Source organism: Triturus cristatus, chromosome 5_1, assembly GCF_964204655.1.
Source record: "Triturus cristatus chromosome 5_1, aTriCri1.1, whole genome shotgun sequence".
NCBI classification, from domain to species: domain Eukaryota; kingdom Metazoa; phylum Chordata; class Amphibia; order Caudata; family Salamandridae; genus Triturus; species Triturus cristatus.
In genome coordinates this window covers 330550360-330622448 of record NC_140587.1, presented here as the reverse complement: position 1 = coordinate 330622448, position 72089 = coordinate 330550360, and positions in this window count along the sequence as shown.

Sequence of the window (72089 nt, the reverse complement as noted above, 5' to 3'; positions counted from 1 at the left end):
ATTTCTTGAGAAGACAGCGAAAGGAGTCATGTTTTGCAATTGAAAAATTGTTATTCCTGTACTGTTAAAAATGTGCGAGGCAACATATTAGTATAAAAGCAGTTGTTAAACGATCATTTGTATATAAATATATGTACATTGCAACTGAAGATTAAAGTGATTGAATCATCAAACACCTCATGTTGAAACCAAAAAGGCAACATATAGATTTAAATGCAAAAACTTCAAAAATTGAAAATTTTTTGGAAATTTAAACATACACGCCACATGTAAGTCACCCCACATACATATTATAGGTAGAAGGAGGAACTGGCTTCAAATGTATATCGCAATTAACTCCTGCCGAATAGGGTTGTTCCAAATGTCTGGTTAAATCCAGTGCCATTTTCCTGCATAATGCCCCAAGGTAAGCCAAATCAATCACTAGAATTACCTAGACAAGATATTGTCCAATGTGCCAAATGTCATGATTCAAAAAGACACCCTTTAAAAATTCGTGAAAAATGAGTGAAAGAAGAGGCATAAAAAGTTGTGAAAACAAACTATAAAGCAGACAAACAAACCTGTATCATTATCGGTTACATCATAATTCAAGATTCAGGAGAAAACTATGCTGAACAACATAGTGAATAACTAACAGGAAACAACAGGAAATAACCTTGCAAAATGAATGGAGCTTAGAGCCAAGTGAAGAAATCCTCGCTAGAGTTTAATCAATTAGGGACCTTGGAGTCTAGCTCCAAGATATACCTTGTCTCTAGTTTTCTGAGGGAGGCTTCCTGATCACCACCACGTCTGAGTGGAGGCACCGAATCAATAACAAAGTAGCACAGATGTTCCAGGCTGCTGTTATGCTTATCACTAAAGTGCCTTGCCACCGGATAGGAAGCGTCATGATTGGTGATAGCCCTCATGTGCTGGAGTATACGTTTGTGTGCCTGCAATTTGGTACTGCCAATGTATTGCAGGCCACAAGTACACTCCAGCACATAAACTGCAAAGTCTGTCCTGCACGTAAGTTTCTTGTTAATCTTACAGGGGGTACTGAAGAAAGGAGAGGTATAGGTTGTTGTACTTTTGCCTAAAACACAGGCCTTGCATGAGGAGCACTTGATAAATCCCTTACTGGCCTGTAGCCAATTTCTGGTGTTGCTGCTAAGTTCAGGACTGCTCTTAACTAGCATGTCGCTCATAGAGCGAGCCTTGCGAAAAGTTATGGCAGGGGCATTAGATATGCCCTTTCCAATAACAGGGTCCTGACGGATCAGCGACCAGTTCTTTTGAAAAATTCTGCGCAAGTTAGAATGCTGGCGACTAAAGGTTACAATCAGTCTGGGTGCGTCATCCTGGGAAGATGGTAAACTAGGAGTGGCTGCTAAGGAGGAATGGGTTGCAGAGGGACTCAATATCTGATCTCTAGCCAGAGATCTAGTACGACCCCTTGCCAAGAATCTAAGCTTGCTCTGCTCCTGGGCTTCCCAATAGTATGAATCAGTGCTGCAAATACGTCTTATACGCAGCATCTCCCCGTAGGAAATACTGCGTATAAGATGACTAGGATGATGACTAAATGCATGCAGCACTGTGTTCCCTGCAGTTGTTTCGCGGAACAATTTAGTATGGAGCTTGCCCTCCAGTACAAAAACCTCAACATCAAGAAAATTGACATGATCCTGGCTCAACTCGGCTGTAAATTGCAGGTTCAGCTGATTGACATTAATAGCCTGAATAAAATCAGAAGCTGCTGATTTCGACCCCTTCCAGATCACAAAGAGATCATCAATATAGCGATGCCAGGCAATGATGTTGTTTGACATGGCATCGCTATAATCCTTGCGGAGGACTTGCTCCTCCCACATGCCCATATGTAAGCACGCATAGCTTGGGGAGAAGCAAGCCCCCATAGCCACGCCTCTTAACTGTTGGAACACAGTGTTCTGGAATAGAAAAAAAGTTGTTGTTAAGGCAGATGTTAATCATGGCTAAAATCATCTTGCAGTGATCCATCATATACATGGGTTCAGTACTTAAAAAATGTTCCACCGCCTTGATCCCATCCTGGTGATGAATACTGGTATATAGTGCGGCTACGTCAAGAGTAATTAACCAGTAATCATCATGCCACTCAATATTGTTAATCTTTCTCAAAAAATCGTTGGTATCCTGTATGTAAGAAGGTAGACCCCTCACATATTTCTGTAGGAAGAAATCAATATACAGTGAGGTCTTCTCCAAAATACTACCCCTGGCCGAAATAATTGGCCTCCCTGGGGGTTTGGCTATGTTCTTATGTATTTTGGGGATGATGTAGAAGACCGGCATAATGGGGTGGTTTACTTTCAAGAACTTGAATTCATCAGAGCTAAGGAGACCTGTACTTTTCCACACCAGTAAGTTGTTATAAAAGTCACCCCAAGCTGCTTTTACAACTTTCCACTCACTTCTTTTGTAGCACATCCTGTCATTCAAGTGAAGCAAAGCTTCTTCAACATATAGCTGTCTTGGCCATAAAACAACATTTCCTCCTTTGTCCGATTGTCGGACAATCACATTGTCATCACCTTGGATCTTTTTCATCAAATTGCCATAGCCATGGTTCCAATGTTGTTGATTTTGCCGGGTATTCTTAACAGATTTGTGCAAGGATTTTAACTGGCAAGTTACCATTTCGTTGTAAACTTCAATGTTGTCATGGACCATGATGGGATTGAAAGTGGACTTCGGTTTAAATGGAGTTGTGCCTGGTTTGTTGGTAATGGGAGCAGAATCACTTTGAGTAAAACCACAAGTGCGGCCCTCTTCGTGCAGTTGTTAGAGATCACGAAGGAGGTTGAAATCTCCCACGGTTCCCACCGGGGAACCGGAAAACGCAGTAGGAGTTTCCCCTTGTTTGGTAACAATTCTGTCTTTATTGAGCTCGAAAAACTTTCTGAGTTTCAGCTTCCGTATGAATTTATATACGTCTATGCGGGTTTGCGCGTAGTTAAAGTTGTCCGCTGGGCAGAATGAGAGGCCTAAGGCTAGGATTTTCTCCTCATTGGCACTTAGTTGCATGTTGGTGAGGTTGATCCCATCCTGGTGATGAATACTGGTATATAGTGCGGCTACGTCAAGAGTAATTAACCAGTAATCATCATGCCACTCAATATTGTTAATCTTTCTCAAAAAATCGTTGGTATCCTGTATGTAAGAAGGTAGACCCCTCACATATTTCTGTAGGAAGAAATCAATATACAGTGAGGTCTTCTCCAAAATACTACCCCTGGCCGAAATAATTGGCCTCCCTGGGGGTTTGGCTATGTTCTTATGTATTTTGGGGATGATGTAGAAGACCGGCATAATGGGGTGGTTTACTTTCAAGAACTTGAATTCATCAGAGCTAAGGAGACCTGTACTTTTCCACACCAGTAAGTTGTTATAAAAGTCACCCCAAGCTGCTTTTACTACTTTCCACTCACTTCTTTTGTAGCACATCCTGTCATTCAAGTGAAGCAAAGCTTCTTCAACATATAGCTGTCTTGGCCATAAAACAACATTTCCTCCTTTGTCCGATTGTCGGACAATCACATTGTCATCACCTTGGATCTTTTTCATCAAATTGCCATAGCCATGGTTCCAATGTTGTTGATTTTGCCGGGTATTCTTAACAGATTTGTGCAAGGATTTTAACTGGCAAGTTACCATTTCGTTGTAAACTTCAATGTTGTCATGGACCATGATGGGATTGAAAGTGGACTTCGGTTTAAATGGAGTTGTGCCTGGTTTGTTGGTAATGGGAGCAGAATCACTTTGAGTAAAACCACAAGTGCGGCCCTCTTCGTGCAGTTGTTAGAGATCACGAAGGAGGTTGAAATCTCCCACGGTTCCCACCGGGGAACCGGAAAACGCAGTAGGAGTTTCCCCTTGTTTGGTAACCATTCTGTCTTTATTGAGCTCGAAAAACTTTCTGAGTTTCAGCTTCCGTATGAATTTATATACGTCTATGCGGGTTTGCGCGTAGTTAATGTTGTCCGCTGGGCAGAATGAGAGGCCTAAGGCTAGGATTTTCTCCTCATTGGCACTTAGTTGCATGTTGGTGAGGTTGATAACTGCAAGGGGTTTGATTGGCGAATTTAGCGCCTGCGAGTCCATCGCTTCTGGCCCCTTTTGCTGTTCTGTGTTCTTTGACCGCTGCTGGATTCTATGGTGTTGCCTGCGTTCCCTTCGCTTGATGTTGTTCCTTCTATTCCTCTCGTATTTAGTGCGCGGGGTCTTAGCGTTTGGCGTCTGTCCTGCCGTAGGCAATCCACCTCCTGCGCCAGGGTAAACCTTGTAAACCCCAACTCCTTACTAGTGGAGGTTTGTTCATTTTCCGATTCACTGCCCGGGACAGAGCTTAGGTCGGAAATAGAGGATGAGAATTGACCCACGGTCTTGTTGATTGCTGTGGTTACGACAGACTGACATGCTTTCTGTTTGAAGGTAACAAATTTCCTTGCAAAAGTAAATATTTGCCCGTTTTGTTAATCGATTTTGTCCCTTTGAAACTTGAAAGCCTTTCGTTTCTTAATAGACTCCTCCTCTTTGGCCAACCGGATATGCATTTCCTCACGATACTTTTTCTCCATTTCAGAGGAACCAAACTTGTTGATCTGTTCATTTAGATCATCAATAGTCGTTTGTATTTTCAAACGGTCACTCTCAGCATATCTAACCAAGATTTTTAGCAGGTTAGCCGATGATTGAAGATTACACTCCGCCCACTCGACCAACATCTGAGGGTCCGGGTTCTCATAGCTGGGTGCCAGCATAATACGTAACCCCCGTGGTATGCGCCCCACTTCCAAATAGCGTGACAAGGATCGATGCTCCCACCATTTAGAGGACTCAATGCGCATCGCTTTTTCCAGTTTCTTAAAAAGATCCTTCAAATCTGTATTTCCCACCCTGGGGATCTCCTGAGAACATACAAGTTCCGATTCTGTAACAGGTGAATCGTCAAACATAGCTGATGCCGCTTCCTCGCGGCTTCTTACAGCGCCGGCGGCCATTGTGTTAAGATTTTTTATATAGTCCGTGACAATAATCCCACTACAGTTGAACAAAGCAGAATAGCAATGTTCACAAGAGTGGGTACGCACACCTCTTCACCGGTTCCCAATGCCACCTCGCCTACCTCAGCAGTTTTCACGGCCGCTTGCAATCCGAGCAGGCTGGCCTCTGGCTCTCGGTAGGTGTAGTAGTTAGCTGACCGGGGGCTCTCGCGTCTGCTCCAAGCAGGAGCTCGTCGAACTTCCGGCAACCCAGAAGGATACTTCCTTTCACTCGGCCCAAGATGAAGAAGGGGTCCGTGACACTCCGTGGAAGATATACAGAGAAATGGTAAATGCCACCAGGAATCGCCTCATCGGTTACGAAGCTTCAATGCGCAGACGAACACGGACCCAAAGTGAGTGCTGGAAGTGGTGAAAGAAGCTCATTGGAGAATTCAAATGAGTGTCAGCTGATATGCAAATTATTGGAGTGAGCCTATGAGTAAGGAACCATCCGAAACGCATCAGGCGAACACTCGAGGTTGAAGTGCTGGCGTAGCCCTAACGAACAGATTGCAGTTCACAGAGTGCACCTTCAAGTGCAGAGCACACGTATCGGAATATATATATATATATATATATATATATATATATATATATATATATATATATATATATATATATATATATATATTACCTACTGGCGGCCGCCAGTAGGTAGTTATAGTTAGGACCTATTTCCATAGGAAATTTGCAACATTCTATTCCCAATAAGTCTGGCGCCGGTTAACCAATCCTCGCGAAATTTTCTAATATTTTGGCCAGCTCCGCTCCGCTCCTACCCTGAAAGTTTTGTGGTGATTCGTCAAGCGGGGGCCGAGAAAAAAGGGGGGTCCCAAAACAAGTTTTCCCCATGCAATTTCCCATAGGATCTGTTGTCGCAGCTACAGCCCGAACCGCTTAACGGAATGACACCAAATTTTGCAAAGAGGTAGTCCTCAGTTCAGACTTGTGCCTTTTGCATAAATGGTGAGAATCCGTTCAGTAGTTCCTGAGAAAATTAGAGTGAAAAGTACATAGATATCTATGGCCACGGAGGATCCGTGGACCGTAAACGCACCGTACGCGCACCCTCCCCAAACCGAGCGTGCACCCTTCCGATCGCGCGCTGAATGCTAATTGGCTGTCGAGTGTCTCTCTACATTCAAAATCAGGAACTGTTGGCGGCCATTTTCTGCCTCGGTAGAAGCGCGGCTGAAGAAGCAAGGGGAATAAGTGTGTAAAACATATAAAGGGGGCAGAGTGGAAATACTCTGACCCTCTAGAGGTGCTTAGGGGGTCCCCTTTTTTTTTAAAAAAAAGGCCAAATGCGCGCACAGTGCGCGCATCTTATCGCATTGGTTACGCGGATCCACTGATTTTTTTTTTTAAAAGACAGGAAATCATTGGTTGTATGACTACTTTGTACACTGAAAGGTAAGGTGTATATTTCTGTTTTTTAAAGGTATGATTCTTATTGGTTAACAAAAACAGATTGTAAGGAACATTATATATGATTAGCTGATATGTTGAAAAGTGAAGCACACTTCCTCTCTTGTGTAGGAACATTGTGTGCGGAACTTCTGACCTGTGTGCTTAGTGCAGTGTTCCATGACCTGTTTCTATGGTAACAGGCAGAAGGCAGATTGGGGGAAGGGTCGAAATGTCTTTCAGTTGGAAAGGGTTGAAATGTTTAACCAATAGAAATGTGTGTTTGCTTCTGAGTTTATGTATGAAGGATTGTGATTTGATGTGTACATGTATATGTGTGGAAAATGAAAGGGAAACTTTTCCATTCTTTGTTTTTGCTGAGAGGTGCACAGTGCAGAGATTCTGTAAAAGAAAATATGGTGAGTGACTGATATACTTCTTAATCTACAAAAGAACTTGAAAGATGAGTTATTTAATTGTGAGGGGATGTATGTAGACTATTTTGATTTTAATCAGTCTAATGTATTTCTCCTGCTAAAGTGTAGGGAGTACTTTTCTTCTCTACAATCTTATTGACAATGTGTGTGCATGTAGAAACCATTCTGTGATACGCATTAGTGTTTTTCATGTGTTTGCAGACAGATAACTGTGCTGTTTTTTTATTTTGGTAGAATTAGAAACCAGTCATTGTTTATGAATTTGTGAAATGAGTTATGTTATGTTTCTATACTAAAATGTAGTACTACTTCTAGATGAAGAAATGTATTTTGGTATAGTGCAAGGGATGGTGTTGTTTGTCTAGAATCACACAGTGAGTCTGTGTGCATTTGGGAACCACTGTGAGAGAAGCATTTGGTAACATCGTGTATTTGCTGACAGATAACTGTTTTAACCTGTCATGTTGTGAAGTTTTAGTATCATTAGAAGACAGTTATGGCTTATGATTTGATTAAATGAGTCAGGCTTTGACACTGATGTGCTGTACTTAAATATGTAGATTGTGTTCAGTACCATTAACTCTTCTAGACTAGTGAATGAGTTTTGGTAAACTCCTAGGATAGTGTTGATTGTCTAAAATCACACTGTGAGTCTGTGTGCATTTGGGTAAGGATTGTGAGAGAAGCATTTGGTAACATTGTGTATTTGCTGACAGATAACTGTTTTAAAACCGGTCATGTTGTCAAGTTTTAGTAGCATTAGAAGCCAGTCTTTTCTTATGCTTTGATTAAATGAGTCAGGCTTTGACACAAAAGTGCAGTCCTGAAATATGAATGATTGTGTGCAGTTCCCTTACCACTTCCACAGTAGTGAATGATTTTTGGTAAACTCCTAGGTATAGTGGTTGTTGTCTAGAATCACACTGTGAGTCTGTGTGCATTTGGGAACCACTGTGAGAGAAGCGTTTGGTAACATCGTGTATTTTTTAGCAGATAACGCTTTTAAAACCTGTCATGTTGTCAAGTTTTAGTAGCATTAGAAGCTAGTCTTTGCTTATGCATTGATAAAATGAGTCAGGGTTTGACACTAAGGTGCAGTACCATGTACTATTCTGTTCACTGTGGCAGAACTGACAATTTAAAAGTTTTACTTAAGCACTGTCCTAGAAATAGTCTGATTATTTAGTCAGTTTCTAAGTACCAAATAGATTGCTTCAAATGTCTATGCAGTATGCATGTAGTGTTCTAACATACTATACACTTGTCTTTTACACCTTCAATTCCCTAGTCAGTATCCATACACTTCCAGGAAACACCCTGTCACTCCCTTTGCAGTCCTCTAGAGACCCATTCAACAGCATGTACTAATCCATTCACTGTGCCAAAACCCAAACACTTATACATTCACCAAGACACTCTCTTTCCAGTACTCTAATGATTCAGTCACTGCCTAAGTATTCATGCACTGAGCCAGGTCTTAGCACATGGACTTCTTCAAACCCCTATCCACTATGCATGCGGTCCTCTAACCACCTACACACTTGTCTTTCACACCTTCAATTCCCCAGTCAGTATCCATTCACTTCCAGCAAACACCCTGTCACTCCCGTTGCACTCCTCTAGTGACCCATTCAGCATCATGTACTAATCCATTCACTGCGCCAAACCCTAATAATTTCACCCAGGCACTCTCCTTACAGTACTCTAATCATTCAGTCAGTACCCAAGTACTCATCCAGTGACCCAGGCCTTAGTATATGGACTCCTTCAAACCCCTATCCACTATGCATGCAGTCCTCTAACCACCTACACAATTGTCTTTCACACCTTCAATTCCGTAGTCGGTATCCATACACTTCCAGGAAACACCCTGACACTCCCTTTGCAGTCTTCTAGTGACCCATTCAGCATCATGTACTAATCCATTCACTGTGCGAAAACTCAAACCCTTATAAATTCACCAAGATATTATCTTTGCAGTACTCTAATCATTCAGTCAGTGCCTAAGTATTCATGCACTGAGCCAGGCCTTAGCACATGGACTGCTTGAAACCCCTATGCACTATGCATGCAGTCTTCTAACCACCTAGACACTTGTCTTTCACACTTTCAATTTCCTAGTCAGTATCCATACAGTCCAGCAAACATCTTGTCACTGCTGTTGCACTCCTCTAGTGACCCATTCAGTACCAAGTACTAATCCATTCCCTGTGCGAAAAGCCTAGCACTTATAAATTCACCTAGGCACTCTCCTTGCTGTACTCTAATCATTCAGTCAGTACCCAAGTAGTCATGCAGTGAGCCAGGCCTTAGCACATGGACTGCTTTAAATGCCTATGCAGTATGGATGCAGTCCTCTAATCACCTACACAGTTGTGTTTCACACCTTCAATTCCCTAGTTACTATTCATACTCTTCTAGCAAACACCCTGTCACTCACCCAGTGTGTCTCCTTATAGTACTGTAATCATTTAGTTAGTTAGCATGTAGAGTTTTAGTGAGGTAGGCTTTAGGGCATGAACTGCTTCAAAGTAGTATGCACTATGCATGTAGTGTTTTAACCATCATCACACTTGTGGTTCAGGGACATAGTTTCTTAGTCAGTATTTATATAAAATGTGTTTGTACAGTAATGGAATAGTATAATTTCGAAAGTTATTAATATACATTTATTTGTGATTCTTTTTTACAGATACAGAACAGGAGTGTTTCTCATCTGTTTGCACTCTTCTCGTGCAAGATTGTTTGGATGAAGGGTCCTTAGGTGTTTCATCATACTTGCTGTGCCGCATGAGTATTTTTTGTTAGGATCCCCTCGTAACAGAACTCTTTTGAAAATCTTGTGCATGAGAAAGGTGGTATTGGTCTTTGTTTGCCCCTTGAGAAAAGTAGAAAAATTCCACATCACTGAAGGAAAACGTTGTGGGCGTGGTGCATCCTCCAAAAATTCAACTTTAGATTTGGTGAATATTTTATAGCGACATGATTTACAGTTTTTGTAAGTTAAAGTTAAAAAAAATTGTTAGCTGTGTGCATTTTATATTTCTGTGATTTGTATTTTGAGAATGGCATGTTGTTTTTTTTTTAACTATCTTTGAGATTGTGGTTTTTTTGCCCGCTGTTAAGTGATGAGTACGATTGAAATCACTATTTTTAGTGAAATTTATTATATTCTGAGAACAGCAAAAAAGGCAAAAAAATTACTTTGTGGAAATTATGCTGTGTTGTATAAAATGTATTATTACATGTTATATTTTTTTTTCCTTTTCTTTCACAGATCCAAATTTTAAAATAAGCAATTTATATGAATTTAAATTTGAATGAAAAACAGAAAAAAATGTATACCATTTTCTATTTCTATTACTTTGAAGGTAAGTTTAACTAAGTCTCAATTTGCAGAATGAAGAGGCCTGCAAGAAGCTACAAAGTTGAAACACATTTCTAAAAACACTCTGTTTATGTAGTTTTGAAATCTGACCATAATCAGATATCATGTGACCTGCAAAAAAAGAGATTTGAGGGGTTCATAATATTTCACCTTTTTAGCTATTGAAGGACTGCAATCATTTCAATCATTCTTCTTTGAACATCTTTGCAGACAAAACTCTGTGCTTACCTTCTATCATTCGCAAGGAAATTTAAAAACGGAAATATGTCACTTTTTGTAACATAGTTATTGTGCAAGATACTCCTTTATATTTACAAAGAGAGGAAAAGGCACTATGTGCACTTTTTATACTCCATGTAAATATAACCTCATCATGCACACCACTTTGTGTTGAAAGGGTGTCTATAAGTGTTGTTGTGCATGATTGCACTTAATACTCATAGAACAAGACACATGTCTAGATTTATCAGAAATCATAAATCTCGATATGTGTGTGAATGCTGCACCATTCTAAAATTGGTGTAGGAAATCACAACAAGGAGAATTGTTTTAATTTCTCCACATTTTTATATCTTCAATGCATGCTGAAATGTTCAGCATACATTGAAGAAGAAGAAATGCATTTTCTCATTGTTTTTGTGCAGGAAGGTGTGTATTCCTGCAGAAAAACAAACAGCACATGACACAGATATCCTTGCACTGCGGTGCAAGGGTGCCTGTGTCACCACATGGCTGCAGTTTAAGCAGCCGTGCAGAGAGAAGCATAGATTTGCAACATATTTATGTCCATATGTTGCCTCCCTGTGCTTCGGAAGTACTACAGCAAACTGCAGTTAAAGAGGATATTGTGTGATGCTGCAGCACTTCCTCATAGTTCTGCACTTAAACATTCACCATACGCTACTAATGCATTCATTCACTCAATTACATACTACACATACATTCATCTAAACTAACACTAACAAAGAAATGTAGCTCTTTTTTTAAACCAGTTAAGTTAGTTCTTACAAGAACTTTTTTTTTTCTTTTTTCTTCTTTTATAATTTTTTGGGGGTTTTCTGAACAATTTTTAATTTTTTTTGGTTTTTCTGCAAAAAAAACAACAAAAAACAAAACAGGAGAAACCAAACAATGAACTTCAGGGAACAATAAAAAAAAATAAAAAAAATAGCAAATGTGACTTTCTTGCCGGCGGCAGATCAGATCGATCGACTGCTCACCATAGCACAAAGTCTTATTGCAGTTAGTGCAGAGCACTTTCAAAAATTGAAATTGAGGACGGATGTCCAAGGTTTGGGCTGATGGATGCACTCTTGATGTGCTCGGCTGCGATGAGGTGGATGGCGCAGGAGCAGGAGTGTTTCTCATCCGTCGGCACTCTTCTTGTGCAAGATTGTTCGGATGAAGGGTCCTCATTTGCTTAATCATACTTGCCGTTTCGCAAGAGTTAGGATCCCCTCTCGATAGGACTCTTTTGCAAATCTTGCACGTGACCAAGGTGGCATTGGTCTTATTTTGCCCCTCTGGAAAAATAAAAAATTCCACACCACTGAAGAAAAACGTTTTTTGGGTGGTGCCTCCGGCAAAAATTCATCCTCAGAAGTATGAGGTGATGCAGGTGATGCCTGCTGCCCTGAAGCCATTTTTGGTTGAAAAAAGTTAGAGCTAAGTGTAAACTTAGTCTAAAAAATCTTCTTCTCTCCAAAGAGATGGTGCTCTAAAGAAGGTCAAAGAAGAATGATTGAAATGGGTGGGGTCTTTCAATAGTTAGAAGAGGAAGTGTAATGATCCAATCAAACCTCTTTTTTTGCAGGTCACATGGGATCCGCGCACCCTGCGCTTATGCAGCACGCACCCAGCGCGCATCCGCGAAATTCAATTTAAAAGAAATCTAGGATTAGATGTAAAAATATATTAGTTTTAAGACTAGTTTAGAGTTTGTCTTCAATTAATATTCACATGAAATACATACATATATGTTTTTTAAAATGTTAAATATTTTGCGGGATCCACGCACCCACCGCGTCATAGACGCAGATGACGCATCGCGGAAGCGTGTAAACGTTGCGTTACGTACATCGAACATGTCGCGTATAGGCTGGAAGTCGCATACCTGTCGCATTGCGATCGCGCACTAAACATGTACCCAACTCGTACCATGCGCGGATGCTATCACGTAGGGATCGAGAACGGTGCGCGTAGGGTGCGCAGCTCCAAAAACATTGAAAAAAATATATAAAATACAGTTTTGAACATATAGGTAAAAAACTATTTTGAAAAATAAAAAAAAATATGTTTGTAAAACCCATTAAGTTCAAATAACATTTTTAAATTTTTAAAAGAATTAATTGAAAAAATAAGTTTAAAAAATGGTGATAAAAAAGTATTTAAAAAAAAAGATAATTAATGAAATTGACACACTGAATTTGAAAAATATAGAAATCCAATCAAAATCATTAAACATGATATCTTCAGAGATAAGTTATAGATAGGAATTAGCATTTAAAAAACCTTTGAAATTCACTGAAAAAACCATAGGTTTCATGCACGTTAAAGTTAGGAATTGGCATTTAAAAAACCTTTGAAATTCACTGAAAAAACCAAAGGTTTCAGGGGCGTTATAGTTAGGAATTGGAATTTAAAAAACTTTAGAAATTCACTAAAAAAAACATAGGTTTCAGGGGCGTTATAGTTAGCTGGACATTTCCCTCGTACAAAATCCTAGAAATTCCCCCCTTATAGTTAGTTCAGCTAACTATAAATCACGCCCCCGCAATGCACTGCTGATGATGTCAAATATTACATCACTCATGACATGGTCAGTGACATCACTGATGACATCACTGATGACATCTCAAATGACATCACTGATGACATCACTGATGATGTCATCCATGTGATATATTAGTGCATCTTCTCACACCCTAATATAACCTTTGATACACCGACTCAAAATTTCAGACGGCCATTTTGAAAACCATAGATACTCCAATACCAATAACTACATACCCACTCATTGACTCTTAGGTCTACATACATCTCCACTCACTCACCTGTACAGTCACTCATACTTACAGTCACTCCGTACAGGACTATCATATGTATTTATACACCTATATAGACACTCACACACCGCCAATTATCCATTAAGGTACTGACACACCTAGTCAGTCATGCAAATAATTAATCACTGTCCAATTTACTCACCTATACAGTTAAACACACTCAAGTTCACTTACTCATAAAAATACTAACAAATTCTGACACTCTTATACAATTACTAATACAAGCACACACTCATCCATACAGGCACTCCCTCAATCACACACTCTCACATATAGATACATATATACTCTTACACACATATACACTGCGTTTCACATATGTAGTTATTGACACATGTACAACTGAGATATACATTCAATCACTAACACACTCATACATACACTCACCCAACCATACAGTCCATCACAGTTGCACTCTTAAAACCATGCACCATAGAATCACCCAGTCACACATCTATGCACGGAGTCACACACCCCCTACCCACACAAACACTCAGGCACCCATACAGATACTGAGACAACCAATCAATAACCCATATATACACATTCATATAGGTATTCACAAAACCGTGCAGCCACTTATACACCAACACACAGACACATAGAGACATTCACACAGTTTAGTCACTAGTCTGCAGTAAGATACATTTAATGACTCACTTATAGAGTCAGTTACGCACCTAGAAAATCATCCATTCACACACTTGTACACCCACTCATTCTTCAACAGGCCTTTCAATATACATATTAAACATATTAAAACTTTACAGAAACACAGACTCACTGGATGACGTCATCAGTGATGTCATCAGTGATGTCATTTGAGATGTCATCAGTGATGTCATCAGTGATGTCACTGACCATGTCATGAGTGATGTAATATGTGACATCATCAGCAGTGCATCGCGGGGGCGTGAGTTATAGTTAGCTGAACTAACTATAACGGGGGAACTTCTAGGGTTTTGTATGAGGGAAATGTCCAGCTAACTATAACGCCCCTGAAACCTGTGGTTTTTTTAGTGAATTTCTGAGGTTTTTTAAATGCCAATTCCTAACTATAACGCCCCTGAAACCTTTGTTTTTTTTAGTGAATATATATATACACACAACTTGCTCCATTTTACCGGGGGCCTCCAACTCTGCAGGGCGGGCTCTCACAAAGGAATGGAGAATCCTGTTACATCAACACAAAAACAACCAGAGCCCACAGCTTCGCCTCCTTTCATGCTGACACTTTATTAGTCTCATATGCGTGGCAGCGTGAACAACTTATTTAAACCTTACGCGTTTCGGCGCCATGCGCCTTGTTCACAGGGGAGTTCATTTAGTGTCCAAGTGGTCATGTGGTCCTAACTTGAAACCACTGTTCCCAGAATGCATCACTATTCAAATTTTGCAGCTTGGCTCGACATCGTATTCTCTTTTGCATTAGTAGCATTCAATTCCTGTCAAAGTCACTTTTTGCTGTAATACTTCACGATGTATCAGGGAAAATAATTAAAAAGCATAGTGCACTTTGCTGCCATGCAGTGAATACTTGCTTGAAACAAAGGTTTGAAGTACGCCAGAAAGAGGACAGCACCTCCCACGGATTCCTTTCTCTTTACCATTACCAACTCGTCTTGGAAATCCACTGACTGGTAAGGTTACGAGCGAGTCATGCCCCCTCCATTTGATACACACAACTTGCTCCATTTTACCGTGGACCTCCAACTCTGCAGGGCGGGCTCTCACAAAGGAATGGAGAATCCTGTTACTTCAACACAAAAACCACCAGAGCCCACAGCTTCGCCTCCTTTCATGCTGACACTTTATTAGTCTCATATGTGTGGCAGCGTGAACAACTTATTTAAACCTTACGCGTTTCGGCGCCTTGTTCACAGGTGAGTTCATTTAGTGTCCAAGTGGTCATGTGGTCCTAACTGGAAACCACTGTTCCCAGAATGCATCACTATTCAAATTTTGCAGTTTGGCTCGATATCGTATTCTCTTTTGCACTAGTATCATTCAATTCTTGTCAGAGTCACTTTTTGCTGTAATACTTCACGATGTATCAGGGAAAATAATTAAAAAGCATAGTGCACTTTGCTGCCACGCAGTGAATACTTGCTTGAAACAAAGGTTTGAAGTCTGCCAGAAATAGGACAGCACCTCCCTCGGATTCCTTTCTCTTTACCATTACCAACTCATCTTGGAAATCCACTGACTGGTAAGGTTACAAGCGAGTCATGCCCCCAACATTTGATACACACAACTTGCTTAATTTTACCGGGGGCCTCCAACTCTGCAGGGCAGACTCTCACAAAGGAATGAAGAATCCTGTTACTTCAACACAAAAACAGCCAGAGCCCACAGCTGGAAAACGTTCATCAGCTGTAGTCACCAGTATACCAGCAGCCTGTGAATATCTGAGTGAGATGATTACTCGTTGTGCGAAATGCCACATGTTTGTCACTGTAAAAATGTCTTATGTGGCTCCATTTTCCCTACTACTCTACCTGTGTGAATGACTGTATAGGTGTGTGAGCACAAGTATCTCTATGGGTGTGTTTGTAACCCCTTACATTAACATAACTTAATATTACAATACAATTTAAACCAAAGAATTAACAAACAAACATAACATAACTTATTTAATCATTTACAAATACAGAAACAGACTGAAACTTGAACTTTTACAACAAAAAGAAGCACAATAGGAAACAAAGAGATGATTCCTAGAATTATAGAAGAGGTTGTTGGAGAGGTACACGAGAGGTTTAGAAATGTTCCTGTGTATAAATGAGAGGGCAGTAGCATTTGGACGATTTGCCAATATTAAATTGACACAGTAGAACCCAACCCATGTACTTCCAGTGTTATTGTCTATTTACTTTACCGCTGCAAATGTTAGGAGGAATGAGTACTGGTATCATCATGATGTTGAGCTTAAGTACCTGTTGTGAAATTTAGGAACAGTAGCTTGGTTTCTTATCCAGAGTTGTGCAGAATGTCTTAAGATTACTTATATTACTTTCTCAGAGGAGCAAATTCTAACATTAAAGGAATCATCCATGGCGTTTCTGAAAGGCCTAAAAGTACAATTGTGTATTTTCCTTTAGATGTAAAACACTATATTGAAACTGTGGGTGTAGAGACAGATTTGGAAGAACCACTTGTTATTCTAGTGAATGATGTGCCCATAAATAACAATATCTGTCAGGAACTAGTGGATGTAAATAAGGTAAAGAAAACTACATTATATCTTAAACACAATAATGCGTATTATAAAGATGTAGATGTTCTCTAACATGAATGGTCCCTACAATAGGACAGTATAAAACAGTGGATAGAAGTAGATCTGAACAAAATATATGAGCCTTACAGCATCCATCTACCACATTCAAAACAGATTATGGGGAGGCCATCCAACAAGCTAAAAGACCTCCAATAGTTGTCTGAAGAAAAGGATCCTCAAGTTGTTTCTTCTCATTCTGATTTGAAAAAAAAGTATAAAACTGTTAGAAACACCTACTTAAAAAACAACAGTACTTATAACAAACATTTGAAAACTACCCCACAAAGTCCTCCCAGTAGTAGTCACACTGTTTCTGGCTAATACTGAATTTCAACCTGCACTCCTCTGAAGTTAATTCATACTTACTGAAGCGACCACCTTCATAGTGGGATACCTCAACCTCTTCCCCTTCTCTAGAGCCAGCATGTGGTCCATCCCATCATCTTAAATTTGTCTTCAAAGTCATATCTACAATCCCCCCACAATATCCTCTGTACCACTATATCTACTTCATATGCCAGACATAACCTGTTTATATCAAAGACCTCCTTAAAGTCAGCTACCAAATCAATGAATATATGAACTCTTTCTCCTGTACAGCAGTGGTGCTCACACCTTTTTTGCTAGACTCGAACATCTATTTAGCCTAAATGTGCAAAACCTTAACACTCCAGCCAGCAAGACCCTTTTCTCCTCCAATGTTCTCTTAGCCTCACCTTTTCACTCCTCTGTACGCAGATGGGCCAGCAACAGCTTCAGGTACCATTCAGCCTGTCTGTCCTTAACCCCTTCCATGCGGGGCGGATTCCCCCGCTGTGCTGAGCGCTGCTTGCGCGGGCGTGGTCATGACGGAACGGTTCCGTCATGAGCACAGCTCAACCGACGCTCATGACGGAACCGTTCCGTCATGAGCGCCGAAGGGGTTAAGGTCCTCAGGGGACTGGGTTTGGGAGGAGACAGTACTTCCCGCATCATATCCAATAGAGATGTCTGTCTCTGGGGGATCCCCTCTCTCCTCTGGGGACTTTGCCCACTAATTTCTCTATTCTTCCTTAAACCTACCACCCTTTCGGGCCCTGATTCTGAGATCAACTACAATCAGGGCTCTCACTTTTCAAAAGTGCTGAAGTAGTCCTCTTCAAACTCTTCTAGCAGTGCAGATTGCATTTTGTGCATGTCCTCCCAGGCTCTAAGGGTGAACTATTACTCAAACCTGAACATATAGGTGAGTAAATGGGTCATTGAATGTGTAGGAGAGTAGGATCTGCTTCTTAAGGTTACCCCCACTTTTTGCTGATGTTTCACTGTTTTCGACTTTAGTCTGGCTGGGACCCTGCTATTCAGGGCCCCAGCCTAGCTGCTTCCTCTATAAATGGATTCCATGTACTTTAGGTACACTCCAGATTGGATTCTGGGGTACCCATATAAGTCCATAGTATATGGTATACTATGTACCCAGGGCATAGGTACCCCAGAGGCCTACCAGGGGATGCAGCATGTATTACATCACCCCTGGAAAGCCATTCAAAAAGACACAACAGGTCTGCTACTGCAGCCTGTGTAAAGTGGTGTATGCACCCCTTACTGAGATATAGGTTCCCTATATCTCTCCATATCACTGCACATATAAACCGATCAGTCACCCCTATGGCAGAACTTATCAATCCTGAAGGATGGGTGCTGGTTTTTATGTGAGAGGGTGCCCATGCATGAGCAGAGCGCCTCTGCAGCCTTCGGAACCTTAATTCCGGGGTTATTTGTGATGCAGCCAAACCATATACTCTTAAGTGCATTATAACCTCGCGGTAAATGCTAACTTTGGAATGGCTGCATGGAAACATGTTGTGTTTGGTGTCAAACACCTTGGAATCATACCTCCACACCAGTAACTGGTGTGGGAGGTATGATTCCACCCTACTAGAGGGAGAACCATGACTTCACCGGTACACCAGGTACCAGATTCACAGACCCTGGCATCACAAAATAGATGCTGCCAGCCACAGACACGAGTCTGCCCTCCTGCTGCTGGATGAAACTCTGGCAGGGGAGGCCTGGACAATAGGTTTCCTGTCACAGGGAGGTGTAACCACCTCCCAGACAGGCTTTAGTGTATTGGGGCTGGGTGGGTGCATCCCAATAGTGCTTTGATATCTGCACTGGGGGCACATTTGGTGTCCCTGTGCATAGTTCAGCTCAAACCGGTGGCAGAGGCACTCAGCCCCTGCTCTGGCACAAAACTGGACAAAGGACATGGGTGTAGACATCCCTCTGTCCTAACCCTCTCATGGGTGGGTCCCCAGAGTTTGTCCCACCCCTTCCTTGGGTATAAAGTAGAAAACTCTGACTACAGGACTTTAGATTTACCTGGACGAAACTCTACTACAGAATCCCAGAACTTCTACTATCTAAACGAAGTTGGATGACCGAAGAATCTCCCTTGGAGTAAAGGAGTTACTCCCTTGCAAGGCAGGCACCAAAGACGCATCTGTCTGGTTTGCATCGACGCTGCTCCTGAAGGACACCAATGATTTTGCAACACAGGAGGTGGGTTTCCAAGCTTCCCCAATACCGAACTGTGCTCTCAGAAACTCTGAGATCAAAAGCCCTCGTGGGGATAGTACAACCCGAAACCCTGAACACCGCGACTATTTGCAGCAGCATATGCTTCTTGGCGATCCCTGAGGTTGTGCTTTGGGCTACTTGTAGTCCAGACCCTGAGCAGTGATTCCACTGAAGATTGCTGGCCTACACTCCTCGAGTGACCCGTGGGCTGGTATCTAGTGATTCCTCTCAAAGTCCCTTCGCGATCCCTTGTCAGTCGAATTTTGGGTCCATGAGAAGGGTACTTTGACTTTCAATGAGCTTACCTGGTTGCTCCAGATGTGCCCTGACTCTCCATCACTTGGGGAGTCCACAGAACCTTGCTGGTCTACACCAAAGCTATTTTCTCTCACCGCGTGGGTTGCCGTTGCCAAGGCTTGTTAGTCTCCAATCCGGAAACTGACCCCCCAGCACTTGACATCCTTCGTGGAACAGCTCGCCTGCCATCTGTGGTTATCGTCGATGCCTCCTGCTCCCCGTTGCAGTGGAGCCAAGCTTCACCTCTTCGCACCTGAAACACCCGACATCGGTGGGCATTCGTCTATTGTGCCCCTGGTCACTGGCAAGTGACCCAGACTCTGTCCCCTCTGCTTTCAGATTCTTCACATCTTCAATCCAGGCTTGGATCACCCCGGACACTTCTCCTTTCCATGGCAGCAGCACTTTGCAGCACATTGCCATTGAAATCAACAACGATTCCCGACACCATTTGACACCTATGTACCCGGCTTCCCTGGGTGAGGTAACACAAGTACTCCGGTGCTCCCGTGGGTGCTGGCTCTAGTACCCTCTAAGTCTAAAAGGGTTTGCTCAAAGTCCTCTCCTAAGTGTCCTTATTCTTTAAAATTCCAACCGCGACTTTCCCATTGAATTGTACGGGGCTCGTGGCTGTGTTCTCACACTGCACCCGTCCCCCGTGGGTCCCCTGTGTCACTACCTTGGCTGGTTCCTTGGGGTCCCAGCGATTCTACATGCTCTTGGCACTGTGTCTAGTCAAGTTGTGGTTCTTATACCACTTTCTTGATATATGGTTTGGTCTCCCCCTGGGGCCCATTGTATATTGTGCTATTTACTGTTGTTTAATAACTGATTTATTGTGTGACTTGCTCTCTAACTTCATAAAGAGGTTAGTAGAGAGTGTTTAGAAATAAATACATATATTTTATATATATACCTTGTGTGGTTCTCCTTTCATTTAGTTATTCAAGAGGTTATAATCTTGTAAACCAAGCTGCTTTACACTCCTTCAAGACTTATCCTGAACGCTGCTCTCCATAGCTACCACTTGGATAGCTTTCAATAAAGGTTGTCTTAAACCTAATCATCAATAAGGGTTGTTTGGACTAGTGCAAGGTGCCGACTATAACTAGTGGACAGCATATACCAGGCCAGCTTCTCACATTGGTGTGCAGTGGTTAGATTCAAGCTTGCTATTGCTTTACCAGATAATCTCTTTGAGTGACTAACTGAAAACTACTATAGGTACATAGGTACATATAAATCAAGTTAAGAATATAACTTAGAGTTGTGTGTCAAGGGCTTAGCACACCCTTTCTACAACTCAAGAGAGTTTAGTAGTTCCCACTAAGCTAGGTAGTATGTCTTCAAGAGCAGAAGCTAGTGGCTCCTTGCTGACTAAGTATGACCACCTCTAATTTCAGGAATTGAGAAACATGTGTGCATGTAGGAAATTGAAGACAGGGAAGAACCCTAGGACTCAACGCCTCATAGAGGCCTTGCTTTTAGTTGACGTCAGAAAGACCCCAGGGTCTGATGAGGCAGGCAAGTTTGGTGGGGCAGCAGAAGATGACAGGACTGGAAGCGAAAACATCCAGGACCTGGACTCTGAAGCTGATCAAGAGGATTCTAACCTGGACAATCCAATCCTTCCTGAAGGTGAAGGTGAAGAGGAAGGTATTAATGGCCCTCTCTTTACTCCACCTGGAAGGGTTAACAGTTTACCAAGAAGGTCTAGATCTCCTTCTCAGGAATCTAATCTTTCTGTTACATCTTTAGGGACCTCTGTGTCAAATAGAACCACTACCTCTCATAGGAGGGAGTCTTCTTATGACAGGAAGTACAGACTGCTTGACTCTGAGAGAGCAAAACTCAGAATCAAGAAAGAGCAGCTGGCCCTAGACAGGGAATCCCGGGAGTTCCAGAGAGCTTCAAAAAGGTTGGGGCTAGAGCCCCTTGGTTGCAGCAACAGTGTCCTTAGAGGTAGACACCATACTCATGACCATAGGAACCTGAACAAGATTGCCCCTCCCTACCAGAGTGGGGATGGCATCCACAAATGGATAAGTGCACTTGAGAGGGCCTGTAAAGTACAGAGGGTCCCTCAGGAGCAGTGGGCAGCAATCTGCGGCTCTCCTTTGCAGACAAAGGTAGAGACAAGCTTCTCACTGTTAGAATAGAGGATGCTGACAATTACAAAGTCTTGTAGAATGCACTGATTGATGTGTTTGGCCTAACCACTGAACAATACAGGTTAAAGTTCTGAGACACCCAAAAGGCACGGACTCAAGACTGGGTTGACTTTGTAGCTTGTGCTACTAAGGCTCTGGAAGGCTGGTTGCTTGGCAGTAAAGTGTGTGATTTTATAGGATTGTATAATTTGATTATGAGGGAGCAGATCCTTAATAATTGTCAAAATCAGCTGTTGCATCAGTACCTGGTGGACTCTGATCTGACCTCTCCCCGAGAATTGGGCCAGAAGGCAGACAAATGGGTCAGGCAGAATGTTCAGAACCAAGGTGGTGACTCCAAGAAGCAAGATTCTAAGAACTCTGATAAGGGTGGGGAGGAGGGTAAAAACCAGAAGTCTTCTCAAGGGCCTCAAAAATCTGCATCTGGTTGGGAGTCCCAATCTAACAAAGGAAAAGGCCAAAATAAACCATGGTGTAAAATCTGTAAACAGAAAACCCATTGGACTAGTGATTATACCATGTCCAAAGACTCAACTCCAGCCACCATTGCCCCTAAGGCAACTGTCCCCCTAGTTCAGCTCCAAGGGGTGGTACTCAGAATAAGGGCATAGTAGGGTTAACCCTGGGATCTGAGATGGACTCTGGCCTATTCAGAGTTCCTACTCAGGCTGTACTGATCTGTGATGGAGGCATTGATATGGCCTCCTTATTTGTCAGTCCCAGTAATCTGGGCAAATACAGACAGCAGCCTTTGATGAATGGAAAAGAGGCTTTGGCATTCAGGGACACAGGAGAAAGTGTCACAATGGTGACAAAAGATCTTGTGGCTCATGGGCAAATCATACTTGGGGAAATGTACCAAGTGACCAATGCTAGCAATGTCAGGACAGACCATTCCTTGGCAGTTGTTAATTTCTCCTGGGGAGGCGTAACATGCCCTAAGAAGGTTGTGGTAAGTGCAGACCTCCCTGTTGAATGCTTGCTTGGCAATGATTTAGAAACTTCAGCTTGGGCTGAAGTGGAGCTTAGGACCCATGCAGAAATGTTGGGAATCCCTGCACATGTGTTTGCTATGCACTAGTGTGGGAGGGGACATGCCCACCCTTTGCCTTCTGTTGGTGGCCAGCACAGGCAGGGGAGAACAGAGGTGCTCCTGCATGTGTGCAGAATCCAAAAGAGTGTTGCTTGCTCCAGCCTGCTGGAGGTTTGAAAAAAGTGTGCTGGCTCAGCGAAGGCACAGGGAGTTGCCAGGGTCTGCAGGGGCATTCTGGCTCCTGTCACAGCCTTCACTGAGAAAAATAGCCTGTGGATACTCAGGTAAGGCCGGGATACCCATAATTAAGAAAGTAAAAGGTATGGCGATGCTAGTCTGCACATGGAAAAGGAAATGTGGTGTGAGAGCCAATAATCTATTATTCAAGCCCCAAAGGGATGGAGTTCCCCATAAGTCCTTATGAGCTTGTGGGGCAGGGCCGGATTTGCATATTTTATTTTGCTCTGCTCCAAGGAGGGGCTGGGGCACTGTTGTTATGAATTATTTGGGGGTGGGGGGCTACAGGGAGTGCAGAAGCCCCTGAGAAATGTTATCCCATAAAACTAGCCCTAAATCTCCTATGAGATCCAATCTCTGCTCCTAGGAGAGGTTTCCATTGTTTCCAAAGCACTCTAGAGACAATGCTTTTCAACATGGGCTTGAGAGTGTGAGAATACCTATTGTTGGTCCTAAAGCTGCAGTAGCAAAATAATAAAAGCAGAAATAAGGCTCTGGGGCACATTTTTTCAATACAATGCTTTATCAACAATATTGAGATTCGCAATGGAAAATGTTTGCAGTATCATGAAACATATTGAATGTTGATACTTTCCCTATTGACTTCAGTTTTTTTTTGCAATGGTGGATTATAACATGTTGTTAAAAAAGCAGAAATAAGGCTCTGGGGCACATTTTTTCAATACAATGCTTTATCAACAATATTGAGATTCGCAATGGAAAAGGTTTGCAGTATCATGAAACATATTGAATGTTGATACTTTCCCGATTGACTTCAGTTTTTTTTGCAATGGTGGATTATAACATGTTGTTTGATTCTACTAATGTGGTGCTACCCTGACAAAAGGGTATAACGTATTTTGAGGTCGTTACCAAAGATTTTTCCATTTACTTGATTGTAAGTAATGCATAGTACTAAGTAGTGTGCGCGTAATAAAATAATTTTTGCTTTTTATGAAAATAGTACTGACTGGACAATGATTTATTGAGTGTTGTAGTAGCATACCAGTGAGCTGAGATTACTAGCCCACACCAACTCCACTGAACTCTGCTGCTTTGCTACCCTGGGAGAATCGAATTCTACAATGGAGTACTTGGTTCCCAGTAAAGGGAATTTTGTGAACTGACTCCTTGTGAAGAACTTGCATCCTTTGTAACTAATAACCCAATTCATCACTCCATTACTATATGCTATTCTACAATCCATCATTGTGCTATCACGGTGACCAGCATTATCTTTCACCCATTCTTTATATACATTGAATTAGATAAAAAGATGCAGATTTAATTTGATAAATACCATGAATTTTATAATAAAAATTTAAGTGTATCCCCATATTACAGTTAAACATAATATGGCCAATGCCAAATATGCAATCTTTATACATAATATATTGTATAATGAAGGAATAAATATAATTAATAGTGTAATGGTGATATAAAATCTCACTGATGCTAGCATTGAATGTTGATAAGTCTTTCAGAAATAGTGCCAAATTACAACTATTCTCGAATTTACAAATGCAAAAGGTTTCACCTTTCACAACCATCACTCCAAAACACTGACATTGGCAAAGGGAATCTGTCCAGGGTCTTGGGGTGAGGGTTGATTAAGCTTGTAGACTAGAATAATTGAATTCTGAAATTATTTGCGGGGTTTATGAAGGAATAAATCCCCTTTGAGCCATTCCATCTCGTTGTTGCCTTTGTGCACGCTTTATAAAACATGGGGTTTATGAAGGAATAAAGCCCCTTTGTGCCATTTCATCTCATTGTTGCCTTTGTGTGCGCGTTTTATTGCATTGGACTTGAATTTACTCACTCGCTTGCTCCATCGGTCAGCGCGCCTCCCTCCTTGAGTCTCTCGCTCCCAGAAGGAGCTTTTTGTTTGGGATATATATATTGCTGTGGAAATGGTAAAAGACTTTGGGGCATATTATCAACGGCCAGCGATTATTATCGCTGGCCGTGCTTAGCGATCATAATATTATCGCAGGCTATCTCTGGAATTTATCGTCCTGGTAGCACGTTATTAACAACGCGTTTCTCCAGGGCGATAAAAATTCCAGAGATAGTGAGGTTATCGCCCTTTTGCAGGGAACATCGCTGGTTTTCCAGCGATGTTCCCTGCAAAACGGCAATAACCTCGCTGATGCAACCCACAGGGTCGTATCAGCATAATCCACCCCCTATGTTAGGGATGGTTAAGTCAGGATTTTAGGAGATGTTAGATTTTGGCAAAACGCCCGTTTTCACCAAAATCTAACTGCTGCTAAAATCATGTGGGCTGTCTTGTAAATATCGCGATGTCAACTTCAGCGATATTTGCAGGATAGTCCATCCGGGGTACACCCAGTAACGCCCACTTTGCATCTCATTGGAGATCCAAAGGGAAGCGTTGGAAAAAAAGGGGGCTAACATGCGATTATGCATGTTAATACCCTCTTGTAAATAGGGCGCTGGTTTTATCACCGCTTTTTTGGCTTTGTAAGCCAAAAAAGCAGAGATAAAGCCCTTGTAAATATGCCCCTTGGTCCCTTTCTATCTCGGTGTGCATGGCACTGTGCTAATTCTACGCTTAAAGACTTTCATAGAAAAGTAGACATTTGAGGTGAGCAAATTTAGAGCGTTGAGAGTGCTCTATATTAGCTGCTTTCCACCTAAACTTGAGAACTGTCAAGAGTTCTCTGCTTCTTTTTTGGCATTTATATAACTATAACTCGCGTGCCCGCAATCCACTGCTCATGACGTCACATATTACATCACTCATGACATGGTCAGTGGCATCACTCATGACATCACTCATGACATCATCCTTGTGATAGAGTGGCGGTCGCGCGAGTTATAGTTATCTGAACTAACTATAACGGGGGAATTTCATTGGTTTTTTACGAGTGAAATGTCCACCTAACTATAACCTGTGTGAAACCTATGGTTTTTTAAGTGAATTTGCAAGGTTTTTTAAATGCTAATTCCTAACTATAACATGTGTGAAACCTATGGTTTTTTAAGTGAATTTGTACGGTTTTTTAAATGCTAAGTTATGTATTTATTAATATATATATTTTTTTTAAGGTTTTTCACCGTGTGCGCACCGTGTGCGCACCGTGCGCGCACCCCGTGATTTTTATTAAAAAAAAGTGTTTATTTCACCCATGGGGGTCCTTCTGTGACCCCCTGACAAAGGCTAGGGGGTCAGGAACTCTCTTCCCTGTCCCCTTTTCATGTTTTCCACCATTTTTCCACCTTTCCTTTTCAGTGCGAGAGACAAAATGGCGGCCGACACTTCCTGATTTCGACCGATTCGAATGTTGACTGACATCTAACAACCAATCACAATTTCGCTCGCGCACGGCACCGTGCACGCACGGTGCGCGCTTATAGATATTTATATGCTTTTAAATGCTATTTTCTCAGGAAATACTGAACGGATTGACACCAGACCAGCAAAAGGCACTTCCCTGACCTGAGGACTACCTCTCTGCCAAATTTCAAGTAATTCTGTTCAGCCGTTCGGACTGTACCTTCGACTAAAGGTCCTATGGAAAAATGCATGGGGAAAACGCGTTTTGGGACCCCCCTTTTTTCTCGGCACCCGCTTGACGAATCACCCCGAGACTTTCAGGGTAGGAGCTGAGCGGAGCGCCCCATTAGTTTTGAAAATTTCGCGAAGATTCGTCAACCGGCGCCAAAGGTATTCAAAATAGAATTTTGAGATTTCCTATGGAACATCACTGATGACATATGTGTCTTTCTGAAAAAAAATATTTGTAATATATGTATAGCTAAAAATTAATGGAAGAAGACATGGGTAAATAAGTGTCTAAATACAGTGATGTAATATCTGACGTCATCAGCAGAGGATTGCGGTCGCGTGAGTTATAGTTGCCTGCACTAACTACAACGGGGGAATTTCAATGGTTTTTCACGAGTGAAATGTCCAGCTAACTATAACATGTGTGAAACCTATGGTTTTTTAAGTGAATTTGCAGGGTTTTTTAAATGCTAATTCCTAACTATAACATGTGTGAAACCTATGGTTTTTTCAGTGAATATATATATATATATATATATATATATATATATATATATATATATATATATATATATATATATATATAGATATAGATTACCTACTGGCGGTCGCCAGTAGGTAGTTATAGTTAGGACCACGTTTCCATAGGAAATCCGCAACATTCTATTTTGAATAACTTTGGCGCCGGTCGACGAATCCTTGCGAATTTTTCAAAATAGGTGGGGCACTACGCTCCGCTCCTACCCTGAAAGTCTCAGGGGGATTCGTCAAGCGGGGGCTGAGATAAAAGGGGGGTCCCAAAACGCGTTTTTCCCATGCATTTTTCCATAGGACCTTTAGACACAGCTACAGCCCGAACGGCTGAACAGAATTACTTGAAATTTGGCAGAGAGGTAGTCCTCAGGTCAAGGAAGTGCCTTTTGTAGGTTTGGTGTAAATCTGTTCAGTAGATTCTGAGAAAATAGCCTTTAAATCAATATATATCTGAGCCAGAATCGGTCGAAACCAGGAAGCGGCGGCCGCCATTTTCTCTCTCGCACTCTGAGGGGGGAGCTGATAAACAAATGCCAAAAACATATAAAGGGGCTGTTTAGACAGCGCCCATGCACATAACCATGTTAGTTGAGTCTTCAAAGATCCCCCAAGGCAAAAAACGGTAATTTTTTATTTTTCGAAAATTTCGCCGATTACGCTTACCGTACGCGTACGGTATAAAATTATAAAAAAAAAAAAACCCGCTCTCTCCACCCCGTGTGCAAATGGTGGGCGAAGGCCACCATTTGTGCATGGCATATAAGAGCACAGCATTTCCCCAAAAAATTTCAACAGATTACCTATCACAAGGAAGCGCATAATATGTCCTCCATGTGCGCACGGTGCGCGAAGCGCATCGTGCATACATGGCCCATCTAGCGTAACGTGGGCACGCGGTGCGCGTAGCGCACCGCGTGCCCACCGTGCGCGCACGGCACTAACTGCGTAAAGTGGGCGCGCGGTGCGCGAAGCGCACCGCGTGCTCACTGTGCGCGCACGGTGCACGAAGCGCACCGTGCGCGCACGGAACGAACTGCGTTAAGTGGGCGCGCACGCCACGAATGGCGTAAAGTAACTTAGCATTTAAAAAAACGTACAAATTCACTGAAAACACCATAGGTTTCACACACGTTATAGTTAGGAATTAGCATTTAAAAAACCTTGCAAATTCACTGAAAAAACCATAGGTTTCACACATGTTATAGTTAGCGGAAATTTTACTGATAAAAAACCAATGAAATTCCCCCGTTATAGTTAGTGCAGGAAACTATAACTCACGCGACCGCAATCTTCTGCTGATGACATATGTGTCTTTATGAAAAAAAAATATTTGTAATATATGTATAGCTAAAAATGTATGGAAGAAGACATGGGCAAATAAGTGTCTAAATACAGTATGAGCATCAGCAGAGGATTGCGGTCGCGTGAGTTATAGTTTCCTGCACTAACTATAACGGGGGAATTTCATTGGTTTTTTATCAGTAAAATTTCCGCTAACTATAACATGTGTGAAACCTATGGTTTTTTCAGTGAATTTTATAGATATAGATATATATAGATATAGATATATATATATATATATTACCTCCTGGCAGTCGCCAGTAGGTAGTTTATAGTTAGGACCTATTTTTCATAGGCAATCCATCAACATTCTATTTAGAATAACGTTGGCGTCGATTGATGAATCTTCGCAAAATTTTCCAAACTTTTGGCCAGCTCCGGTCCGCTCCTATCCTGAAAATTTCACGGTGATTCGTCAAGCGGGGGCCGAGAAAAAAGGGGGGTCCCAAAACACGTTTTCCCCACGCATTTTCCCATAGGACCTGTTGACGCAGCTACAGCCCGAAGTGCTGAACGGAATTACACCAAATTTGGCAAAGAGGTAGTCCTCAGTTCAGACTCGTGCCTTTTGCTTAAATGGTGTAAATCCGTTTAGTAGTTCCTGAGAAAATCAAAAGTAAAATCACATATATATCTGGGCGGAGCCTAACCACACATCTCATCGTGAGATCTGATTGGCTGTCAGCACTTCATCCAAGAAGTGTTGGCAGCCATCTTGGGACCAATATACATGATAGCACCTCATTAAAAAGCATTGCAGTTAATAGAAGGTTTTAAGACTTTAGTTACATTATAAATCATTTGTTGATGGTACCATACTCATTTTAGAAATTGTGGTGTGTTCTAAGGTGATTTTCCCATGCGAAAAAACCTTCTGCTGTGATATCATGAATCATGTTTGAGGGAAAACTATTTTCTCATGCTTTTACCACAGAGGTTTGGAAGGTGATCTATAAGCTAAACTGAGAGCATATTTTCTGTAAATTCACATTATCTTTCTCAGTCATGTGAGAATGAAGTCTGACATTCTCAGTAAAACATGTACATCCAACAAGGGCAGAGACTGTCAGTTGATTCCTTTGCGTTTTACTGCAGCTTCCCAGAGTGTTCTAAAGAACAACTAGAGCGCTAACAGTCCTACTTATGACAAACGTATGGCACACCTGAAGCCATCTTGGTTGGAATAAAGTGGTAACTCTTAAAACATTTAATTTAAAAAGGAACACAATGAGGGGGTTCATTTTGCCATAGAAAGTATGATTAGTGCTGCAGAAAGAAAAATTAGGGCACATTTTGAGTGACTTCTCAAATTTGACTTTTCAAATCCTCTTCTCTTTCATAAAAAAATTCTGACATGCAGACTGAAACATGCACTTTGAATACCAGCAGCAGACTTCCCTGGTGAGCAGTAGTTTTACTACAGTGGTCTAATGAGCAACTAGAGTGCTAACATTCAGAATTTTATAGATATAGATATATATAGATATAGATATATATATATATATTACCTCCTGGCAGTCGCCAGTAGGTAGTTTATAGTTAGGACCTATTTTTCATAGGCAATCCATCAACATTCTATTTAGAATAATGTTGGCGTCGATTGATGAATCTTCGCAAAATTTTCCAAACTTTTGGCCAGCTCTGGTCCGCTCCTATCCTGAAAATTTCACGGTGATTCGTCAAGCGGGGGCCGAGAAAAAAGGGGGGTCCCAAAACACGTTTTCCCCATGCATTTTCCCATAGGACCTGTTGACGCAGCTACAGCCCGAAGTGCTGAACGGAATTACACCAAATTTGGCAAAGAGGTAGTCCTCAGTTCAGACTCGTGCCTTTTGCTTAAATGGTGTAAATCCGTTTAGTAGTTCCTGAGAAAATCAAAAGTAAAATCACATATATATCTGGGCGGAGCCTAACCACACATCTCATCGTGAGATCTGATTGGCTGTCAGCACTTCATCCAAGAAGTGTTGGCAGCCATCTTGGGACCAATATACATGATAGCACCTCATTAAAAAGCATTGCAGTTAATAGAAGGTTTTAAGACTTTAGTTACATTATAAATCATTTGTTGATGGTACCATACTCATTTTAGAAATTGTGGTGTGTTCTAAGGTGATTTTCCCATGCGAAAAAACCTTCTGCTGTGATATCATGAATCATGTTTGAGGGAAAACTATTTTCTCATGCTTTTACCACAGAGGTTTGGAAGGTGATCTATAAGCTAAACTGAGAGCATATTTTCTGTAAATTCACATTATCTTTCTCAGTCATGTGAGAATGAAGTCTGACATTCTCAGTAAAACATGTACATCCAACAAGGGCAGAGACTGTCAGTTGATTCCTTTGCGTTTTACTGCAGCTTCCCAGAGTGTTCTAAAGAACAACTAGAGCGCTAACAGTCCTACTTATGACAAACGTATGGCACACCTGAAGCCATCTTGGTTGGAATAAAGTGGTAACTCTTAAAACATTTAATTTAAAAAGGAACACAATGAGGGGGTTCATTTTGCCATAGAAAGTATGATTAGTGCTGCAGAAAGAAAAATTAGGGCACATTTTGAATGACTTCTCAAATTTGACTTTTCAAATCCTCTTCTCTTTCATAAAAAAATTCTGACATGCAGACTGAAACATGCACTTTGAATACCAGCAGCAGACTTCCCTGGTGAGCAGTAGTTTTACTACAGTGATCTAATGAGCAACTAGAGTGCTAACATTCAGAATTTATGGCAAATGTGTGACACATCTGAATGCCTTCTTGATGGAACCAAAATAAAAAACTGAAAGTATTCCCACTGAGAAGACTGCAGTAAATGAGGAAATTAGGAAACTTCATAACAAATTAATCTCCCAAGATGGCCACCAGAGACAAAAGAGCCCAAATGTAGCCCAAATATCACCCAGATGTATCCCAAGTATAGCCCATTGACAGAATGTCCCAGAGTGTTCTTAAGAACAACTAGAGCGCTTACTGTCTTACTTATGACAAAAGTATGGCACACCTGAAGCCATCTTGATTGGAATAAACTGGTAACACTTAAAACATTTAATTTAAAAAGGAACACAATGAGAGGGTTCATTTTGCCATAGAAATTATGATTAGTGCTGAAGAAAGAAAAATTAGGGCACATTTTGAGTGACTTCTCAAATCCTCTTCTATTGCATTAAAAAATTCTGATATGCAGACTGAAACATGCACTTTTAATACCAGCAGCAGACTTCCGTGGTGAGCAGTAGCTTTACTACAGTGATCTAATGAGCAACTAGAGTGCTAAAATTCAGAATTTATGGCAAATGTGTGACATATCTGAATACCTTCTTGATGGAATCAAAGTAAAAAACTGAAAGCATTTTCTACTGAGGAGACTGCAGTAAATGAAGAAATTAGGAAACTTCATAACAAATAAATCTCCCAAGATGGCCACCAGAGACAAAAGAGCCCAAATGCAGCACAAATATCACCCAGATGTAGCCCACATGTAGCCCAATGACAGAAGTGTGCAAAACACTTACTTTTTGTGTATTTGCAGTTTTATATAGTGCAGACTTGTCAGGTATTGGAGTGATTTACATGAGCATTGGTTACATCACACAAGATCAAATTCATTTTTGTTGTAGACATGGGGAGATTAAGTGATTTGACCAGAATCACAGAATGTTGAGCTAAAACAGAAACTCCAACCTGGTTCCCCAGTTGCAAAGTCTGCAGCTCTGGAAGTAACACCACTCCTCTCCCCTAGGTGCAACATTTAATCAAGTGGTCAACTGGATAAAAAAACATAAAGATTACAAATAATTTATAAGTTCTTTGTCACTATTTGAAAACTCAGAAAATATGTCCTCATTTTAGTTTTTTAGAGCACTAACCATAATTTTGATGCAAATAAGACCTTCTCATATATGTAATTTCTAAAGGAAATACTCTAGGTATTACAGTTTTGATTACATCAAGATGACGTCAGGCGTTCCACACTTTTGTAATAAATATAGAATGTTAGCAATCTAGTTGTTCATTGGGATACTGTTGAGAAGCAGAGGCCAGGGGCACTGACTCTGAAAATTGAAGGCAGGTAGGAGAGTGCAGAGGCAACAATTTGACCACACTGGGCAGGCAGGAAGGGCAGTGGCAGCACAACAGACTATGGAGGGCAGTGGAAAGGGGGGCAGAGGCAACAAACCAACAATACAGGACTGGCAAGAGAGGCTGTGGCAATATAATAGACCATTGTGGACAGAAGGAAGAGGCAGTGGTAGTACAACCATACATGCCAACAGACCCGTTTCAGCCAGGAAACGTCCAATGTTTTTAAGCTCAAATGGGCTTTATTTGATCTGTCTCCTGTAGACAATCTCCTCTTTTTCAATGTAACTCAAAGGGGAAAATCAATACCCCAGTTTGTTTTCAAAATCTCCCTCTTACAAAGTTCAAAATGTTCGCAAGTATGTTACATTGGATCATGGTAGGCAGGAGGAATTGAGGTAGGGACATGGACTCGGATAACAGAGGACAGGAGGGACATGGAGAGGTACACCAAACTGCCCCTACAGGGCAGGCATCAGGGTTTGCAACAGCACAATACACCACACAGCGCATGCGGGACGGGAGTGCAGCACAACAATCCATAGAAAGCAATAGAGAGGAGACAGGACCATGCACATGGACAACAGAGAACAGAGGGGAAAGAGGCAATGGTAGCTAGCTGACCATAATGGACAGACAGGAGAGAAAGCTGCAGCATAACAGACCATAAAGGGCAGGAGGGACGGATCAGGGGCATTACAATGGGACAGACAAGCCAGGAGGGAGGGAATAGGGGTCTGCACATGGAAACAGAGGGCTGGGGGCAAGGGGGCAGGGCAGGAGCAGCAAGATGACCATGGAGGTCAGGCAGGATGGGCACTAGAAACAAGACACACCATGGAGAGCAACAATGAGACTATGATGGCATACACACAGACCATAGAGGGAAGGTGGGAGGGGGTCAAGGGCAGCTAGCTGACCACACAGGGAAGGTGGGAGGGGCCATGTTAGCACAGAAGACCATGCATGGCAAGCGGGAGGGTTAGTGGCAGCACAATGGCTATGATGGGCAAAAAGGAGGGTGCAGGGGCATGCACAAAGGACCATGGAGGATAGAAGGGAGGGTCAGGACCTAGGCACAGACAAGAGAGTTCAGGGGAAGGGGCCTCACAACAGACTGCGCGGGGCAGGCAGGAGGAGCAGTTGCAGCACAACAGACCAGGGAGGGCAGAAGGGTGTGGCAGTAAAATGGACCATGGAGGACAGGAGGAAGGGGATAGGGGCATGGCATGTGGACAGGCAGGGTGGAGGTGGCAGGGACAGGTTACAGTCATCTGACAATGCTAGGCAGGTGGGAGGGGAGTGGCAGCTCAACAGAACACTCAGAGTAGATAGGAGTGGCAGGTCCATGGAACATGGTGGGCAAAAAGCATGGAGCAGGGGCATGCACAAAGACATCGGAGGGCAGGGGGAATGAGAATAGGGGCAACAAGCTAAGCACAGAGGCTAAGCAGGAGGTCAATGATGGGCCATAGAATTGGGCAATGGAGGGCAGGAGGAGTGGACTGGTACATCATGCTAAATGGAGGGCAGTGGCAGCACATCAGACCATGCATGGCAGGAGGGAGGAGGCTAGTCCATGGATTCATACAACAGAGGATAGGGAGGAGGTGGATGGGGCAGCAAGCTAACTGTTCAGAGAAGGTGGGTATTAGGAACTTTATTGTTTTTAAAATGTGTGTCTGTGCAAACTACTTAAAATATGAACAAGTATGCAGCATAATCTCACTTTTATTCAGGAAGAAGAGGACGTTTGTGACTGTGACTCCGGGCTCACTTGGCAGAAACACCCCCATCGCAAAATGTAATGCCCGTGAAAAGGGTAAGTGGACGCAGTGTTATATAGAACATAGTCCTGAGAGCACGATCGAAAATGAAAACTAGATATAGTATATGGTATAATCTATGCACCAAAATGTGTGATATAAGATGAACCGGGGCGTGAAATATAATATGCAATACATTGTGACTCTAAAGTGAGGTTTGTCTCCTTTCCAGAGAGTAAAATAAAAAGTATTACACATCCGTCGGTGGATGTGTGTTTTATTAACCGTGAGGGGGGTTTCTTGCATAGTTTGGTCTAATTTTTGTCGAATCCCCTTTGAATGGCTTGGTGTGCGTGTATATTAAATGTGCCCGTCAATAGCTACCCATGTTTGTATAAATAAACGACAAGGGTGTCTACTTGGAGAGTACCCACCGGAAGGGGCGCCGGGATTAGGCACGGTAGGGCGTCAGACATGTCAGAGTTTCACTAGCAGTGTAAATACATTCCACGTGGATTCATTCTATGCATAGTCACCTTTTAATGAATATCACGCAAATCGTCATGGTGATAGGTTCATAAGGTTTGTCCAGCATGTCCGAGGTGTTTCTATAAATATATATTTTTTTAAAATAATAAAAAACAAAGGCCGTCCCCGGGGGATGGGGTCCCCGGGGCCATAAGTGGCCTGAGGAGGGGGGCAACGCAGCCCCCTCCTAAAGAATAAAAAATAAAGGCCATGACCCGGGGGTTGGGGTCCCTGGGGCCGATTAAGGCCTTGGGAGGGCCAAATTTATTTTTTTCAACAAAAAAAACATTAGGGTGCAGTGCAGGCCCTGGGGGATGGGGTCCCCAGGGCCAGTAAATTAGAAAAAGAAGGGGGGCCACACATCCGTCTTAAAAAAATAAAATAAATAAAAGACCGGCATCGCGCCGGAGGCCACGCCCCCTCCTTGCAACACTCTGCAAACGCGCCCCCTGGCCAGTTGTAAGTTGGGGAATTAATTCCTCTTCAATACTGAGGGTCCCTGAGGGCCAACTAGCCCAACAGGTATCTCCAGTATGCGCCAGGGAGCTGCGTTGTAGACAGGTGTTCTGAGGCCACGCCCCTTTTTACACCTCTATGCAACGCAGCTCTGTGGCACTTACTGGAGGTACCTAGTGGGCTACTTTGACCCTAGAGACCCTTAGGATTCAAGGGGATCTCAACTTAGAACGGCCACAGGGCGCGTTTACACAGTGGTGAAGGGAGGGGACGGGGCCTGAGGTGACGTGTGCAAACCCGCCCTGTGGCGCGTTTTAAGTTGGGGAAATAATTCCCTTTCAATCCTGAGGGACACTGGGGGCTAACTAGCCCACCAGGTGATTCCAGTATCTCTCACATAACTTGGCAACTCCTTTACCAAATTCTGCAAAAATAAATCTATGTACTGGCCAACATTTTCCCCCAAGCTGTTAATTGCCGAGATGATTGGCCTACCGGGGACAGGAAAAATATTTTTATTCAGTTTGGGAATCAAATATAAAACAGGTAGTACCGGAAATTCATTGTACATCAACTTATATTCTTCATTGGAAATAAGACCTTGTCTTTTCCATAGTGCAAGGTATTTCAGCAATGTAATCTTGGCTTTTTCATATTCTTTGGTATTGGATTTTGTATAGCAGCTTGCTTCGTTAAGTTGTCTTAATGCTTCTAAGATATAATCTTTTTTTGGTCACAAAACCAAATTACCTCCCTTATCAGATTTTTTTATAATAACCTCATGATTTTTGTCAAGTTTTTTCACCAACTCATTATACGCCCGTTTTTAAAAAAATAGATTTCTCTCTTTTCTATTTTTATGCACAGTGTAATTTAATTTTTTCAGATCATTTATAATCATGTCATGAAAAACATCTATGCTATCTTTTGGCATGAGTGGTACAAAACATGATTTAGACTTAAAGGGACTGATCCCAGCACCTTTTTGCAAGTGATTTATTTTTCTAAGTCTTTCCTGTGTTGCCATATCATTCTCATCTTGTGACGTTGTTTCATCATTAAGTTCATGCAACAAAAGCAAATTAGGAATGTCTGATGTTGCAAGACTAGCCTCTGTTGTGTCTTCTTGTCCCGTTATTATGACACTTTTCTCTTTGTGTGATTGAAGGACAAAGAATTTCTTCAACTTTAGCTTTTGAATGTAACAATCTACATCGATTCGTGTTCGTGCATAATCAAAATCATCACCAGGACAATAATTAAGACCGAAGGCAAGTAATTGTTCTTCCGCTTTCGTAAGTGTCACTGTAGACAGATTAACAACGCTGTTATCTTTTACCTCCGTGTTTTCTGTTGCCATTGAATTTTCTTTTTTGTATTTTTGTTTCCATCTTTTCCGCTGTTCACGTCTCCTTTTTGTCCTTCGGCATTTACTAATCTTCTTTGTCTCGGCCGAAGTGTCCGGAGTCTCTCCTTCACTAAAAAATCCAATTCCTGTCCCACACTTAATTTTGTTTTTCTCGTATTTGTTAATTCTGTCTCTAGACTTGATTCACTAGTCAGTGATGCTGTATCTGCATTTGAATCATCTTCATTTATTTGCACATTTTTTGTTGTTTCATTACTTGTGATCTTATCACTGAACTGTTGCCTTTTCATTGAATCAAACTTACGTGAGAAAGTAAAAATTTGTCCATTTTCATAGTCCGCCAAATCTCGGGCGAACTTGTTCACTTTTCTCAATTTAATTTTTTCTTCATGTTTTTTCATTCTTTCTTGCATTGCTTCTTTAAGTTTTACAATTTGCTCTGTTGCCTCAACTTTATCTAATTCACTGTTAATTTCTTCAATTTCCTTCAAGATTTCAACACGATCGATATCAGCATATTTAATTAGGATATCGACCAAGTTCATGGAGGCTGTCAGGTTGCTCTCACCCCATTCCCGTAATATATTGGGGTTAGGCTTGTCGAAACTAGTCACCAAAAGGATACGCAAACCCCTCGGCACTCTTCCGACTTCAGCGTATTTGGAAAGCGACCTGTGTTCCCACCATTTTGTTATCTCCAATGTATGCTTCTTCTCCAGTTTTTTTAGCAAAGCTTTAATATCTGAGTCCTTATCATTTCCTGAACTGGTGGCATTTATTGTATTACGTGTCGTACTCGGCAGATTGCCGAATAACTCCTCAGCCGCCATTTCTCTTTCCCTCATTTCTGCCGCTGACATTATGGGTCGTATTATGATTATCTCTTTTTTTGCAGAAAGCCCGATAGCTTCTTATTTTGCAAACTTCTGCCTTCTGTAAATGATTCCTCTCTCCTATGAACTCTCACGATGATTCACTCACCGGTTTCTGACATTTTCTTGCAAGTCCTCCGACCCGGTTGATTGCGTCTTCCACCCGGTTTCCGTTTATCTTGAGCGAGACATAGGGGGAAGCCGCCACTCATCCACCACGGATCCTTGTACCAAACCGGTTACCGGCGGCTGCCAACTTCCGAGAAGGGGGTCTGGAAACGAAGGTAACTGTCCTTCATAAATTAATCCAAGCTTAATTGCTCCTGCCACTTCCGATTCCCACACAGCGGAGGTACGGCGAAGAAGGAGGCACAGACCCCACAGAACTTCAGGCAAAGTCTAGTTTATTGAGACCCAACACAACGCGTTTCGGGCTGAAAAGCCCTTGTTCACGTGCAAAATGCAAACATGCCATCTTGGTTTTTATTTTCTAAAGTGGACACACCCCTTGACCAACATCACAGGTCACATGATCATAGATACAGAGGAAAGACTACATTCTAGTTGATTTGTACAGTTATGACTAAATCCACACGCATATCTTTAAGTTACAAATACATTTCATTTTTAAACATATACATCCATTAAAAGTCCATATAAATATGTGCAAATAGCTTATTTTCTTTTTCCTTTTTCACTAATATTAATTTAGTGAAAAATATATGTATATATATATATGACCAAAGAGCGGCTGTTCCAAAACACGTCAGGCGTTTTTTGCCACATAGTTTATTAAATGTAATCTTGGCTTTTTCATATTCTTTGGTATTGGATTTTGTATAGCAGCTTGCTTCATTAAGTTGTCTTAATGCTTCTAAGATATAATCTTTTTTAGGTCACAAAACCAAATTACCTCCCTTATCAGATTTTTTTATAATAACCTCATGATTTTTGTCAAGTTTTTTCACCAACTCATTATACGCCCGTTTTAAAAAAAATAGATTTCTCTCTTTTCTATTTTTATGCACAGTGTAATTTAATTTTTTCAGATCATTTATAATCATGTCATGAAAAACATCTATGCTATCTTTTGGCATGAGTGGTACAAAACATGATTTAGACTTAAAAGGACTGATCCCAGCACCTTTTTGCAAGTGATTTATTTTTCTAAGTCTTTCCTGTGTTGCCATATCATTCTCATCTTGTGACGTTGTTTCATCATTAAGTTCATGCAACAAAAGCAAATTAGGAATGTCTGATGCTGCAAGACTAGCCTCTGTTGTGTCTTCTTGTCCCATTATTATGACACTTTTCTCTTTGTGTGATTGAAGGACAAAGAATTTCTTCAACTTTAGCTTTCGAATGTAACAATATACATCGATTCGTGTTCGTGCATAATCAAAATCATCACCAGGACAATAATTAAGACCGAGGGCAAGTAATTGTTCTTCCGCTTTCGTAAGTGTCACTGTAGACAGATTAACAACGCTGTTATCTTTTACCTCCGTGTTTTCTGTTGCCATTGAATTTTCTTTTTTGTATTTTTGTTTCCATCTTTTCCGCTTTTCACGTCTCCTTTTTGTCCTTCGGCATTTACTAATCTTCTTTGTCTCGGCCGAAGTGTCCGGAGTCTCTCCTTCACTAAAAAATCCAATTCCTGTCCCACACTTAATTTTGTTTTTCTCGTATTTGTTAATTCTGTCTCTAGACTTGATTCACTAGTCAGTGATGCTGTATCTGCATTTGAATCATCTTCATTTATTTGCACATTTTTTGTTGTTTCATTACTTGTGATCTTATCACTGAACTGTTGCCTTTTCATTGAATCAAACTTACGTGAGAAAGTAAAAATTTGTCCATTTTCATAGTCCACCAAATCTCGGGCGAACTTGTTCACTTTTCTCAATTTAATTTTTTCTTCATGTTTTTTCATTCTTTCTTGCATTGCTTCTTTAAGTTTTACAATTTGCTCTTTTGCCTCAACTTTATCTAATTCACTGTTAATTTCTTCAATTTCCTTCAAGATTTCAACACGATCGATATCAGCATATTTAATTAGGATATTGACCAAGTTCATGGAGGCTGTCAGGTTGCTCTCACCCCATTCCCGTAACATATTGGGGTTAGGCTTGTCGAAACTAGTCGCCAAAAGGATACGCAAACCCCTCGGCACTCTTCCGACTTCAGCGTATTTGGAAAGCGACCTGTGTTCCCACCATTTTGTTATCTCCAATGTACGCTTCTTCTCCAGATTCTTTAGCAAAGCTTTAATATCTGAGTCCTTATCATTTCCTGAACTGGTGGCATTTATTGTATTACGTGTCGTACTCGGCAGATTGCCGAATAACTCCTCAGCCGCCATTTCTCTTTCCCTCATTTCTGCCGCTGACATTATGGGTCGTATTATGATTATCTCTTTTTTTTGCAGAAAGCCCGATAGCTTCTTATTTTGCAAACTTCTGCCTTCTGTAAATGATTCCTCTCTCCTATGAACTCTCATGATGATTCACTCACCGGTTTCTGACGTTTTCTTGCAAGTCCTCCGACCCGGTTAATTGCGTCTTCCACTCGGTTTCCGTTTATCTTGAGCGAGACATAGGGGGAAGCCGCCACTCATCCACCACGGATCCTTGTACCAAACCGGTTACCGGCGGCTGCCAACTTCCAAGAAGGGGGTCTGGAAACGAAGATAACCGTCCTTCGTAAATTAATCCAACTTAATTACTCCTGCCACTTCCGATTCCCACACAGCGGAGGTACGGCGAAGAAGGAGGCACAGACCCCACAGAACTTCAGGCAAAGTCTAGTGTATTGAGACCCAACACAACGCGTTTTGGGCTGAAAAGCCCTTGTTCACGTGCAAAATGCAAACATGCCATCTTGGTTTTTATTTTCTAAAGTGGACACACCCCTTGACCAACATCACAGGTCACATGATCATAGATACAGAGGAAAGACTACATTCTAGTTGATTTGTACAGTTATGACTAAATCCACACGCATATCTTTATGTTACAAATACATTTCATTTTTAAACATATACATCCTTTAAAAGTCCATATAAATATGTGCAAATAGCTTATTTTCTTTTTCCTTTTTCACTAATATTAATTTAGTGAAAAATATATGTATATATATATGACCAAAGAGCGGCTGTTCCAAAACACGTCGGGCGTTTTTTGCCACATAGTTTATTAAATAACCACACTACTAAGGATTTGGCTCGCAAACTCGCTTTAGCCCGCCGCCCTTTCTGAGGCAGAGAGACCCGCGGAGATCTGAAAGTTTATATATATATATATATATATCCTACTGGTGGCCGCTAGTAGGTAGTTATAGTTAGGACCTCGTTTCTATTCAAAAAGTGTTTTTTCTTTTGCCAATATCTTTGGCGTCGTTTGACGAATCTTTGCAAAATTTTCAAAACTAATGGGGCTCTCCGGTCAGCTCCTGTCTTTAAAGTTTTGGAGTGATTTGTGAAGTGGGGCTGAGAAAAAGGAGGGTCTCAAAACGTGTTTTCCCATGTTAATTTCTACAGGAATTTTGAAACAGGTTACAGCCCGAACTGCTGGACAGAAGTACACCAAATTTGGCAAAATAGTAGCCCTTGGTTCAGAAAGAGACCATTTTTTTAAATGGTGTAAATCCATTCAGTAGTTCCAGAGAAATTTAAAAAAAGAAAAATATCAATATCTGAGCACCTAGGAGGGTTCGCGAACCCTCCCGCGCATGAGCTTTACTCTGATTGGCTGCCAACACTCCAAACCAGAAAGTGTTGGCAACCGTCTTGTGACTCGATAACCGAGTCACAAGAAAAGAGTGGAAAAAAGGATGAAAAAGCAGAAAAGGGGGCATGGTAGAAACACCCTGACCCCCTAGGTATGCTCAGGGGGTCCCACAAGGACCCCCAGGGCAAAAAAAGCATTCACGTTGGGGTTTTGAATCCTGCTGTGAAAATAAAAAAAAAAACAAAGCGCGTGCTGCTGTGCTTCGTTTTCAAAAAGCCCCCGGATGGGCCAGCCCCGGGGACCGCCTCTTGGCACACTGGTGGTGGGGCTATGAGGTCCTCTTGTGTCCTGAGGAGCTCAGGACACAAGTGGATTTCATCCCCTGAGCAGCAGTGCACCAGGAGCTGCGTTTGCAGAGTGGTGTCAAAAGGGGCGTGGCCTCGGACCACCGCTCTGCAACACAGCTCTGTGGCGCATACTGCAGGTACCTGGTGGGCTAATTGCCCCCAGGAACCTTCAGGAATGAAGAGGACTTAATACCCCAACTTAGAACATGCCAGGAGGTGCGTTTGCAGAGTGTTGGGGAAAGGGGCATGGCCTTTGTCCACCTCTAAGCAATCCCACTGTGTGGGGCTTACTGGAGGTAAGACGTAGGCTTGTTGGCCCCTAAAGGACCCCCAGAAGCAAAGGGGGACTTCCATCCCCATCCAAGAGCACGCCAGGGAGCGTGTTTGCAGAGTAGTGGGCAAAGGGGGCATGGCCTGCTATGAGAATTTAGCAATCCTTACTGGAGATAATGGGTAGTTGGCCCCTAAGGTTGTCGTTGGTGGCCAACTACCCCTCTTGTTACCTGCAGTAAGTCCCACACAGTGGGATTGCTATGGAGTCTAAGAAAGACATGCCCCCCTTCTCCAACACTCTGCAAACATGCCTCCTGGCAGACTACGGGATGGGGGATGAAGTCCAATTTACTCCAGAGGGACTTTGGGGGCCAAGAAGCCCTCTTGGTACCTTGTCTAAGTCCTATGCATCGGAATTCCTAAGCGCTGGTCAGAGGCCCAGCACCCTTTCTCCGCCATTATGCAAATGTGACTACTACTTAAAAAAGCGTCTTTCTCCACCTCTGAATTAGAGGTAGTTTTAATGCCCCTGCCCTATTATGTAGTAGGGCCTTACAGAGGAGGTCATGCCAATCACAGGGAAACCCCAACGCATAGTGTTCCCTAGTGTATGTAGGTGTTTTCACTGTATTCTAAGTGTATTTTAGCATAGCACTGGCTCTAGGCCTGGTTAGTCAGAGTCAGTTACCACCAGTACCCGTCAGCAAAAGGTTGGGAGCACAGGATGACTTTGCAACAAGACCACTTTCTGCTCTTCTGACGGTTCTTTGTGCACATCTCTTGCTTCTTTCTGCACCTTTCTTCGTCTTTCTGGGCTTCTGTTGCCTCTTTCTGCATTTCTGTTGCTTCTTTCTGCGCCTTTCTTCCTCTTTTTGCACATGTCCTACCTCTGTAGGCATAGCTAGAAATTAGCATTTAAAAAAACTTTGAAATTCAATGAAAAAAACATAGGTTTCAGGGACGTTACAGATAAAAACTTGCATTTAAAAAACCTGTGAAATTCACTGAAAAGAGCACAGGTTTCAGGGATGTTATAGTTAGAAATTAGCATTTAAAAAACCTTAGAAATTCACTGAAAAAACCACAGGTTTCAGGGACGTTATAGTTAGAAATTAGAATTTAAAAAACCTTAGAAATTCACTGAAGGAACCACAGGTTTCAGAGACGTTATAGTTAGTTGGACATTTCACACGTACAAAACCAGTGAAATTCAGACGTTATAGTTAGTTCAGCTAACTATAACTCGCGCCCCCGCAATGCACTGCTGATGATGTCATATATTACATCACTCATGGCATGGTCACTGATGGCATCTCAAATGACATCACTGATGACTTCATCCACATGATAATTTGATGCACCCTAATATAACCATTTATGCACCCACTCTAATTTACAGACTGCCATTATCAAAACCATAGACACTCCAACACCGATAACTACATACCCACTCACTGTTTCTTAGGTCTACACACCCATCCACTCACTCACCCATAGAATCACGCACACTTTTGGTCACTCATCAGTACAGGACTATCATCTGCACTTATACACCTATATAGACACTCATACACTGCCACTTATCCATAGAGTTACTCACACACCTAGTCAGTCATGCAAAGAATTAATCATACTCCCATTTACTCACCTATACAGATATACACACGCCACCTCACTTACTCATACAGATACTAACACATACTTACGCTCTTATACAATCACTGATACAAGCACACACTCATCCATACAGCCACTCTCACAATCACTCACTCTCACTTATAGTCATTTATATACTCCAACACTCACATATACTGCCTTTCACATATATAGTTACTCACACATGTACCACTGAGACATCCATTCACTCACCAACACACCCTTACTCTCACTCATCCACCCATACAGTCCATCACAGATGCACTCTTGAATCCATACACCCAGTGAATAACCCACTCACACATTTATGCACAGTCACACACACCCCACCCAAACAAATACTCAGGCACTCATACAGATACTCAGACGACCAATCAATAACCCATGTAAACACTCATGTGGCTATTCACAAACCCATGTAGCTGCTTACACACCAACAAACAGACTGATACAGACATTCACACAGTTTCGTCACTAACCCATGCATTCAGTAGGATACATTTAATCACTCGCTTACTAAATCATCCATTCAGACATTCATACACCCACTCATTCTTCAATACACCTTGGCCTATATATATTAAACATATTTAAACTTTACAGAAACATGGTCACTGGATGATGTCATCAGTGATGTCATCAGTGATGTCATTTGAGATGTCATCAGTGATGTCATCAGTGATGTCACTGACCATGTCATGAGTGATGTAATATTTGACGTCATCAGCAGTGCATTGCGGGTTTGCGAGATATAGTTAGCTGGACTAACTATAACATCTGAATTTCACTGGTTTTGTACGAGTTAAATGTCCAACTAACTATAACGACCCTGAAACCTATGGTTTTTTCAGTGATTTTTTAAGGTTTTTTAAAAGCTAATCTCTAACTATAATGTCCCTGAAACCTGTGTTTTTTTCAGTGCATATATATATATATATATATGCTTTTTCCTGAGTTGGAGGAGGCGTTGGACTCATATATATATATATATATATATATATATATATATATATATATATTCTGTTCCAGCGTGAATTCTAAAATTATTCTAAAATTATTTGCATGTTTGCTGGCCACAATATTCCCAGAATTGCCACCAGTAAGCCAGCGCAAGCACTATGCTAGTATGAGCACCATCAGGCAATGCTTGCTCACATTATATCATGAATTGCGACCATAGTGCAGTTGCCCATCAATATAATAGGCGTGGGTAAAATGGATACCCACAATACATTAAGGGTTAGCATCTTTGTGCACCAGATGCCCACAACATAGCAGAAATTACATACTAACTGCCAAGACGATAAATGGGCCACTGATGGAAAGAATATGCTAGGAATTACTACCTTTGTGCAAGGGTGAATATTATGTCAAAGTAAGGGACAACGGTACAGTGGATGCCCACATTCTGCTAAGAATTACTTGGAATGACCCTAGCTAACAAGACTGGGGAAGTTACATTGTCAATAGACATAAAGTTTCCAGAGTTTTGTATTAAGTTACAAGGGCATGTACCACTGATAAAATGATGGCCTCTTCATCAACATTGTACTCTTCATGTACATTGGCCAAGAAAATGTGGACATCGTAAGGAGGATTCACCAGCCGGGAAACACTGACTAACCTTGAGAAATACATGGCAGCCAGTTAAACAGAGCACTTGAATTTGATCTCTTTATTTAGCTTGGGTGCATACGTCTAGATTGGCAGCAATTTTTGGAGATCTTGCAGGTTTCATGCTCATGCTAGGCTTGCAGAACTTGACGGTGATCTTGTTACGCTGAACCTTTTTAAATGATGTCCAATCCTCTCAGGGCTTGCTAGACAATTGAGAGTTGGATGACAAAAGAGTCTCCTTCATAGCTGTCAAACTGTATTTTGCATTCACTCAGTTTATCCTACCCGCTTGAACTAGACAGGGCTAGCGCCGCCATCACTACAAATATTTCCTATAGTTCTCATCTCTGCTTTGGACAATGGCCTGTAAAGAAAAAGGGAAGCTGATGTACAGTATAGGAGAGACTTTGATACACGTTTGAGAGTGTTTAGCTCAGACCTCCATGTTTGAATATTGTTTTTTGGAAAGGAACTCCGGTGGATGACTGAACTTGGACCTGTACATGCAATAGTGTGGAATAAGCATACAGAGACAATTTGTTTATTGTGAATTAACAATTAATGAAGAACGATTAATAGTCCAAGTATCTTTGGAATACATAAAAACATTTAGAAACTAGAAGGCGAGCTGCTTCAGTAGGATTGCAAGTTGATGAAGCGTATTTAGTCTATGTGTTACTCCTTCATATTGGAATTTTGATTGGGCCATCCCAACACTACCCAGAGCCTTAATTCCCTATGGTAGAATGTACTCTCTTTCACAGCATGAGAAGTAGGTTCTGAGAGAATACTTGGATGAAAACCTGAGGAGTGGCCTGATTCTCCAGTCAACATCTCATTCGGTAGCTCCTTTGTTCTTCGTTCCAAAGAAGTCTAAAGAGCTATGGCCTTGCATCGATTATCACGGATTGACTAAGGTCACCAATAATTACCATAACTCATTTCCACTCTACAAGGATACATTTGGGTTCAATCAGGGTGCTAAATATTTCATAAAAATAAGACTACCATGGAGCATACCATATGGTCTGGATAAAGAAGGGTGATAAGTAAAAGACAGCTTTTGGACACCCTTTGGCAAGTATGAATGTCAGGTCATGCCCTCAGGCTGTTCCAATGCCTCAGCAGTTTCCCAGAGATTCATTAATAGCATACTCTCTGGCATCCTGAACCACTTTCATGTAGTATACCTGGATGAAATCCTGATGTTCTTTGCTTACTTTCCTGAACTTCAAGTCCATGTTTTCTACGTCCTTCTACATCTCTGGAAAAACCATCTATCTTGTAAAGTGGAGAAGTGCAAGTTTGAAAGAACAGGTGCAAGAATTTGTGGAATAGTCTCCCTGGGAGTAACTTTTCTATGGACCCACTTAAGATCACTGCCATCTTGGGCTTGCCGACTCCTAGTTTCATTAAGGAGACCCAGAGTTTATTAGGACTGACTAACGTGCATAGACAGTTCATAAAGTACTTTGCTGACGTGCGTAGCCATATATCCACCACTTTAAAGAAGGAGAATGTAGCTAAAGGTTTTTCTGGGGCTCTTAAAGACCAAGAGGCCTTTGTCAATCTTAAGAAGGCTTTCATACAACCTCCTTTTCTCAGAAAACCAGATCCATCCAGGAAGTTATTGTGGCTACTGATGGTTCAGATTTTATTGTGGGAGCTACTTCAGCTCCAGGAGGAGAACATCTGGAGCATCCCTTTTTTATCCCTCCCATGTTTTGAATTCATGTGAAGCCACAGTATTCAGTTCTGGAACACAGGCAGTTGGCTCCCAAGCATGCTTATATGCAGGCAGTGGCAGCATATTTTAATGGGAGAAGTTGAACCAATGCAGGAGAAAAGGCTTAGAAAAGTCTTAGACTGTCCGTTGGAATAAGACAAATATGTGCTGCTCCACTCTTGCAAGAAATGCTTACTTGATGAGATATCCATTCTGTAAGTTGTGTAGCTGTAGACTATTGAAAGTTTGCTTTGCAGAACGACAACAAGTGGAAAATACTTTGACATTTCGATGTCTATCTTATTTAATTGGAACAAAACATATATGTCTCATTCCAATGTAAATTCTAAGACTTTTCTCCATCATTGGACATATATGTGTTGAATTCTACAATATGTAACTCTCCTCACTTCAGTTTGGAGAAAAACATCAAAAAGTTATTGAAAAGATTTTTCTAAAATAATGTATTGTGTTTTTCTGCTCTACAGTGTTTAAATTAAATATTCTTCATATGTGCACTTGCTTTGGAATAATTATTTGTTCCCTGTAGGAGGCTTGTTCAGTATATGGGGCACACCTGTTGGTGATACAGCCTGCACTGAGTCCAGGCAGCCCTTAGTGGTAGTGGATGTGCTCCCTGATAACCAAAGCTCTCAAGGGGTTGTTGTGAACAGCAGCTAAGGGTTATCCAGGAGTTTGTAAAGTGGGTGCATTTAGCACACAAGGCAGGCAGTGATAACACAGGAAAGAACCACACCAGTGTTAGAAAAATGAGTAGTATTACAACAACAAGCACTAAACTACTTTGATACATCTACTACCTGGAGATATGAATACACATCAATTACACTAGGAAAACAGGTGAATAAGCAGATTAAACACATGAACCCCTATAGGGGGGCCAAACCATATACTAAACAAAGGTGCCTAATTGAGACTTCCACCCACGGATCTATAGGCCAGGGGAAGCACGGAACCACCCATGGTAAGTTGGTATGATTCCCTAGACACCCGCGTGCACAGGCGATACCCCCGTTCAGTGTCCTTAGGATAACATTGGGGGGTGGCGGTTAGGTTTTTGATAAAGGACCCTTTCCAGAGGGCCCAGAGGAAACCTGTTGGAACAAGGAAGGTTGGAGAGCACTTCCACCCCTGGATACACAGAGAAGAAGAATACCTACAACAGGGAGTCTGGGTGCATAGGTGTGAAGTGGTGTGGGTACCGCCCATTGGAGTCAATGGGGGACCTTGACAGTTCAGCTGGTACAGTGACCAGCCGACCAGGTCAGTGAAACCCAGGTGTGAATTCTGGATGAGGAGCATCTAGGGAGAGAGGAGACAGAGTCAAAACTGATCAGAGTTATCCAGGAGGTGCAGGAGCACAATGCCAATCCTTCCCAGTGGCACTTCACTGTAGCCAGAGGCCTTGAAGATGCAGCTGTGGAGTCAGGCAATGCTGTAGGATCTCAAGAGCCATCCATGAGCTGTCTTACGCTGGTCGACAAATGCCAGGAGGGTCAGTGGCCAGCAGGACCACCAACAAGCCATGACAAACGCAGCAGACATGCTGCAGGATGGAATGCAGAGATGGGGACCAGCACGGCCCACGGAACTCACCCACTACAGGTAAATTAGGGTCAGCCCTCAGCAAGCAGGAGAGCTAGCAGGAACTGATAAAGACCCCAGAGGAACCCTCTGGCAGCAGGCACAGGGAGTAGCAGGAAGGCCCCAGCACCACACTGAAGATGGAGACCCATGTTGCGAGAGATGCCGAGGGGGGCGTTCCCTTTGCAGCTGTGTGAGAATTTAGGCCGCGGCTTCTTGGAGCTCGAAGACCTCCGGACTGAAGAGTCAGTAAGCCTTGGCAATGACAAACAAATGAGGTACACATGGGCTCGGTTCCCAATGACAGATTACAGTCTTCCAAGTTGTACAGAGGACATGTCCAACCTTGGAGAGGCACAAAACCACCACCTGTGTTGCAGAGCCTTGGAGAGTCTGTGGGACAGCAAGATTCACAAGTCGGTAGTCATTGTTGCAGTGCTTGCGGATGCAGGGGAGTGACTCCTTCACTCCAAGGGAGAGTCCTTCTTGCTGTCCTTGATGCACACAGAGTCCTTGTGACTCTGAGGGATGCACAGAGTTTGCAGGATCTTTGCAAAGTACAATGACAGATTTGCAGTAGAAGCCCTCCTATCAGATGCAGTCTTGTCTTGAGTTCAAACTAGCCCAGCATCAGAGTCCAGCGCCAAGCAGCAGAAGAGTCTAGTGGAAGAGTCTTGGAGATGAAACTTGCAGAGGAATCTTAGTCCAGATCAACCTAGGGTCCCACCCTCAGGGGAGTTCTTAAGTAACCCAGGACGGAGGTCGGACAGCTTCTGCAAAGACTTAGCTATCGGGGGGTCAGGTATGCTACTCTAGTGGACTAACCAGTCAAATGCTCCCAGAGGCCACTGCTTATTCTATTTACAAGATGGCAGAATCAGGCAGCCACCTGGTAGAGCTGCCTGGGGAGGTGCTGGACAGGGGGGTGGTCACTCCCCTGTCCTTTGTGTGGATTCATGCCAGAGTGGAAGCCGAGGGCTCCTGCACTGGAGTAAGCCAGTTTATGCAAGGAAGGCACCAAATGTGCCCTTCAAAGCAGTCTGGAGGTGCTTGGAAGCATCCCTACACTAGCCCAGAGACACCTAATTCTAAAGGAGAGGGCATAACACCTCTTCTCTACAGAAAATGCTTTGTTCTGCCTTCCCCTGCCTGATTTAGGCTCAGCAGCAGGAGGGCAGGAGAGTGTCTTGGGTCGGCGGCAGTACTGGCTTGCATGCACACCCTACAAGGCTACACAGGTAGACAAGGGGGATCCTCTAAGGAGCCCCCCAGCACACAGTATCAGGCAACTTACACTGGAATTGGTGTTGTTGCATGATTCCAATGTGTTTGATACCAAACATGACTAGATTCGGAGAAGCCATTATGCAGGTGGACATCTCATGTTGACCAGTGTCCATACATACCTTAAGATGGCTTCCCTGCACTCACAAAGCCTAGAGAATGGAGTCTGGGGTTTGTAGAGGTGCCTCTGCTCATGCAGGGGCACTCTCACATTTAGAACCATACACCCTGCCCTGGACCTGAAGGGCCTACCTTAGGGGTGACTTATAGGGTCCAAGTGCAGTGACCAGGATACAAGGTGAACTTTATATCTGCGGTGAAAGGTACATGCACCATTTCACACAAGCTGAAATGACAGGCCTGTAGACACAGTCTGCATGGGCTCCCATGGTTGGCATAATACATGTTGCAGCCCATGGGAGACCCCTGGTGTACCAATTCCCTGGGTACCCTTATACCATCTACTAGGGACTTACAGGGGAACACCAATATGCCAATTGTGGAGTGTACAACCTACTTACCAACTCAACTCAATTTGGAGGAGAGAGCACCGACACTGGGGTCCTGATTAGCAGGGTCCCAATATACTACAGTCTAAACACACTGAACCAGGCAAAAAAGTGGGGGCAACCATGTCAGAAAGATCCTATTTTTCTGCGTTCCCTGTTGATGCATTCTTCATTCTTTAATTTAGTTTGATGTGTTGTTGACACCATTTATGTGTCTATTATTGGTAATTCTAAAATTTTGTTTAAATGATCCTCTTGGTCGTACTTTATTTTGCAGCAGTTTAGATGCATGATCTCGCATGCACAAACACGTGTAGCAATGCATGTGCGTGCACTCATCAAGTATTTGTGCGCATAAAAAATGAAGCAGTCACTACAGCTGCGTAATTGCACTTTTGTTTTTACTGGGAGTTTTTTTGGCCATGCTGCATAGCATAAAGCTAATAGGTCACAAAAGGCCACACACATTGGCTTTAACAATCTAGTTTCACATGTCTCCCTGAAAACTAGCCTGTCATCACCACACTGCCCAGATTTAACGCCTTCATTGTAGACACTGCATTATGGGCTCTACCTGATGGTGGAATGTACACATTACTCAGAGCCCTCATGCAACTTCTTGCTATCCTGAGAGAGGGGGGGAGGGCAATGACCAGACAATACAAGGCGATCCTGGAGACTGGACTCTGCTTTGTAGGAAAACCTTATAATTACCATTTATTAATAGAAACGTATTTTAGGAGCTTATGCCTGATTGATGGGCTCCAGCAATGTCTCGGAACTCCTTGTGCAACGCTGTGTGGATGGGAGAAAATTAGTCATACCGGTAAACCTGAGCTGTAATATTCGGATCATTACGTGATTTGGATAAATCCAGATTTCAGCGCAATTATGATTCATTTTCCCGAGTCCATACAGATACTATGGAAACGGGGATTATACCTTATTGCATTCATTCCATGTTATTCTCATGGGCTACATTTCTTTCTGATTTAATAACAGTTTGGGTCATTATTCCAGTTTTATGAATTCAAAAATGCGCTTTTATTTTATGGTTGTTCAGTACTTATATCCTGTGCTGCTTTTTATACTAAATGTTCCGAAAATGAGCGCCGATGTGCGTTATCCAAGCATGCCATAATTCTATAGTAAAATGGTTCATTGCCTGCGATTGTGGAGTGTGTCAGCTCTCAATCCGCTCCCTCAGAGTCGGTTATAATCGGACACTTTGCCGTCCTCTTCTGTTTGCGACTCGCCCTGGTTCCTAATATGTGCATTTTGATTTGCAACGGCAATTACGGGCTGTAGCGTACCTTTTTGAAGTGCAAATTCGTGGCCTGCATTCACAAATCAGCTGTTCATCATTCCCCTCGTTCACAAATGCATGCACAGTTTGTAACCGGGCATCTTGAAATATCTCCAGGGTTGGCCGTTTAGAGCCACTATATTTTGCGTGTGGTATATTTTCTAGGGGTCTGCAATGCCATGTAGTGGCTGTCCACTTTGTGGAAGTTGCATGGTGACTCTTGTTGTCCCAACACAAGTCTGCCTAGGCCTAAGGAAAAGATACGAGAGCAACTACGGGGACCCCAGGAATCAGGGTGAAAATCCAAATTATTCTTGCATAATAAAACTTAACCACATTCTACACACGGTCTATGGCACGGCCACTGCTACAGGTCACCTAAAAGAATCTCTGGAAACAATGCAGTGTCCTCTGAGTTAGTTAGTGAATTCTGTATACGCTGTACTTTCAGATCGGAAGCTGCTAGAACGGAAATATATAACAAGATGGGTGCAGAGGCGCATACTCTTTCGTCGTCCTGGATAGCCTTGCCCGACACATCTTGGGTACTCATGAATATTTTCTCAACGGCCACAAAGTACAGTCTGAGGTTTGCTTGAGGGCAGCATTTGGGATGGTGGATTATCAGGTCATAAAATAGACTACACCTTTTTCAAAAATTACTGGAGAATGTTTTCTTCTTTCAAATCTTTTTTTGCACATTTTGCATACATGCCAACATTTTCAAACTGGGAAGTGGGAGATTTTTTAAAAAGAGTCAACAAAAACAAATCGAGGGACTATATTTTCCCTATTGGCTTATATTGAAACAGAGGAGATTTTAGACAGGCAGCCCCTAAACTAAAGCCATTTTTTCCTTCAAAAATCTAATCTATTGTCTGAATGGGGTATATGCATGATTTTGCAGCAGCCTACTTTACACTGTGTGTAGCCTGCACATTTTTTAAATGTTGTAGCCTATGTCATACTTTGTGTAGTTAATTTTTTAATGAATGATTTGCACTCTGCGTACTTTTATAGGATGTAACCCAATAGCACATCACATTTCCCCAGTGCGCCAACCAGGATTGAAGCCGGTGAGCCTACAGTTACACACATAGACATCTAAAGCCTGTAGCAACCCTGCTAAGTGTCCCAGGTCCATGTGTGATGTACTGCCCAATTACAGGTTTTTCTATGACTTATAGGACTTGTAGCATTATGTATTCCATTAGAACAGTAGTACAAATTCAATTATCAAGAACAAGTCTGGACTGGAGCAGTACATTGTATTTGGACCCGTGAAACGTGGCACCTTTGGTAGTAATCAGAATGTGCTTCCTACCAAAACAATGCATTTTCATATATTAGTTCAACTTGCGTTAATTTTTAATTTACGATATGCGCATCACATTTATATGCAGTTTCCTATAGGTTAAGCACCAATAAAGTATCACAGAATATCTTTTTAATTACCTGCTCACCCAGTCCCCACACTTACTAACTCAGCCTATTATACGTATGTTCACAGTTCCCATACACTGCCACAGACCAACCAGATGAGTCTTCACCTATGAACAGGGCTTCCTACCTGGCAGCAGAAGCTGCAGTAGCTGTAGAAATAAAGCCCACAGCCAGAAGAGCGTAAAGAAATGCATCATGGCGACATTGTTTTCTTTTTCTTCTGATTCTGGGTTTTGTTTCTACAATGAGTTCAGCTTTTTCTATTAAGCAGGGATGCCCTGAACATACAATAAGCTGAACTAACTATAGAAAAAAGCCAAGAACCAGGAAAAAAGGCAACTCGAGCAGCTTTGTTTCCCTGCTGCTCGTTCCCAGGGGAAGGTTGGCGGACCGCAAGGAGAGGTCTGTCAGGCTGCCAGCAGCCCGCGGGCCGCACATTGAGGAGTTGCCAACAAACAGTAATGGCTCCTGAGACACAGAAGATAAGCAATCACCTTACAAAATAGCACCACATCCAAGATGCACCTACAGCACACTGTGTGCTGCAACCACCAGAGTGTAAAAAAACTACGCAGGTGGCAATGTGTACCTTTCCAACAAGCAAACTCGAACCCGTCGAGATACAGCACACTGTGCACTTACTCTGCAGCCAAAAAGGCATGATCTTCATGACATGTAACAATATCTTAAACAGGCACTTAAGTGTTGTAAACCCTGCTCAAATGGAATGCACCACAAACCAACTAAAAGCAGTACGCGGGCATACTGAGGGCAGGAGAGCACCGTACAAGAAGCGGTTAATGAATGTAGAGCAATATGTACTGACCTGTAGAGCTCCGATTTCCTGTGATGTCATTGGGTGGGATGTAAAGGGCCCTGGTGGGGCTGGTGCCCCATCTGTAAAGGACCTCCCCCGTGTGCCCCACCAACGGCGACAGCTGTAGCCAGGGGAAACAGACACTGCCATCTCAGCCTTGGAACAGTATGTTTATGTTTCATTCCACGTTCTGCATACTCTTGCATTCCCCAAGAGTATTTGCATTTTCCAGGGTGCTGTGTCTCTTTAATTTGTTTCTTGCAACATGTTTCTCTTGAAAAGGGCACAGTGTTTGAAGAGTAATTCCTGCTGTGTGAGTTCAGGTTGTGGGTGGACCATAAATAAGAGCTGTGGAGGTCCGGATGAACACGGTGCAATCTTCTCACAGTGCCCATCATGGGTCATAAAGGCGTTCAGAATACACGCACATAGCAATGAACAGGTGTGCCACATGTAATTATGACTGTATGCGAAATTGTGTGAAGAAGGCACACAGCTGTTAAGATAGTGACAGGGCCAAAGTTAAAAGAAAAGGTAGTGGGTACAGGTGAGTTTGTGCTCTGTGTGTGTGGTTGCTTAGGATAGGTGAAGTGCAGGTGATACAAGAAAGTATGTGCAAAAGGAGGTACTGAAGAGGAAAGAGATAAGGTGTGAGATATGCAGATTGAATGTTTCAGAAAGATATGAAGACAAAAAGCGTAAACATTCAACAAAGAGACTCCAGGAGAAAGTGGTGTGGAAAGAAGAACAGGAGCATTGACACACTTAGGAGCTGATTTACTAGTTACACACGCAGTGCAGCGGGCGCAAATTCTGTACTGCATGAGAAGGGGAGAGCAGGAGAGGGCCATATTTACAGAAATATGGCACTCTCCTCCCTTCACTCTAGCGCCAGAGCAGGAATATGCTGCCGTGCGCCACGAACACACCATTGCACTATACTGTCTAGCATAGGTTTTGTCTTGGAATGGAACCCTTCCAGTACAAAATACCATGCTTAGACTAGCTTGAAACCTTTTCCCACTTTGAATGTGTGCTGTAAAGTGCAGCACACATACGTCAGAAAAGAAAGAATAAATGAAAGCATTTCTCTTTCATAGCGCCTATTTGAAATGGGTGCTATTTTCTCATGCTAAACTCTGTCTACATTTTTAAGTTAATACGGTTTAGCGTTCGAACCCGTGGGTGGTTACATGGGAATGCCCATGCATCACCCATGGTACACCCCCTTGGTACTAAGTAATACAAAGCAGCACATATTGTGCTAATTTCAAATCTTTTACAGCGCAAAACAAGTTTAGCACTAGAAAGTACATTTTAATTAGTGAAAAAAAATTTGCGTCATTTTACGTCAATTATGTGATGCAAACACGGCGTTAAATCTTAGTAAATAGACCCCTTGATCTCCATCCACAGACCATAAAAATGCTTTTAATATAGAATGCTTCAAAAATCATATATATATATATATTCACTTAAAAAACCATAGGTTTCACACAGGTTATAGTTAGGTGGATATTTCTCTCGTAAAAAACCAATGAAATTCCCCCATTATAGTTAGTTCAGATAACTATAACTCGCGCGCCCGCAGTCCACTGCTGATGACGTCACATATTACATCACTCATGACATGGTCAGTGGCATCACTCATGACATCACTGATGACATCATCCTTGTGATAGAGTGGCGGTCGCGCGAGTTATAGTTATCTGAACTAACTATAACGGGGGAATTTCATTGGTTTTTTACGAGAGAAATATCCACCTAACTATAACCTGTGTGAAACCTATGGTTTTTTAAGTGAATATATATACAGATTGGCCCTAAGCATGTCATGTGATCAAGACAGTGTTTCACTGTCGAAACGCGTAATGCTGAAATGCCGAAGATGCTGATAATTTAAATGCAATAAACTGCACTTTGAAACTACGAAGAACACGCTGTGGTCCATACCTGTTTCTTGGGGGATCCCAGGCACGAAAGGATCTTGATACATTATATATATATACATATATATATATATATATATATATATATATATATTCTTCGCGGTCGCACGTTGAAGGTGGTCTGCCAGTTTTATCCGTCTAGAGACACCACTGCTAATTTTTGTTTCGCATACACCTCATCATCTACGCACTATATCCAACCATAATTTTAGCACCATTCCCATAGCACGCGATGTAATTAATGAGTGGCCAGTGCGTTTTTCGTGACTTGCGTGCAAAAACTGATACAAAAAAACATTTATTCTCATAATGTCACCAAGGTGGGACGAAACACTAGACAGCCACAGCTGATTGCATAAATTATCGGCATTGACTTTCCTAAATGTAAAACCAGTCCCACCGGAGCCAGAGCAGAGTAAGGAAAATTCTGCTAAGCGCAGTTTTGTGTAAATTCATCGAAGGTGTTATTACAGCTGCTGAACCTCCGAGAAGCCCTGGGGGGGAATATGGTTTATTTGGCCAAGGTTAGCAGCTGCGTCGAGAACTGAATACAGGCGTTATGACGCATGTGCGCACCACGGCATGAGGGGACGTAGGCTGGTGGAAGGAACTTGTGTTGAATATCAGTCTCTTTATAAGGAAGCACTACCTGAAAAATCTAACCTTGCTTTCTTTCACTAAGAGGAACGAAATAAATATTTTTTTTTACGCAAAGAATAACAAACCCCCTGTCACAGCCCAAGCCTTTCACAATAGAATTACCATCCATTTTTCCAGGAAGCTTCTGCGTGTCCTTCCTTTCAACAAGCATTGAAAAAGCCATTGTAGGTTTCTCTTTCTTAAAACGAAAGCCATTCTAAGTATTTGCTGTGGGGGTGTAGAGAGGTGAAAAACCTTGAGTGAGGGTCAAAATGGTGGCGGGTGAAAGGGGGAAGTCAAGCGTGGCGAACACATCAGCTGTGAGTGGGAGCACTATTATTAAGTAAACAGTAGAAAACACGTAATATGTTTTAAATTGTGTTATACCACAATATCCCCATTGGCAAATTTAGTATTATTAATTCCGCCGTTATTACATTTTAGGAGTAGATACTATGGTCACAATATATCTGCAGGTCAGTATTTCGATATACCACCATTTACATAATAGGACCAAAAAGTAGCACTTACATGTAGGTAGCCCTGAGAGTAAGTTTTCCATGAAGGGCGCAATGAGGTGGCCATCTCACCTGCTGGGCTACCTGCTTTAACAGGTGGTTAATACCCTGATGATTCTGGCTACAAGAGTCAGGCGCCCCCTCACCGCCAGGGCCACAAGGAGGGAAGCTGGAGTAGAACTGGGCACATAACAAAGGCCTTTGGGCGGTCTGTGCATTTGAAGAGTTCTCAGTCCACTGAACAAAAAAAGGGTGTCAGGGTACAGACAGGGAGCCATGCAGTGCACAGGGCTTAAATTATGCACAGAGTTGCTCTGTGCCTCCTTTTGTCCTCTTCTAGCATCACGTGGACATTCGCAATAGTAACTCAGGGAATAGGGTTGTGTGGTAATACCATTATCTCTCAAGAAATTATTGCTTATTTGCAGGTTACCAGAGCCACATAGGGCCTTGCTGTAAAGTGCATGCTTAATATTATCACAAACACAAGCGCTAGTATTGTATGTAGGTGTGGTGATATGGCACATGCTCAGATGCTCCGCTCTGTGGTGAAGTAAACATCAAGCATGCTGAAAATCATAGGCTACAGCACATGCACAACTGTTACCATAAAAGAAAAGGAATCTAATACAGGCACGTCCAGCCCACCTGACTGCACAAAGGTGTACAGGAAATTTGCAAATTCTACAGGAAGCTGCATTGCTGTAGCATCAGGACTAGGAACTTCCAAGTTCATTGAAATTGAGCTGGAGCTCCTTACTGAAGAGGCGGCAACAAAAGTATAATTACCTCTTTGTCTGGCTTGCTCACAGGATCCCTTTTACCACATCACAAGGGAGAGCATCCGGGTCAAAATGAATACCTTTTCTACCCCTGTGGTGAGGTTCAGAAAATGGGAGGAGAAACAGCAAACTATCAGAAACGTTCTCTGGGATGAGTGAACAAGGAGTGGAGTGAGTTTATGTAGACCTTGGAGACAGGCAAGTCTGAACAAAAATCATGTGCTCAAATGTTGCCTTCAAGAAAGGCATAATTATGTAGTCATTCAATCTGTAAACATTAGGCACTCCTCTCCAAGGTAACTCCCAAATGGGCATTTGAGCTGTGGCAGGAGCATCAGTCGCACAGATAGAAGAGTGCAGGCAACCAAGAGGTAGCCAGCCAAGCCATCTGACTGTAGATCCAATACAGCAACCAACACGACACCTGTCTATTACACAGCCCCATAGAATTGTCGACCAAGCCCCCACTGAGGGCTACTACAATAGGCCTAGAGTTCGATCTCTTATAGCATCTATGTCCTAGAGATGCATTACTCAATGTGGAGGTTGAATGGAAATTATTGCTATTCCACCTACCACCAGACAAAGGGCAGCCTGCACCAACACCCTGTTCAGAGAGAAATGCCCCAATATCTGAAAGACTGGAGGCTGTGCAGAAAAACCTACTAGCTACTGGGCGGGGGCACATCTAAATAAGCTATGATGATACATGCACACTGCAAACAGCAGTAGATGAGCAAACAAAACCACGGGAACAGCATAGATAGAACATAGAGCAAGAATGAACATGTCAACAGACTAGTAGGTTGCGGTTAACATTGATCACAGGTATCTGAGAATTTGGCTACATTACTGTAAGAGGGAAAGAAGGCAACCTCACAGATACCCCTCCAATTTGCAACGCACATGTGAACCTAATCCAACATTCCTTCCTCCTCTTTCCTACAAGAATCTCATTCATCTCCTAGGTCACCCATCATGAAGTTTACCTTGCATGCCTAGCACTGTTGATCTCCCTTACATTCCACTCTTATGGGAAATGTAAAACTGAAATGTGGAATAATATTGGAATTTATGTTTGTTGGAATTAGTGGAGGGGGGATGAAGCTTGTTGATTAAGTGATCTGCCTGGTGGATAGCAATGCAACAAAATACCATGTTTGTTATAGTTGATTTCCAGGACACATGCTGTTTGGAAGAAGCAGATTTCTTGGAGGTTTCAATAGAATGCCTTTTTAAAACATTTTTAGAATATGCACAGGGGGTTTGGTAAATGGCAAAACACTCTGGTCACAAACCCTGCGAGTCTGGAATTTGCGCTCACTAGTCCTGTATATTATACAGAGATAAGAATGAATTTCCCCAAACTGAATCATCAAAAATGTTAATCAAGCATGGTATACACTGATTGTGTAAAAGCATATTAACACTTGCTTCCTATTGTAGTAATCAACATATCGAGGACGCATAATTAGTTCAATGTGGCTTATCTTTGACTTTAAGAAGACATGACTAATTAGTTTACGCAAACATATAAATTCAACCATATATATGGTGATCAGGCATCCTCGATTTGACGGGATAGTCTCAATTTTTCAACATTTGAACCAGCACATTTCAGTAAATTTAATAAATGTGATAGTAGGATCTTTCCCAAGTGTGCATATTACTAATGTCATTTTGACACTGTTGGGGCTAGTACTGCTAGTGATATTTCCAAATGCGATTTATGCCCAGAAATACAGGAAGTTTGTGTTGTGTTAATTAATGTGTGTGCTTAATACAGACTTTATTTACATACACCATGTGTGAAGTCTTCTTTGTGACTCTCAGTATGTTGATTGTGTCAGACTGCTGTGCCAATGCTTTACACATTGCCTCTGTGATGAGCCTGACCGCTCAATGCCAAGCTACCCAAGGGTGAGCACAGGTTATACAGTAAGTGTAATCACCCACCCCTGATGGCAGAGGTAGGTTATGCCTGGCTACGGGTTAGTCTCGGCCACCCAGACCATGTCAGTTCCACCAAGTGTCTTGAAAAACATACCACTAAAAAGTGTTACTGAGAATGAGCCTAACTTTTACTAGTTTAAGAAAAAAAACAGAGCTTCAGAATGACCTCTAACAAGATCAAAAAGCAGAATTCATGTAAACTCCCACAACTCCACTTTGCAGAACAAATTAGGAGTAGAAAACAATGAACTACACCTGCCCATTTAACGTGGCCAACAACTCAAGTGGTTATTCATTTTTAAAGTTTTACGAGAAACTATTACAAGTCTTACAAATCGTATTCCTCATACACTTAATTTAAGGATATTTGCAGAATCAAATGGGATTTCCAAAGCAAGGCTCCCTTCTTCGGCATTTCTGTTAAATAATTGTGCTGTAATAACTTCGTAGGAAAACCGAGTAATCAAATATGTTTCTGCTTTATTTTCTGTATGGAAAATGCATTAAAATAGTTGCATTTATTTTACTCTTCTGTCACGGCATGGCTTCACTTACTTTCATTCATAAATCATCAATGTGCTGGCAATTTGGTTTAGAATTATGAGCTTTTGGCATGTGACTGCTTGTTGAAAAAACAGTGAAGCATCTCTGGACTTTTCTCAAGCCATAATTATACCTGCAGGTTTAGGGGACATAATAATATCATCTCTGAGTTTTGTTCAAAGCATTTTTACATTCCTCATTCACTTTTTTGCGGAGATACCAGAATAAAAAAGTAAGCTAATGGATAATTTAATACTAATAATTGGGGAAAGTGAAAATGCTCCGTGTTTTCTGTTCTGGCTCTGGTAAAAGGGCAACTGTAACACACCGTGAATCAAGTTGAGACATGTAGCCTAGAATTTGAGTTGCTGAAAATGGAACCATAGTATCTTAATTCTAATTGTAGTTTTAGCACACAACTAAACATTGCATGAGTTGGGGCAAAAAGCTACATGTCTTTGTGCCCGAAACTGTAAACATGCATTGTAATGTAAAGATGCAACGTATGCAAAATTAGATTTTTTTAAAAAGTTTTTACTTTGGTGGGGTGAAATATACTATTCCCTTTCTAATCTATGCAACAGTAGGGAAAGTGCTGGACATTGGAGAGGTTACATTTACTATTAGCACTCCAATATAAGAAAAATCAGGGAAAGTGGCTGGCATTGGAGGGGTTAGATTTACTATTCTCTCTCTAACATAGACAAAACTATGAAAAAGTGTTGGATGTAGGAAAGGTTATGTATACCACTTTAACTCCTAATTATTGTTAAAGACAGATCTAACCAACACAAAGTCATTAACATTTATTAAAAAAAATATATATTATAATAATGGATAACATGTAATTTAAACAAAATATTAATAATACAAAACTATTTGAAAAAACATTTAATGTAAATACACTTCCCTCCAGTCTATACAAAAATATACACCATCCTCCTAAAATATTATAAATGAAACAATCATATTAAAATAGTAATTAAATAAAACCAACAATAAATATGAAATACGTTTCACAAACTTGATATCTGCACACACCTAGAAACACAGTAACAGTTAGATAAAATACATCAAATAAATACCATAACAAATAAGCAAATAAACAATTTATATAACTAACTACCAGATACTCAATTAATATAAAAAATTAGCAAAAATGTTCATAATTTAAATTACTTTCTGCCCTATTCCTCTACAAACACCTGCTTCTCAAATATAAATAAATAATTAAACTATACAAAAATATGCACCCATCTAAATCACAATACACAAAAATAATTAAAATTACAATGAATCATAAAACAATTTACACAGTTATCAACTGAATATTTATTAACCATAACAAATAATGTAACAAAATACATTTTAAATATGAAATAGCTTCCCCTATTTCCATACGAACCCTACAAACCACTAATAAATTATAACATTAAACTAGGTACTAAAAATGATTGCACATTAAAAATAAAGTAATTTAAATAACAATCCATTACCTAAATTACATAATTATTAACCACAATACATATTTACCATAAAAAATAAAAACTGTATTTAAAAAGCTTTAGAGCAATTATATTAATAAGATACCTAACATTATTATAAGTACTAATGTAGGAGCAAAACCATACTCCAAAATTTAGACACCCCAATGTTTACTTCATTTGTTTCTCAATAGGTTACTGGAATGGAGACAGTGTTAAACCTCAATTTCGTGAGGCAATGTGCCCACACAAAAAAGTCACATTCCAAACACCAAATAAGCCGGGTAATACTGCTTCTTAAGTAAATGGACCCCTATATATATATATATATATATATATATATGTATATATATTATCTACTGGCGGTCGCCAGTAGATAGTTATAGTTAGGACCGTGTTTCCATAGGAGATCCGCAACATTCTATTTGGAATAACTTTGGCGCCGGTTGACGAATCCTTGTGAAACTTTCAAAATAGGTGGGGCGCTCCGCTCCGCTCCTACCCTGAAAGTCTCGGGGGGATTCGTCAAGCGGGGGCTGAGAAAAAATGGGGGTCCTAAAACGCGTTTTCCCCATGCAATTTTCCATAGGGACCTTTAGTCCAAGGTACAGCCCGAACGGCTGAACAGAATTACTTGAAATTTGGCAGAGAGGTAGTCCTCAGGGCAGGGATGTGCCTTTTGCAGGTCTGGTGTCAATCTGTTCAGTAGTTCCTGAGAAAATCAAAAGTAAAATCATACATATATGTGGGCGGAGCCTAACCACACATCTCATCCTGAGATCTGATTGACTGTCAGCACTTCATCCAAGAAGTGTTGGCAGCCATCTTGGGACCAATATACATGATAGCACCTCATTAAAAGCATTGCAGTTAATAGAAGGTTTTTAAGACTTTAGTTACATTATAAATCATTTGTTGATGGTACCATACTCATTTTAGGAATTGTGGTATGTTCTAAGGTGATTTCACCATGTGAAAAAGCCTTCTGCTGGGATATCATGATTGAGAGAAAAATATTTTCTCATGCTTTTCCCACAGAGGTTTGGAAGGTGATCTATAAGCTAAACTGAGAGCTTATTTTCTGTAAATTCACATTATCTTTCTCAGTCATGTGAGAATGAAGTCTGACATTCTCAGTAAAACATGTACATCCAACAAGGGCAGAGACTGTCAGTTGATGCCTTTGTGTTCTACTGCAGCTTCCCAGAGTGTTCCAAAGAACAACTAGAGCGCTAACAGTCCTACTTATGATAAACGTATGGCACACCTGAAGCCATCTTGCTTGGATTAAAGTGGTAACTCTTAAAACATTTAATTTAAAAAGGAACAAAGTGAGGGGGTTCATTTTTCCATAAAAAGTATGATTAGTGCTGCAGAAAGAAAAATTAGGGCACATTTTGAGTGACTTCTCAAATCCTCTTCTATTTCATTAAAAAATTCTGACATGCAGACTGAAACATGCACTTTCAATACCAGCAGCAGACTTCCCTGGTGAGCAGTAGCTTTACTACAGTGATCTAATGAGCAAAAAGAGTGCTAACATTCTGAATTTAAGGCAAATGTGTGACACATCTGAATGCCTTTGGAATCAAAGTAAAAAACTGAAAGTATTTCCTACTGAGGAGACTGCAGTAAATGAGGAAATTAGGAAACTTCATAACAAATAAGTCTGCCAAGATAGCCACCAGAGACAAAAGAGCCCAAATGTAGCCCAAATATCACCCAGATGTAGCCCAAGTATAGCCCAATGACAGAATGTCCCAGAGTGTTCTTAAAAACAACTAGAGCGCTTACTGTCTTCATTATGACAAAAGTATGGCACACCTGAAGCCATCTTGATTGGAATAAACTGGTAACACTTAAAACATTTAATTTAAAAAGGAACACAATGAGGGGGTTCATTGTGCCATAGAAATTATGATTAATGCTGAAGAAAGAAAATGAGGGCACATTTTGAGTGACTTCTCAAATCCTCTTCTATTTCATTAAAAAATTCTGACATGCAGACTGAAACATGCACTTTTAATACCAGGAGCAGACTTCCATGGTGAACAGTAGCTTTACTATAGTGATCTAATGAGCAACTAGAGTGCTAACATTCAGAATTTATGGCAAATGTGTGACATATCTGAATACCTTCATGATGGAATCAAAGTAAAAAACTGAAAGCATTTCCTACTGAGGAGACTGCAGTACATGAGGAAATTAGGAAACTTCATAACAAATAAATCTCCCAAGATGGCCACCGGAGACAAAGGAGCCCAAATGTAGCCCAAAATCACCCAGATGTAGCCCAAATGTAGCCCAATGACAGAAGTGTGCAAAACACTTATTATTTTGTGTTTTTGCAGTGTTATATAGTGCAGACTTGTCAGGTATTGGAGTGCTTTACATGAGCATTGGTTACATCACACAAGAACAAATTAATTTTGGTTGTAGACATGGGGAGACTAAGTGATTTGACCAGAATCACAGAATGTCGAGCTGAAGCAGAAACTCCAACCTGGTTCCCCAGTTGCAAAGTCTGCAGTTCTGGAAGTAACACCACATCCTCTCCCCTAAGTGCAACATTTAATCAAGTGGTCAACTGGATAAAAAAACATAAAGGTAACAAATAATTTAAAAGTGCTTTCTCGCTATTTGAAAACTCAGAAAATATGTCCTTATTTTAGTCTTTTAGAGCACTAACCATAATTTTGATGCCAATAAGACCTCTCATATATGTAATTTCTAAAGGAAATGCTCTAGGTATTACAGTTTTGATTACATCAAGATGACGTCAGGCGTTCCACACTTTTGTAATAAATATAGAATGTTAGCAATCTAGTTGTTCATTAGGATACTGTTGAGAGGCAGAGGCCAGGTGTTGAAAACTAAAACGGCGATATGATTAAGCATTTACTAAAGACATGAATTCTCCTCCCTTAGAACATATTCCTTGTCTTATGTTGACTAATGTCTGGACTCCATTTTGTATTGTCATGTCTCCACGTGCTTCGCACGAGAAGAGTCCTTCCTTCTTGTTAGTTGCTCTTGCAATCTGCCTAGTAACAGTCTATAAATAGCTCCTTTGTCCGTCTGGCTCATGCCCAGACTTGACCACATCTGTTATCAGTTAGTCCTTGCTTGACCATGTTTTCGCGGGCTCAGGAAATTGCTGTCCCCGCCCATATATTGATTCTGTATCGAAAATGTCCATAAAAGGTAAAGAACTTTGCCTCATGTTGTATCCACCCACTTATGAGCCCCTCTGTTGTGTATAAAAGGGGACCGTGTACGCAAGTTCTTTGTGCTACTCTATGCAATACTGAAGAGTGTTGTATAGGTTGTAGGACCACCCTTAAGGGTTAATAAACTTTGTCTTTGTATTTGCAGCTTCCGTGCCAACTTCCTTCTAACTTTTGTTACAGGAGAGCGAACCCTTGTATTCTGCGGGCCTAGCTGGGGCCTGTATTCTTCAATTGGCGCCCGTCACGTGGGGCTCATCGGCGACTCGGATGCTCGAAGGACTGGTCGTGACGAAGGTGAGGAATTTGGCCGGGTATGTGATCACTGCCAGCGGCGTTTTTAGTCCTGGCATCCCGAGGTTTCTTCCTTCCCTTCCGAACTGACCTTCTGGGTGGCGCCGGTCCTCGACTGAGACCTCTTCTGTCGGTTTGCCGCGACAGCCGTTTGGGCGAATTTTGGAACTTGGCAGTTGGAATCTGGACACTCTTGATTGGTAAGAACCGTTGTACGGTACTTGCTCCGAGTTTTGAAGCCTGGGTTGGCTATTTGAGTTTGATTTGTGATGACCGGTCATATTTTGTATTGATTACTGTGAGAATATATGCGTTGCAACACATATAGGCAGGTAATGTGGAGATATTTCTCCGGAGTTGTGTAAATCTGAACGGCGCAAAGTTTAAGTGCCATTTTATTTGATAATACTGCATATTTTGCATTATTTTTGAGCATGCCTGCTTTTAGCGCACTCCGTAAGTGGTGCTGCTGTTTTGGAAACCGGTTAAATCTCGAGGAATCTGCTCCAGCCCCCCCAGAGGGGACTCCTAATAGGGATATGTATGTGAAGCATGGTCTTTCCTCTATAATGTACAGCACAGTGTGGAGGAAATACACCAAAAAGGATCCTGAGTTGCGATGGCCTTTGTATGGATCGTTTGATATGCGTAAGATTGAGTATGTGGAACAGTGTATGTGTAAACGGCGTGCTCGGCAAGACATGTTTGAATGTGTACGGTTATGGGTAAAGGAAGTGCGTGAGCGAGAGAAACGTGAGAAAGCGCTGTTTGATAAAGAGCAACGGAAAAATGATCATGTGAGAGCGCAGGAAGCGAAGCGTCGGGAAGAAAGAGAACTGGCGGAGAGACAAGGGAAAGAGCGTAGGTTGCAAGTCTCGGGTCAATATGCTGTCCGCCAGCCACTTTATCCTGTCCTTACTAATCTTGAAGATGATTTTTATTTATTAGATCGCTCTCCGCCCCCTTATGTTGGCGCGTCCGCCCCGAGATCGCAGGATTCTGGATCGGTATCGGATAAGGTAGACACGCGGTCCATGTTATCAGTTGAGCGTGTGGGTGAGCTTCGAAAAATTTCTTTGCGTGCGCTTAAAGGCAAGCTATCCCTTGCGGAAGTGTTGGAATCTTTGGGAAGTTGGCAGGATGGAGAGAAGCTGTATTTTTCGACAGTCTTTTCTGATGAAGTGATTACTGCCTTTCGGAAATATTCTGATGTTTTCGAGCCTGATGCTGTAGTTTTAGATGCTAAAGCATTACGTAACGGTGCTTTTTCTCCCTCTAAGGTACCCGATGCGGTCCGACGGCTGTTTGCCTTGCGGGACGCGGCGTCTGAACTTAAAGAGAGAGCGCGCCTAAAGGCAGGGGAGACGGAGCAATCGGATTCACGTACCGGCGGCGACCAATCATCTACCTCCCATTCAGATAAGAGTGAACTAGTGCATGCTAAACCGATGCGAGAGGCGGCACCTTTGTATGTTTCTCCTAAAGGAGCAGGAACTAGTTCAGACATGTCTTCCCCTGATGCTAGGGGATATTTTGTGTATAATTGGGTTTATACTCCCTGGCATAGGGCTGATGTTATGGCATTAAAGAATGCATTGCCTGACCCCCGCAAGAATCCAGCGGCCTTTTACGAAGAGGTCGAAGGGGCTTTGAATTCTTGTACTATGACTTTAGCAGATATAGATTTGTTCTTTGGGCTTATTTTACCACCGGATATGTGGCGATCTGTGCGGAAGGTGGATGATCAAGCCGCTTTTAAGGCCAAATGGTCTGAGATTGAGGATGTGTATAGGGAGAGAAAACCCGCGCAAAAACCACCCCAGCTTATTTTAGATCTTCCCACTGCTATTTTGACTAAATTGAAAACAATTATCCCCCCTAAAAAGATTGATTGGAATATGTTAGCCTCGTGTAAACAGAAGGTTGACGAATGAGTTTCAGACTTCTTTACACGTTTTGAGGAGACATTTCATGATTTCAGTGGTCAGTCACTTACGGATGATACGAGTCGACATCTTTTTGTCGATAAATATGTGGCGAATTTATTACCGGGAATAGCAGCTCGTTTAAAAGCGAGTGAAAGTTCTTGGTCTACCTCGTCTCCAGCATCCCTCCTGACTATGGCTCAGTATAATGAGCGTCAGGAACAAGAAGCGAAGGGGCATGAGGAGAAGAAATCGAAAGATTTGAAAACTAAGGTGATGTTAGCACAAGTATATGGTCCGCCTCGTCGTGGTGTCGACAGAGGTAGAGGAGGATCCTATGGTCCCCCTTCCGTTCGGTCAGATGTTAATAGAAATCAATGTACGTATTGTAAACAGTTGGGTCATTGGGCTAGAGATTGTCCGGTATTATATGCATCTCGTCAGGGATGTGGTCAGGGACCACCGAGAGGTAGAGGGGGCTTTTCGAATTTCAGAGGGAATTCCAATGATCGTGCTCGATTTGACTCTAGCGTGCGGCAACGAGATAGACCTAATGTATTTGATCGACAAAATCAGTATCAAATGTCTGGGAATGACCGCCCTGGGTACTATGATTCGCAGCATGCATAGGATTGCGTTGGATGGGGGTTGGAATCAGTTGAAGTACCGGTTGATCAGAAGGGTCCTTATGTTTCAGCAAGCGTTTTGGGTTCTACTGATCGGTTCCTAGTTGATACCGGAGCTACTCGCAGTGCACTGTCCAAACAATTGGTTCCGAGGGCTCCCCCATCTGGCTTAATGGTTACATCGGTAGGGTTTGATGGTACACTCTCTCGCAGCCCTCTTTCTCGACCCCTTGCCTTCCATGTTGACCACTTTTCTGCACCCTGTCCATTTTTGCTCGCTCCAAACACGCCCGACAACATTATGGGTCTTGATATGCTTAAGCACTTTAGAGCTACGATCCGCTGCTCCCCTACTGGAGTACGTGTGATATTAAATGATAATCACCCCCTGACAGACCGGATGTGTGTGGTTGCGGAGGATACTGCATTAGCTTCCCTCCCTCATTCTTTGTGGGCCACTTCGGATACTGATGTGGGACAGATGGTGATTCCGCCTGTCCACATTAGTGTCCAGGAGGGTGCGGTGTTACCTCGCCTCCCTCAGTATCGTATTTCCCAGGAGGGGGAGGAGGCACTCATACAGATTGTGCAGGATTTGATTAGGTGGGAGTAGTGGAGGAAGTTCCCTATAATGTTTGCAACAGTCCTATTTTACCCATTTTGAAGAAAGATACCGATACCAGGGTTTATCGTTTTATCATTGACTTAAGGGAAGTGAATAAGATAGTGATACCTCAGTATCCAGTGGTTTCTGATATCACGACGTTACTCACTTTGGTCCCGCCAACGGCGACCACGTTTTCAGTCATTGATTTGAAAAATGCTTTCTTTTCGATTCCTATTCATCCTGATAGCCGATATCTTTTCGGCTTCACTTTGAATAGTAGGTCTTATAGATTTTGTAGAGTCCCTCAGGGTTATACAGAGAGCCCTAGTATTTACAGTCAAGCATTGAAAAGGCAATTGGATTCCTTTGTTCTGCCTGAGGGTGTCGCCCTCATACAATATGTCGAGGACATCTTGTTGGCGGCTGACACTCCTGAGCTTTGCTTTCCTTTTTGGCATCTCACAATCACAAAGTGTCGAGGAAGAAATTGCAATTCTGTAGACCAAAGGTGACTTATTTGGGTCACCTTTTGTCTAAGGAGGGGCGTGCACTCACACCAGATCATATTCAAGCAATTTTGGACACGCCAGTACCTTCCACACAGAAGGATGTGCGTGCATTCTTGGGTCTTGCCTCTTTCTGTAGGCAATGGATATTGGGGTTCTCACATATAGCTAAGCCATTGTTAGCACTTTTGACAAAAGACACTCCGATTCCTCTTCCCTGGTCAAATGAGTGTGAAATTGCCTTCCAGCAATTACGGCAAGCCCTTTGTTCAGCACCAGTGTTAGGTACCCCTGATTATACGAAGCCCTTTTCACTGTATGTGCATGAGAAAGATGGATGTGCATTATCAGTTTTAGTGCAGATGCACGGCGACAAGCAGCGCCCTTGTGCATATTTTTCGGCTGTACTTGATCCTGTTGCCCGAGCATTACTAGGGTGTTTTCGCTCGGTTGCGGCGACAGCTGTGTCAATACGCCAAAGCGAGGGAATTGTGTTATCTCACAAGCTGTTGGTATTAGTTCCCCATGCTGTGGATGCCCTGCTTAATCAGACAAAGACGCAGCATTTGACCAGTGCTCGTTTAACGGGATATGAGTTGACGCTTTTGGCTCCTCATATTACGTTAAAGAGGTGTGCAACGTTAAATCCAGCCACATTGTTGCCGTTCCCGGAAACTCAGTCTGAAGCACGGAAAGCACATGATTGTATTCTTGTGACTGAGGAACAGACAAAGGGTCGTATTGATCTCCAGGATACGCCCTTTACAGATGTAGATGGAGAACTGTGGGTGGACGGATCATGCCTGAAGCTACCAGATGGTACGACTTCAGCAGCGTATGCAATTACCACATTACAAACAATAGTGGAGACAGCACGCATACCGCAGAAATCAGTTCAAGCAGCGGAACTGATAGCATTAACACGAGCATGTGAGCTCAGTGCAGGATTGTGTGTGAATGTTTATACAGATGCCACTATGCCTTCGGAGTAGCGCACGATTTCGGCCTACTCTGGAAGGAGAGAGGGTTTCTAACGTCACATGGAACCCAGATAATGTATGGGGAGTTAGTTAATACCCTATTGACTGCATTAACATATCCAAAGAAGATTGCTATAGGTAAATGTAGTGCCCATAAGAAGGTGGTTGATAAAGTGGGAGAAAGGAATGCTTTAGCAGACCGGGTGGCACGAGAGACTGCGATGCAGCCTGGTGCTACTGCAATGTATGTTGTGAAATCGCAGACAGGAAAATGGCATGATGCCAGGAGAGAAGTGTTGGAGATACAGAGGACCGCTTCCGATAAGGAACGGGAGCAATGGTCCAATGATGGAGAATTAGATGATGAAGGGTGTTGGAGAAGTAAGCAGATGGATAAATGGAAGTTACCCACAGCCTTCGTACAACCTATGGTTCAGATGGCACATGGACTAGCGCATGTCGGAGCTTCCGCAATTGTCAAATTACTCACACGAGTTTGGGAGCATCCGGAGATCGCTAGTACGGCAAAAAGGGTAGTGCAGACCTGTATGATTTGTCTAAGGTACAACCCAGGAAAGGGTACACGAACTCCAGCAGGAGGATTTGCAACACCTACTGCACCCTTCGAGGTTTTGCAGATGGATTATATTCAGCTTGAGCGCTGTAACAATCTGAAGTATGTTCTAGTAGTGGTTTGTGCCTTCAGTAAATGGGTGGAGGCATACCCTACGAAAGACAATACTGCAATGACTACAGCCAAGATGCTATTGAAGGAGTTTTTCCCTCGATATGGTGTTTGCAGATTGTTGTGGAGTGATAACGGACCTCATTTTATAGCAGACGTTATCAAGTATGTCCTGAAAGGCCTAGGCATTACTCAGAAGTTCCATGCAGTGTTTCACCAACAGTCTGCGGGACTGGTTGAGAAATATAACGGTACTTTGAAGCTTAAGATCGCGAAGATCCAAGCTTCGACTTCTTTGACTTGGCCAGATGCTTTACCGCTGGCATTATTGTCAATTAGATTGATACCGCATTCTCGGACCGGTCTCACACCCTACGAGATCGTGTTTGGACGCCCAATGAATATTTGGGGTCCACCAAAACCGCAGTTAGTGTATGATGTACCTTGTGTAATGATGAGTGATTATCTGGCACAGTTAACGGATAATTTGGTTTCTATTCATCAACAGGTTCGAGAAGCGCTCCCTGATCGGTCCACAGGTGAAGGTCATAACCTCCGACCTGGCGATCAGGTTATGATCAAGGTATTCGAAAGGACGAACAGTCTGGAACCGAGATGGGTTGGTCCTGAGCAAGTCTTGCTCGCAATGAGGACAGCTGTGCGAGTTTCCAATCGGAAGAACTGGATCCACTCCTTGCACTGTCGTAAAGTGCCGCCTGGATTGGTGGACCCTGCTGTGCTGACCGACCATCGAGAAATCCTGACTGCGGAGAAAGGCCGTGCTGTGGAACCGAACGACACTGAGGAGCTCTTCCCGGACCAAGCGATCCCTGGAGGAGGGAGATATCATCTTCGACCGAGGAAGTGGTTTTTCTTTTTCTGTACCCAGATACGTTGTCAGAACGGCCCCTAGGTTAGTGAAACGGAGAGCCAATGAGGCAAGGGGGGGGGGGGATCAGCCCCTGCATTAGTGTAGTGACACCCGTCTTGGCCCGCTGGTGAAGAAATCAACGGCTGCCTAAGGGGAAGAGTTCTGACAACCTTTTAGTTTCAGGAAGATATTGACTTTTTACTACAAGATGGAAAAGAAGAAGATTCTTTGTGCGACAAGCTTTATTATCATTGTAGCTATTGTTGGTATAACCGCATGGTTTGTTGAGGATGTGACTCCTGCCCGTGAGTTGCTTGTTTTGACCACTCCAGTGCCTGAGGAACACTACTTTTATACCCTTCCGTATCAAGAATTGAAGCATCGTCAGTCTTATTTGAATAACACTTTCATCCAGATGCTGCATCATACCCATGTTGCTACGAATGCTACGAACTGTTGGATATGTGGTATGATGCCAGCTCATCAGAAGAAAGGAGGAACGCCGTTCATACCTCTTCCTTTCTCTCATAATGGCTCTTGTAGGGCATGGTATACTTTGCTTTTTGCCACACGGAAACCTACAGTGGGACGATTACTTTTCAGACTTAATAGGGAATGTCATCAAGATAAAGATGGCTATCCACAAGTGAATGGGACAATATGGGAATGGGAAGAATATCGACCAGACAATGAATCGATCCCCTACATTTTCACGAACACCAGAGACACTGCAGGGAAAGAACGCTTTGTGATTCAAG